At 38.3% G+C, this 72,089-nt stretch overlaps 1 protein-coding gene, 1 non-coding gene and 2 pseudogenes across 4 annotated transcripts; 2 read left to right on the forward strand and 2 right to left on the reverse strand.

Annotated features, from left to right (window-relative positions):
• Positions 1-19,480: 19,480 nt before the first annotated feature.
• On the reverse strand, positions 19,481-56,651 carry LOC121969911 (lysine-specific demethylase JMJ30-like). 3 transcript variants are annotated; one of them, XM_042520228.1, is made up of 7 exons: positions 56,125-56,647; positions 55,285-55,318; positions 55,109-55,209; positions 53,954-54,085; positions 53,733-53,876; positions 20,047-20,139; positions 19,481-19,806 (listed from the first exon to the last, which is right to left on the reverse strand). In XM_042520228.1, exons 1-7 carry the CDS (start codon positions 56,548-56,550, stop codon positions 19,615-19,617), a joined length of 1,122 nt encoding a protein of 373 aa, XP_042376162.1. In that variant the 5' UTR covers positions 56,551-56,647; the 3' UTR covers positions 19,481-19,614. The 3 variants fall into 3 exon arrangements, with proteins under 3 accessions (XP_042376162.1, XP_042376161.1, XP_042376163.1); XM_042520227.1 differs by having other exon boundaries at positions 55,109-55,318; positions 56,125-56,648; XM_042520229.1 differs by lacking the exon at positions 20,047-20,139 and having other exon boundaries at positions 55,109-55,318; positions 56,125-56,651.
• On the forward strand, positions 23,548-23,692 carry LOC121974109 (annotated as a pseudogene).
• On the forward strand, positions 23,698-23,870 carry LOC121974075 (annotated as a pseudogene).
• On the reverse strand, positions 30,466-30,571 carry LOC121974065. The gene has a single exon (XR_006109933.1). It is a non-coding gene; the product is annotated as a small nucleolar RNA R71 (small nucleolar RNA).
• Positions 56,652-72,089: the final 15,438 nt, after the last annotated feature.

A 72,089-nucleotide genomic window follows, 5' to 3' on the forward strand; every position in this document is an offset into this window, starting at 1 on the left:
AGAAAGTATCATGGATCGTTATATGAGTATCATATATTTTCTCATGTGGCTATTAGTATGACTACTAGTCCTTGGACCTGAAGTCACCATGATTCCCTACATAAGGAGTTATGTACTTTGGTTTCGTCAAACGTCACCCGTAACTGGGTGGACTATAAAGGCGATTACTGGGTATATAACAAATTATGCGGAGGGATGTGAGTGATGTAGATGGGATCTATCCCTCCTATATGACGGGAGAGACATCGGTATTCTTGATAGAGTGAGACCACGAAGTGCATGGCCATGCCCAAATGAGTCAATATGAGATATTGAGCTTATTTGATTTAGTGAGTCTACTTGGAGTTCAAGATTTAGATTGGTCAGAGGATGACACGGTCTATGCATCACATTGATCAATCTAGATGTCTAGGATAGAAGGACACTTGTCATATATTGTGAGGAGTCACAATTAGTAGTCACAAGGTGATGTTGGATCTCAACATTCTTGTAACTTGGGTAGTAATGATGTATTGCTAGATACCGCTCATTACTTATGGTCCTAAATGGGTTTAGGGGCATTGCCAATGTTACAAGAACCTATTGGGTCACACACAAAGAACAAGTGGATGGAGAAATGGTTGGATTAGATCAATTTAATTAAATAAATTAGATTCATTATATTAAAATTGACTTGAATCAAAGGTTGGATTTGACTCAACAAGGAAGAGAATTGGTCAATTTTGACTTGACCAAATGGAAGTTGAAACATCAAGTTTGACTTGATGCATTGCCACATCATGAAGGTTGACTCATCCTACATGGCATGACTAACCTTGCCACATCATCTCCACCTCATGAGGTATGCCACCTCATGGAGGTTACACCTCCCATTCCATTTAATGTGGTCGCCCACATTAAATGAGGGAGTTATGTGTGTGGCCGGCCACACTAAAGGGTGGAGGGGGTTTTCATTTGGTGGTATTCATGAGTGGTAATTGCTTCTCCTTCTTCCTAGCTTCTTCCTCCTCTTTGCTTGCTGTTGCCGAGACTTTTCATGGAAGGAGAAGGTGGTTGAGTGAGTTCCAAGAGAATAAGGAAGAGTGAAGGTCACAAAGGAGGATACTACTTCTTGAGTGTATGAGATTCCTTTTGCATCCTCTCTTTTTCTTCCTTTCAAATCCTACCCGAGAGCCCTAGAAAGTGCTAGCACACTTGGGGTGCTCTCTTCTCCATCCTTAAGTGTTAGAGAACACATCTTGTTCGTGTGGATATCACTAGAGAGTTGTCTACGTTGACAACTTCGAGATCCGGCGTACGTTGGACTTGCGGGATTGCGAAGGGCACGCATCAAAGGTATAAAATATTTTTCCTTTGTAGATCTACTGTAGATCATAGTTTGAAACTCATACTCGTATTTTGAAATCTATCCTTCGCACGAGAGCCAGTGGCATGGGTGATTCGGGGTTTCCACGATGCGAAAAGCAGTTTTCGCGGCCCGAAAAATCCAACAGGATGAGCCCTTGATCCATCGATGGATCAATCCCCGACAATCTCCAGCTAGAGCTTTCTCCTTCTCGGTGGAGCAAACCTCTCACAAAGGATCTCTTCCTCTTTACAATGATGAACTTAGGTTTTGGAGGAAGAGAGTAGACTTGGAAGCTTTGGGTAATGACAAGGAGTTATTCAACAAGCATGAGTAACCTCCTTCAAGCCCCAAAGCTTCCTTTAAATAAGAGGAGAGAGTTGATCATCATATCAACTCATCTCGGCACCAGTCGACTGGCAAAACCATCAGTCGACTGGTGTTACCGTTAGAGGTAGCCAACGGCTACTTTGCAGCACCAACGGTTGGCCAACGGTCAATTACCAGTCGACTGCTAAAACATGCAGTCGACTGATCCATACTGATCGAACGAACAGAATCATTCTTTTCGCGCCCAGTCGACTGCACCAGTCAACTGCTAAAACATGAAGTTGACTGCTACAGTACTGCTACAGTTAAACCCTAAAATTCAGTTTTTACTTCGAGTACAATTCCTCATGCACTCGTACCCTCACCCTTATGACTCATTTGACACTTCCTTTGCAGCTTTAACTTCTTGCCTTCAAGCCTACTTCCTTTGGCTCTCGTCCCTCGGATGCATTCAAGTCCGCGGCTCGTCCCCAATGCCATCCTTCGTGTATGCCTCGAAGTCGCTTCCCTCGGCCCTTGTCCTCGCTGCCTTGTCCACGGTCCCTCAGATGCTCCATCCTTCACCGGACCCAAAGCCATCAACTTGAGTCGCATGTGTATCCTGCAAACCTACACAACTCAAATACACATATCAAATACAAGGGTGAACCTAACTTAAACTCTTTGACACAAACATCAAAACCATGATCGTACCGATCAAACCTAGGTCGATTGCACCAACATTATATTGATGCACTGATATAAGCATCTTAAGTCCAGGCAATTGGCCTATACATCTCACCCCTTTCTATGTTTGTCAATCACAAGCAAGGTAAACCTAGAGTGTTGGTGAGACGCTCAAATGCTAGTCCTTGGGGAACATGATTTCTAAGGGGATTTTTCTAGTCTAAGGCTAAAATTATTTTGAAATTCTAAAAGTAGGAAAGTTTTAAAAAAATAAAATAATTTTAACCTAAAATTTGAAGCAGTCAATTTTAAAGCAGTTTTGAATTTTGAAAATCCTAATCTATTAAACACATCCCTAATTTTCTACGCAGATTACTGAATTCACTTTCAGAGAGTGGTTTTGTGAATATGTCAGCTAAATTAGACTTGGACTCAATGTATTTGAGTTCAATGTCACCTTTAGTAATATGATCCCTGATAAAGTGATGCCTAATTTCAATGTGTTTAGTTCTGGAATGATGCACTGGATTTTTTGTTAGGTTAATTGAGCTAATGTTATCAATTAAGACTTTTACATTTGTAAGGTTCAAGTTAAAATCTTTTAGGGTGTGCATCATCTATAATAATTGTGCAACGCACTCTCCTATAGCTATATATTCTGACTCAGTTGTGGATAGGGCAACACAGTGTTGCTTTCTACTAAACCAACTGACAAGTGATGGACCCAGTAATTGACATCCGCTAGTTGTGCTTTTGCGGTCTAATTTACATTCAGCATAATCTGAGTCAGAGTACCCTATTAATTCAAAATTATTAGTCCTAGGATACCAAATACCTACATTTGTTGTTCCTTTAAGGTATCTAAAGATTCTTTTGACTTGAGTCAAATGAGATTCTTTAGCACAGGTTTAGTATCTAGCACACATACTAACTGCAAATAAGATATCTGGTCGACTTGCAGTTAAGTATAGTAGACTACCTATGGCACTCCTATAGTATTTTAAATCAACTAGTTTTCCATTGGGGTCATTATCTAGGATTGTGTTTACTGCCATAGGTGTTTTTATCTCTTTGGTGTTTTCCATTCCAAATTTTTTTAAGTAATTTTTAGTATATTTTTGTTGATAAATGTAATTACCTTCATTTGTCTGTTTGATTTGTAATCCTAAAAAATAGGTTAATTTGCCTACCAGACTCATTTCAAACTCATGTTCCATTAAGCTTGTAAATTCATCTAAAAATTCTGAATTTGTTGAACCAAAGATTATATCATCTACGTAAATTTGTGCTATAAAAATATCTTCTTTTATTAATTTGAAAAATAAGATTGGGTCAATTTGACCTTGGTTAAACCCTTTAGAGATTAGGTAAGAAGTTAATCTTTCATACCACGCCCCAGGTGCTTGCTTAAGTCCATATAAGGCTTGTTCAATTTATACACATAATTAGGGTGTTCTAGACTCTCAAACCCAGGTGGTTATCCTACGTAGACTTCTTCTTTTATTAGTCCATTTAGGAACGCTGACTTAACATCCATTTGGTATAGTCTAAACCCTTTGTGTGCTGCATAACTTAGTAACATCCTAATGGACTCTAGTCTAGCCACTGGGGCATATGTTTCATCATAGTCAAGTCCTTCTACTTGACTAAACCCCTTAGCAACTAGCCTAGCCTTATTTCTAGTAATTTCTCCAGTTTCACTTAATTTGTTTCTAAATACCCATTTTGTGTAACGCCCACCCTTCTTACCCAACCAAAGGTGGCGCTACGTTCTTATACTACTTACGTACATGCTTTAGTTATAACAGCGGAAGAATAAAAACTTTAAAGAATTTAATTTATTAAGCATAATATCACATAAATGTGCATATGTTGATTCTATAACTAATCATATTAATTTGTCCGGATCGTTCTTTGCCGAGCCACCACCACACACATCACTATCTGCTTCTCCTATTGCTCCTCTAGCTCATCCAGCTTCTTTATCTGCGGTACAAGGAAAGTAAGCTATGAGCACTCATGGCTCAGTAAGTTCCTTTCCTACTCACTAAAACCGAATTCATTTTATCACATGCGAGGTATCATAAGCATACGACATACAAGGGTATCATATTCATAGTCATATCATAATATCACGTGACATAATATCTAATCATCAGATAATTCAAGCACATATGTAGGCAATGCATCATGAATTTGAAAACTTTATACTTATAAGTACTTGAAATTAATATCATCATCATTTGGGATCCCGGTTTGTACCACATACATAATACGCGCGCTTCATAGGTAGGTCCAAGGTAGCAAGTCTTGAACCCTATCATGCATACATACTAGGCCCGAGTCTTACTCCATCGACCTAGGGCATTCAGAGGTCCATTTACTGACGAGGCCCGAGTCTTACTCCATCGACCCCGGGGCGTTTACGGAGCCCACCCATGGTACAAACCCATACAAAAATAACTTATCATGCATAACTATCATATCATGTCCTTAACAATCTTTCATGCATTTCTTTTCATTATGTATAGCATTTCCTATGCTATCACACATATCATGGCATATTACATAACATTATGTATAGCATTTCCTATGCTATCACATATCATGGCATATAACATAATTTCATTTTCTCCTCATTATGTTTAGCATTTCCTATGCTATCACATATCATGGCATATTACATAACATTATGTATAGCATTTCCTATGCTATCACATATCATGGCATATAACATAATTTCATTTTCTCCTCATTATGTTTAGCATTTCCTATGCTATCACATATCATGGCATATTACATAACATTATGTATAGCATTTCCTATGCTATCACATATCATGGCATATAACATAATTTCATTTTCTCCTCATTATGTTTAGCATTTCCTATGCTATCACATATCATGGCATATTACATAACATTATGTATAGCATTTCCTATGCTATCACATATCATGGCATATAACATAATTTCATTTTCTCCTCATTATGTTTAGCATTTCCTATGCTATCACATATCATGGCATATTACATAACATTATGTATAGCATTTCCTATGCTATCACATATCATGGCATATAACATAATTTCATTTCTCCTCATTATGTTTAGCATTTCCTATGCTATCACATATCATGGCATATTACATAACATTATGTATAGCATTTCATAGAAGGAACTTTGCACTAGTTCGGTTAGACAATAATCTTACTCACCTCTTTAAAATATTTTTGGTTGAAATCCTAAGGTTAGATACTCCTCTGATCATACATCATATCAATATAAAATCATGAAAAGGAATCCTTCTACATAGCATAGAAAATCTTATCATGAAATGAGGTCTTGTTTAAATCATCCTAGATTTGAAAACCTTTTCTTTAGCCGAATTTTTCTTAAATTCTTTCCTAGGTTTTCTAATCCTTATAAATCCGAAAATCACATAAAAGCCTTGTACCACAGGTGAGGGGAAGCTTACCTTCTTCGCTTAAGTTTCCTAGAGTTGAGAACTTGCTTGGACCTTTCTTCCTTGCTTGCTTTGCTCGGCACCAATGGAGGAGAGGAGTGGCTAGGTCTTTTGGTGGAGAGGAGGAGGAAGAAGAGGCTTCTCTTCCTCTTGTGTTGCTCGGCAACAACAAGAAAGAAAAGAGGGGGAGAGTGAGGAGGAAGAAGGTGTTCTTCCTCTTGTGTTGCTCGGCAACAAGAAGAAAAGAGAGGGGAGAGTGGGTCTCGGCACAAAGGGAGGAGAGGAGGATGAGTGGGTTGAGGATGAAGTTGAAGTCCCCCCTCCATGCCTATTTATACTAAGATGAGGGGAGGAAACTTGACTTGATTCATCCTCCCTATTCATTTCTCCCCTTAAATGACAAGAATATTCTAAAGAGATGCCTTTTGTGTTCTCTCTTTTCTTTCCCTTAATTTCTCTCTTTTCTCTCCTTTAATAAAATTTTCTATCTCTCCTCTTACAATATCCTCTTCTATCCCACTTGGTTAACACATGCATGCATCCACAAGAGAACCAAGGATCAAAACTTGGTTATGCATATTTTTACTTCTTTTTACTTCCTTTTCTTTTAAGTAAAAAGAATCCTTTCTTATTCTTAACTACTTAGTCCTTTCTCTCCTTATCAATAATTCTCCTATCCCCTTTGGTATCCTATACATGTTCCTTACAAGAGATCCAAGGTTCAATCTCTCTTCTAACATTTTATTTTCTTTTGTACATAATAATTCGTATATTACTATATTATGCATAAATATTTCATACATATATATATTATCTCATACTTCTTCCTTTTGTCCATATTAATTTCATACCTTTTAAATCATGCATAGATGATTTATATTCTCAACTTTATTTTTCTTTCATAAAGTTTTAATCGTCTAAATTCATCTTAATATTTAACTTAGAATATTTACACCTTCTTTTCATTCGTACTCTCATTATCCTCACTTTCTTATCTAGGCTTTCTAGGGGTGTTACATTTTGTTTCTATTATTTTCTTATTCTTGGGTGGTGGTACCAAGTCCCAAACTTCATTACGCTCAAATTGAGCTAATTCTTCTTGCATAGCTATGACCCAGTCTGGGTCAAGTAGTGATTCAGCTATGGTTTTGGGTTCAATTTTTTAGATTAAAGATATTTGACTTAGATTTCTAAAGGATGATCTAGTTGTAACCCTAAGATCTGGGTCACCAATTATTTGATCAGTTGGGTGATTTGGGTTGACTCTTATAGTTCTAGGGGGTTGACTCTCTTGAGGTTGTTCTTCATCTTCATGACTTAGAATTTGGTTTGTTCCTTCAGAGTTATTATGTAATGACCCAATTTTCCCTATTTCAAGTTCTAAAAGTCCATAAAAATATTTGGAAATACTTTTAAAATATTCTAGAGATTTTTAGAAATTTTTAGAGTATTTTTACATAATTTTTGGAGGTCGTTTAGTATGTTACAAAAAGAAAGAAGTTTTGACCAAAAATGTTGAAGGTGAGACTCGAACCCAAGACCTCCGGCCGAACCCAACCTAACCAAACACAGCCAACCAACTGGGCTGCGCATGATTTGTTAACCAAGTATGTAGCGAGATATATTTAAGTTACGATTAGAACTGAGGATACCAGATAGTTAAAAGGGTTAATTTCTTTCCCGAACCCTAATTCCTTTCTCTTCTCCTCACGCGTGCGTCGACGCTTCTGGACTCGGGCGGAAACGCAGCAAAGCTAGGGCTTTGTTCTCCGGCGCCGGCGAAGCCCTTTTCCGGCCAGTCTTCACCCGTGGGTGGTCATCCCGACGAAGGGAGCTCGGAAGCACAAAGGAGCCGCCGAGTTTCAAGCTCCACCCGGAACTCTAGCCGCCTCTCCCTCTCGGTTGTAAGTCCAAGCAATCAAGGGGTAAGTACTACTCACCTGTGGTAGGAGTAGTTCCAAAATTTTGCTTCCTTCTTTTCCTTGGCGAGCGTGAACAGATTCTCATTGACTCGTTTAAGCATTACGGTTGGGTTTTCTTTGCTAAGCACAGCATGTTTAAGAAGTATTTGTTTTTAGGTTGTGACTTTGATGATCATGCTCTATTTCGTGTAGAGTGTTATGGTTTTAAATTTTTACAGTTTAAGTTTTACAGTCCATGTAAAGCTTCGTGTAGAGCATGAGGAATTGTTCCTCAGGCTTGCACTTAGTATTTTAGTTGGCATGTTCGGGTTGTATGGAAGCTAGCATTGTTCTTCCTGCTTCCTTCCGTTGTCGTGGCACATTGCGTGAAGAGCAATTGTGGCTTGGGTTTACAGTAGAAGCTCTTTACAGTGACCATTAGGAATTGGTTGATCTATTCTATTAACTAAACATGAACAGCATATGCTTTAGTATATCATGTGTTAACTTTTGATTACAGCAGAAATCATCCTTTCCTTATGTTTTTGCTTTGTTGGAAATAACTTAGGAGTGTAGACCTATTAAGTGCAGATTTCATATATCGGGCAGTACTCTATTCCTTTAGAATTTGTTTCATGTCAAGTTTAGTTTTAGTTTAACATGAACAGCCTTGTTTTTATGATTTGGAGTTAGCTTGTTGTGCTATTTTTCTAGCATTCTAGTATTTGGTTGCTTGGCATTTCAGTTGCTTAGTTCCTTAGCATTTCAATCCAAAATTCAGAATTTCACGGCTTTGTTTTTAAGCATGAGTAGCTCCTTATCCAAGAACAACCCTTTTATTTAGTTAGAATGGGTTTAGCATTTTCCCTGCTACTTAGAAAGGCAAGAACAGTCTTCATTTAAAGTATGTAGTGTTAGTTTCTTGAATTTCTTGAACATGAACCGCTATTAAGCTTATCTTGTAGTTTGATTTGCTTGCTTGATTTTTATAGCATGCTCAGTTAGTTGCAATTCTCTACTTGTTAGATACACTTGCAGTATTTGAATAGCATGAGCAGTATCGAATTATAATTCAGTTTCCTGTTTTGATGCATATGCATATATATGTGTTAGATAGCTTTTAATAGCTCTTTAATCTGATGCATATAGTTAAGTTGTTTTTGCTATTTTAATAAGATGAATAGCCATGTATTTTAGTGAAATAATTGTGTGCCCTATTAAACCTTTTGAGGATTATGGGTAACTACAAGTAAGAACAAGACCAAGGTCTAGTTAAAAAAGATAACAAGTAATTTAAAGTAAGAGGCTAGTACCCGACTTCCGAGGTTGTCGTTAAACAAATCCAGGTGACCAATTCCGAGGTCTTGGCCCTGGTAAGACCAAGGTCTTTATCCTCATAGGACTGGAGGCTCGCTACCTCAGTCACTATTAGAGAGCACGCATAAGATGGTACTAAGTCTGGGCCCAAAGAAAAAGAAGAAGAAAGAAAAAGAAAAAGAAGAAGAAAGAAAAGTAAAAGTAAAAGAAATTAAAAGATTAATCTCAAGTATAAAGCTATAAGTAAATGAAACAAGTACCACCTATGTTTAGAATCAACAGAAGTTTAGTTCCTTTAATTCTAAGCATACAGCATGAGTTTCATTACTTTTCTTATCAGTTTAGTGAGCATGTTTAGTTTTATTTCCAGTATTCAACTTTATTCTGGTATATCATGAGTATGCAGTTTATTTGAGTACTTTGCTATTAGATGAGTACATGTAGCTTTTCTTTTAGCATTTCAATTTCAGTATCGTTTGCATTTTTATGCACTTCGAGTTTTTGTGAGATAGTTTAGTACTTACTAAGCGTTTCGCTTATAGATTTATTTTTTCCTCCTACTGCAGATAAAGGAAAAGCTAAAGTATGAAAGGAAGGCGACAAGGTGGTGGTGGGGAAGGTGTGTGATGGCTGGACTATGGAGAGATCAAGAGTTTGCTAAGGAGTTGTCAAAACTTACCTGTTTAGAGTTTCCTTTTCTTTTCTCCTTAATGCTATGATGAAATTGAGATTGTAATTGAGTCTATTCCGCACTTGTAGCTTGTTATGTCCTATCGTTGGAGTTCTATCTGTCTACTATTGCTAGAATAGTTTCCTTTTAGTTATTGTGTTATTATTACTGCGTGGGTGTGGAAAAATATGTTCCAGCCGCCTGTGGCTGTGTATATAGTGTTTGTATTGTTGATTTGGTCACCGGTACAGGGGAGACTCTGCCGAAATTTTTCGATAGGAATTCCTCTAGGGCCGTGATAAATCTAAGTGTCGCTAATAATAACAAAAGTGACACTAGTGAGTAGAGTAGTAGTTAAGTAACGGTCATCCTTAGAGAGTAGTAGAAGTAGTAAGAAGGGTGGTCGTTACATATTATTTTCTTGAACAAAGTCAATTGGTTGAAGTTGTGTTTGTTCTAGGTTTTGTTTGGATTCTTCAAATTTCACATTAGTAGTTTCTTCAATTCTTAAGGTAACCTTATTAAGTCCCGGTTCTCCATTTGATGCCCTATTGTGTGGAGTCCGTTGAGAATATCTTTGATTCTTGTGTGGAGTTAGCTAGCCATTTCTCCTTCCTGCATTTTTATATTAAATATTCTATTTAAAAGCAAGTCTCGTTTTGTTACCTTAGCATTGCTCGTTCCTTTGTGCAACTCGATCAGTTTGTCCCAAGCTCTTTAGCATTTTTATGTGGTCCGACCCGGTTCAGTTCTTCTCTAGTTAATCCGCACTGTAATGTGTTGATTGCCTTGTTCTCTGTTGATGCTTTCTTCTTTAAGTCTGTTGTCCATTCTTCAGGATCCAATAGATTCTCGGAGCTATCTACTGGTATTTTGTAGGCTCTTGTGAAACTCAGCCATTGATCGAAGTCTGTCTTTAGATATACTTCCATCCGCTTCTTCCAGTATGGGAAATCATCCCCATTGAAAAGGGGAGGTTGCACTGTGCTGAAGCCCTCGATCTGTGACATTTTTAATCTGCACAAAAAAAAAACAAATGGAAAGGTTCCAAGACTTGGTCTTGGATTTAGTAGTGCGGGAAGAATTAAAAAGATAACTAAATTGATGTTGCACCAATTTAGATGTAATTACGACAGAAGGAGATTTCCAAAAAGGTAATTGTACTAGTTTGGAATTTTATAAAAAACTGAAATCCGAAAATAGAAAAAAAAAATTAAAACAAATCACCCCCTTGCCTGATTTGTGGTTGCACCAAATCAGAGCGGTACCTGCTCTGATACCACTTGTTGGATCATGATATTTCGATAGATAATATCATCGACCAATTCGATAAGAGTTAAACGCAGCGGAAAAATTAAGCAATGCTAACACAGACCAATTTTACTTGATTTGGAGCCTGTGTCGACTCCTACTCCAAGGCCCGCACTGGTTGAGTGCTTTCGGTGGGCAATCACTAGCAATTCGAAATTTATTACAAACTAAGTACAGAAAATGCTAATGAAAATAAAAGCAATGCCGACAAAGGAATAAATCGAAAAGGAAACGTGTGTTGTCGGAGCTTTGTTAGCGTCGCAGGAGCGCAGAGTAGCAGAGCAAGAAGTAGAAGATCTTCTTGTCAGTTGTTGTTTTGAGCTCCACCCCGACCCTCCTTTTATATGAGGCTCGGGCACCCCGGATCCCTTCCAGGCGCCTTGGTGAGACGTGGCAGGTCCAACCAGCGAGCTCCACGTGGCGACGACACGATAGGATAAAAATTGCCTCCCGGGCACCCGGACCTCCGGGCACCCAGACCACCTTTCTCCAGAGATTCCTTCTCCTGTAAGATAAGGTTAGTCCGATGCAAATATATAATATGTTTCCTGCAAAACAAAGTGTTAGCACAGTTTTATAAATTCAATATTAAGAGTATGACTTAGATTCCGTCTTTCCGAGATCGGAATCTAGTCACGATCTTGACTTAGATATCCGAAATTGATCTAAGTCAGATCGACGCCTAATGCTCCCTTCCCGGGAACGCGTCCTCATAGTCACTCCCTTCCAGTGACTTACCTTTACTCACCTACCAGACGTCCAGTCAGCCCTTCGACCTGTCTGGACTTCTCGCTAGCTATTCGGTCAACCCATCGACCTAGTTGGACTTCGTGCCAAGCGTCCGGTCAGCCCGTCGACCCACTTGGACTTCGTGCTAGATATCCAGTCAGCCCGTCGACCTGTCTGGACTTCGCTTGTATACTTGGTCAGAGTGTTAGATCACGACAAACCTAACTTAACTTGATTTGTCATTCATCAAAACCTGAGTTAGATCGTTAGTGCTAACCGCACCAACAACGTGTAGATCTTGTTTTTGATGATTTACAAAATTTAATTTCATATCTATTAAGAAAGTTGGTCAAATATAATATTCGGGTCAAGTCACTCTAATAGAAGGTAATAGCCCTTAAGGAAGTGACTAACCCAAGCTCCTTGACTGAATTTGTTCAGACTGGAACTTCAACTCAAGTCCAACAACTTGAGAAAGAAAATTCTAGCCTGAAAAGTCAACTCAAGGAACTGAAGAATGCATTAGAACGATTCACCTTGGGTTCCAAGAATCTTGATCTAATTCTTGGAAAACAAAGAGTCATATACAGTCGATCAGGACTTGAGTATAAGGCTAAACATAAATTTAGATCTTACTTGTCTCTTATAAATTGATCAAATAGAAACTTAGTCCAAGCATGGGTCTCCAAGTCTAGCCTAATTAATCAAGTTGGACTTGATCAGGATCCCAGGGATCAAATCCATTATCTTGATAGACCTTATCGAGGATATGATTCAGGGCGAGCCAATAGAAAGATCATCTTTATTATTAAATAAATTTGTTTGATGTTTGATCTATTGCTTTCTTTATACATGATTAGATTAGGATAGATAAGGACTTAAGCTTGATCAACACTTATTTAGTTAGACTAAGGATTCTCAGAAAGAAAATTAAAAATTTGATTTATTTAAAAGGTTTTGTTTAGAAGTGGTTGTTGTTCCAATATCCAAGAAGACATAGTGTTTCGCCACAGCTTAGAAGTCAATTATTGAAATGAATATTTAATTAACTTACTATTAAACCTTAATCTAACTCAAATATAAATCAATCCTTAGATTTAAATTTAAATTAAAGATTAAATTAACCATCTCACAAAATTCATAAGGTTCCCTACTTGACAATCTAGACAGGGTGAGATGGATTTAGGTATAAATTGAGAATTAATTTAACCTAATTCAAACCAATCAAATTCAAAATGAATTTTAAAATCTTAATCAATTTCAAATGTTAATTAATTACAAAACTTTAATTGATTTGAAAACTTTAATTAATTAATCTTTAAATTTAATTCAGACCTAAATATCTTTCAAATTTTATTTTTAAGACTAAAATTTAAGTTTAATCTTAACTATTTTAAAATTTTAATATTTTTAAAATCTAAATTTAAATTCAAATTTAAATATTTAAAATTAAATATTTTTCAAATCAAAACTTAAATATTTTTAAAATTCAAATTTAAATATTTTAAAATTTAAAATTAAATATTTTTCAAATTTAAACTTAAATATTTTAAATTTTAAAATTAAATATTTTTGAAATCTAAACTTAAATATTTTTAAAATCCAAATTAAATATTTTAAATTCTCAAACTTAAAATCAACATCAAAATTAAGAGTAACTTCATCTCACACAAACTCATACGCTTAACATGTTTGATAATATAGAATGGGTGAGATGGAAAAATAGAAAAAATAAATAATTACCTTTATATTATTAAACTTATGTTTTTCATGCTTGAACTCTAGGGTAATAGTTATTAATCATGACATTTATTAAATTATTTAAGCTCACTATCCCCTACAAATTACTTAAACTTTTTAAGAGAGAGAGAAATAGGGAGTTAAATTTTTTTTAAGTTTTCTTGTAGGATGTTATTTCAAAAGAAAATCTTTTCAAAGCTAAGTATTTAGCTAAGTTTTTTTTTAAAAGGAAAATTTTTTCAAAGCTAAATATTTAGCTAAGTTTTTTTTTAAAAAGAAAATATTTTCAAAGCTAAGTATTTAGATATGTTTTTTTAAAAAGAAAATCCTTTCAAAGCTAAGTATTTTTCAAAGGCATCCCTTTCAAAGCTAAGTTTTTTCAAAGACATTCTTTTTATTTTTACTTAACTTTGAACTATGTTTCCATAATCAAAAAGGGAGAGATTGTTGGTGCAGGGAGTACTAGATGATCAAACCTGTGTTTTGATAATGGCAAAGGGTTCAAAGTTAAGGTTACTTATTGTCCAACAAGTGTGAATGAGCTTGTAAGAAAGTCATAAGTATTCTTAGACAAAAGTCCTAGTGGATTCTAGGCAGGTGGAAACCCCTAGGGGAGGTAACCCTAGGTCTTAGGGGGTGGTAACCCTAGGTTATGGAAAGTCCTAGCTGTAGTTAGGCAATGAAGTTCTGGTCCGAGAGACTAGCAAAGTCTTGGTGGGTCGAACACTTTAGGAGAAATCCTAGAGTTGGGGACTCTATGTGAAAATCTTGGTGGTCGCAGACCAGGTGGAAGTCTAAATGGGTCGTGGAGCAGACATTCAGCATAAAGTCCTGAAGTCTTAGACGCTGAGCAAAAGTCCAGCCGGTCTGGATGACCGATCTGGCAAAAGGTAATTTGTTCTGAGAGAAGTAGGTGAGGACACCTTCCTCATTGAGGGAATAGTAGACGTCGATTCAACCTAGGTTTCTGGGAAATTCGAAAGTCAGAACCAGATAGTTCGAAGTCTACTTTATTATTTATATTTTATTTTGGTAACTTTGGTTTGTAGGGCATATTTTGCTTGTGGACTAATATGCCTTGTAGGAAGGGAGATGCACAAGGAAATGCTCGGATTATCAGTGTATGAGGCGCCTCTAGGGCTGTTGGAGGCGCCTCAGGTGCCTTACCCAAAGCTTCGCGCAGGAGGGAGCTAGAGGCGCCTTCCAGGAGCTTAAAGGCGCCTTTGATCGGATAAGTTTCACAGATTGCGGAAATTATCATCTCCGACGCTACGGGGATAAACTTCACAGCTGGAGGTGCCTTGAAGGAGGTTAAAGGCGCCTTTAATAGCTTATAATTGCCCTCTTCGAGTAGTGCATCAAACACAACAAATTCTTACAATCTTCCTATTGTGCGCTACTCTAAAGACAAGTCCACGAGGCTGTAACGCTGCTCCAACAACCGAAAGCTTGCATCTTCAACTCTCTAAGTCATTGATATAATTTAAGTTATAGCATTTAATCTATTTTCATTGTAAATTGTACTTGTCTTTGTAATTTAATAGATTGATAATGAAGTGCCCAAAGAAAACACTTAACGAGTGTGGGCCTTAGAGTAGGAGTCGTCACAGGCTCCGAACCAAGTAAAATCAACTTGTATCATTGTATTGTTTATTTATTTATTTTTGCTGTATCTATCTCCGATTGCTTTAAAATGAATGTGAAAAAGTCACGAGTGCTATTCACCCCCCCCCCCTCTAGCACGTCTCGATCCTACACCAAGTACATGTTTATTAACTTTTGTTGATTAGTTTTATTGAAGTAATTGAAGGTGGAAAACATGCTTATTAGATTGGGATGAACTTGAATATTTCTAGGAAAAAGAAAAGGGGCACCCTCCATCACGAGTTGAATTATTCCAGGCTTGCTTTACTCATGCCAATGGAAGTCCCTCAAGTAATATTATAGCAAAAAGATTAGTAAGCTATTTTATACTCTTCAACTATGTTATCGCAAAAATAATTTATTTTAATTATCATTATGTATTTAATAAATATCAACATGTCATGTTTTGAGAAATGCTACAATGAATTAATTAACAAATCAACTTCTTGAAGATTCTAATGATCTAGTGAATCATAATAATATATTTGCTCAAATCATAGGACTAGATAGACTTGGTCAAGTACGTATGCTTGGTGATGGTGTTAGTCCATCTAATTTATGGGGATTTCCTAGTCATGGCACATGCAATCGACTAGTGATGGAACAACAGATAAAATTTGAAAAAATGGATGAGCAAATTAAAAATAAAGGTCAACATATTGTAATGCTAGAAGCCAAGATTTCTGATCAATCAAATAAGAATCATTTTTCAAATTGCAATAGTAATCAACACACATCACCAAGTAGTAATCCATAAATTTCTATTCTCCGTCATCCATCTTTACGGGTAAAGTTTGTTTAATTTCATTTTTATTATCCATTTCAAACATCTTCAAACTTTTCAAATTTTTATCTCTTTTATACTTTTATGTAGATTGGATGTTCTGTTTTAATCAAAAGTTTATTTGAGTCAACGAAAATTGTGGCAAAAAGAGTGCTCCATAACATGGATCCAAATACTATAGTAGGGAGACAAGCACTTGGGTCAAATTGGTGTGAAGTAAGAATATAAGTTGTCTTAGAACCAGAAGAGAGTTTAATTAAATCGTATGATCTTTTATAGAATTTTGAGGATACACTTAGAGGAATGATAGCTTTGCCTTATCATCTGGTATATTTTTTACTTTTCATTGAAATATTATTAATTTTTTTATATTTATCATGTAATTATAATTTTAAATAAATATGAAATGCATTTGTAGTTAATAGTAAGTGAAGATTACTATTAGGTGAATATGAAATGATACTTTGCATTTTCTCATTTGGTATGATATTCAATCTTTATCATTATTTCTATTAACCTTTTGTCTGCATTATTTTATTTCACTAATATAAATTTATTCATTATATTTGTAGATGATAGGTACTTGGATTTTTGCGAAGTAATATGACAGTTGAAGATGGTCTGTCTAGTTGAGTTTTTATTTTATAAGACTCTGTTAGTTCTAAAACTTAATATTTTGAGTGTTGTTAGTTTTGGATGTAAAGAACTTGTCGTTAGTTTGCATTTATAATTTTGACTCAAATATTTGTTGGATGGATTTAGATTATCTATTTGCACTTTAAATTATATTTTATAATTTTTTCTATTCTAAATGGTGGATGGATTGTGATGATGTGTAAATATTAAATTCATGTTATATATTCTATATAAACATTAATGATCATTTTAAATATATTTATAAATTATTATAATGACATTTGTTAATGTCATTATAGATTAGTTAAGGTAACATTTAAAATGATTTTATAAATTACTTTTACTGACACTTTTTATTGTCCTTATAAAAAAATATAATATCATAATAAATGAGTTTTGGTAATATGTAGTTTTGTCACTGTTATGATGATAACACGACATATATAAATGTCCTTAGAAAAAGACTTTTCCTGACATTTTAGAGTGTCATTATATCTTTAAATTAAGACATTTTTAATGTTAATATTGATATTATATAACGACATTATAAAATGCCAAAAATATGAGGTGGGTCTAAGACGACATCACTTTATAAGGCGTTTTTTAGAGAGGTCACGAAAACTATAGTGTCACCATAAATATGCTATAAGGACATTTATATGTCATAAAGACTAACTTTCTTGTAGTGTATGTTTGTGATACATGTTATAATAATTTCAAAAATTATTATGCTTCCACTGCTTGTTTTTGAAATAAAATTTCCAAAACGTGTATAGAGACATTCAACAGACTAGAGGGTATGCGCGACAGGAGTTGCTTCCATGCGATTAGTAGATGATGAGTTTGAACAATTCAAGCAAGAAGGTCAAGATCAAGTTTGACCATGCTCTAGACAATCGGAGAATGTGGACAATGTTATCTACTATATAGATGTTGTAGCCACGTCAGCACATTCCAGGCGACTAGGAAGCTTCTAGTCAACCGAAGGATGTCACGTCAGCAATAAATAGATGTTATATAAAGGGCCTCAAGGTAGAGCTTTTAAATCATCCCTTTATAAATTCAATTTATATGTGCTCATACTCATGCTCTTGTGCTCTCGTACTTTTTATGATGCGACAATGGCACGCTGCAAACTCGCGCTTCAATTCTATAATCAACATAACGTAATCTTTCATTTTTGTTTTGTTATCATACTTATTTATTTGTGTAAAATTTGTTAGATTCTTTTTCTTTAAAATTGCTCCACCTTTCTAGAGGTTTTCTATAAAAGAGAAATTAAGAAATATAAATCATATTTTATTATTATTGCACGTGTCTATATTTGCCTTTGATTGATAAACTACTGAACAAGTTTTACATATTTACATTGCTTTGTTGCTTTGGATTAAATATATACTAAGTTAATATTTTAATTATTTCCGATGTGCTACTTTGTTATTAGTTATTTTTGAAAAACATTAGCTTGTAAAATCCATAATGTTATTCCCCAGCATCATGTTTAATCCTACAGAAGGGGTGCCAATTTGATTTTTTTTAAAAAAAAAAAAATGCACATTTGATATTTTTCTTAATTTGGGGTGTCATTTTGATTATTTTTCACTTATTATTTAGTTTCCTATTCTTTGGATGCAATGAGCCCTCGGGTCACTCTATATGTCATCCTTTATGCTTTCACACGTCAGTCACTATTTCAAGAGCTAATAGTCACTCATGATTTACTTCCTCTGTATTAGTCCTAGGATGGATTGGCGGAGATGATAGAGACGAGTGCAATCATCTTTTGCCAACTTTATGCTTTCACCTATGTAGTCCACCTCTAAATCAATTGCATCTTAATACTCATCCTCCTATAGTCCCTTAGATGTCTCACATCATGTCCCCTCGGGGCGGTACAGTGGTTGAGACATGGAATGTTGCCACATGAGGTCTTGGGGTAGAAACTCGATACGTTCAAATATGTCTTCTCCCATGCTTTGACTACCTGCACTAATGGCTAATAGTCACCCGTGATTTACCTTCTCCATCCTGACCTAGGTACGGATTGACGGGAATACTAAGGGCGAATGAATCACCTTTAGCCACTTGGATGTCTCACATCATCCTTCTCCAAATCTTCATAATTCTCAAGTCATCAATACCCTTGATCGCGTCAAGTCTTCATGTATTTCTCAATTAAGTCTTACATAACCTCCTATACTTATTAAATGCAAATAGGATCCTAACTTAACCTATATCCCCAAATAATTAAAACTTATAATAGATTCCATCACTAAGTGTCTGATTGTGCTAACAATAATGGGCTTATGATGAGTTATAAGTCGAGTGAGGGGATTACCTAGATAGTGTCAATCATTGTGATAGGGTTTTATATCGACTCAAGCAAGCTAGTCAAATAAAAAGGTTTGCGATCAACTAGATGTAGGATTTGATCAATTAGAATATTTATGTTTAGTGATTATCGATTGAAATGACTTTTGGTTAAGTAGAAAGATGTAACGTCAAATGAAAGACTTTTAGAGATATTATTCTTAGAGTTAACCTTTATATTAGAATCATCTAGTGGTTGGATAGGGTTTCTAATTAACTAAAATTGACTTTTCAACTTTTCTATATGATCATTAGAGTTGTGGTTATGTAAGCTCTTTGAGAGCTTTTGGACACTAAGAACCTACTATTGCATATTTATTTGTTGTGCTCCTTCAAGTTCAAATTCCTAAAGGAAATTCAAGAGCTTGGGCAAGTTGGGAAGATATCAACTCCGTTGAGTTCTTAGCAATTTATCCTCTTTTGGTGAACTTACATATTTATCCTATAGAGAAAAGTGAATATTATTGTTGAGAGTCGAACTGATTTTGGTCAAGTTGTGAATTTATGAAAATTTAACTGGTGTTGGTCAAGGTCAATATCAAGGAGGTATTATATAATTAGGTATTGATTAGGTTAGGAAAAAAAATGTACGGCTTGCTTTGGTTAATGGATCTGCATACAGCGTGAAATGACTACCAATGCTACAACGTGTAATTTCTATGATGCAATACCAGTCAAGAAATGTTGTAGAATGACGACGGTTAATACTATGTCACTCTACAAGAATCAGTTGTTGCACTCCACCAAAAACTGACAGAGAAGCTTGTTGAAAGTGATCTCACATAATGCCACCATTTGGGTGGAATGTAAAGCATTTCACCTTCTTCCAAGACACAGTCGGAAAAATCCAAGTCGGCCGTCACTGGAAATTCTTCTAAATCAATGTTGTCAAGATCTACCTGCAGACAAACCCAAAACAAAACTATGATACTCTCAGATAATGCACTTGTGCAAGTTGAATCGATATCTAACTTATTTCTAACGTTAGCATTACATTTTGAAAAAGCAGAATCAATGGACAAGCTATGACCAATGTTTTAAGGGCGTCAAAAAAAGAAATATACTGATAGGTACATAATCCTTGATCAGAAAAAGAAAAATTATGCACAGTAGTTAAAAGGAATTTAGAAACCATATACCTGACTGGAATTGCAAAGCATGGTCTCCGTATGGGGATATAAGTGCTCCGATGATGATGGTGGATAGAGTCTTACATATTTTCGGCCAACCACCTTTATGATGACAAAAGATAATCAAGTGAAACAATAAACATTGGGATTACCGAGAATTAACCTCAAAGTTCTGGTGTCACATTTGGTACAAGATGCTGACGGAGATATATTAATGAGAATTGTCCAAAGCGCACACAAAATTGGGAATTCACCAAAAGCTGTACCATATTATGATAATTATCAAAGACGTACTAATTTATCTTATCTTCCTTTTCTACCCCTCCTATCAAACCTAACTTTTTATTCTCCTCTCTCTTATTTGCATGCAACTTTCCTTTCTCTTCTTTTTCCTCCGATTAAACTTTTTGTTTTTTTCTCCTTTACATGTTCCACGAAAGTTTAATCCTGAAGCACATATCGAGAGCTTGAAATAAATAATAGAGGACTCCTTACAACATCAGAAATCCACCAAACCTAAAATAGATACAAGCTGAGCTCTCTAAGTCAATCAGTGGATTTTGTCTGAAACACAATGATGGACATGCTATTTGGATTTCTACAAACTTGCACCCATCCAATAGGATTGAGTGAGAGGAAGATATGGTATCAAACCTTTGTTCTGATCAAATGAACATTGTGAGCATGGTGTGGGAAGACTAAGACCATGTTAGACCTCATATAAAAGGATCAGGTCCAACGTCGACCTAATATGAGAGGATCATAGGCCTGATCTGAGCAAATCAGGCCCATATTGGTCTTGGTCTCTAGGAGACCAGACTCAAGTAATCTAGCTAAAAGTTAGCATAATACTGAAGCACCTTTGGAGAGCTCAAAATAAATAATAAAATAAGTAATGGAGAATCCACGAGATCTGAAATGGGTGCAATCTGAGCTATCCAGATCGATTAGTGGGCTTTGACTGAAACCTACAAATAGACCTAGGCTATTTGGATTTCTGTAAACTTGCACCACATCCGGTAGAGTTGAGTGAGAGGAAGGTAGATATGGTGTCAAACCTTGGTGCTGATTAAAACCACATCCGGTAGAGTTGAGTGAGAGGAAGGTAGATATGGTGTCAAACCTTGGTGCTGATTAAAGGAATACTGTGAGCATGGTGTAGGAAGATCAGGACCACATTGGGCTTGATATGAGAGGATCAGGCCTAATGTAGGCCTCATATGAGAGGATCGGGCCCGACATGGTTTTGGTTTTCCCACACCAAGCTCACAGTGTTCCTTTGATCAGAACTAAAGTTTGACATCATATCTATCTTCCTCTCACTCAACCTTACCGGATGAGTGTAAGTTTGTAGCAATCCAAATAGCTTCGGTCCATTAGTCAATTTTGGTCAAAACCCATTGATAAACCTAGAGAACTCAAATTGCACTCATTTCAAGTCTTGTGGATTTCTGAATTTGCAAGGAGTCTAATACTTGGGTCTGATCTCCTAGAGACCAAGACCAACATGGGCCTGATTTGCTTAGATCAGGCTCAAGCTGGACCAAATCCTCTCATACCAGGTCCAACGTGGTCCTGGTCTTCCCACACTATACTCACAGTGTTCACTCTATCTACCTTCCTCTTACTCAACCCACCAGATGGGTGCAAGTTTGCAGAAATACAAATAGCCTAAGTCCATCAGAGGATTTCAGTCTAAAGATCGACCTAGAGAGTTCAAATTGCACCTATTTCAGCTCCTATGGGTTTCTGAGGTTGTAAGGAGTCCAAAGGTATCCTCCATTACTTATTTTGGGTTCTCTAGAGGTGCTTCAAGATTAAACTTCCATGGGGCATGTAAAGGAGGAAAAAATAGAAAAGTTTAATCGGATGAAAGAGGAGAGAGAGAGAGAGGAAATAGAAGAGATAGAGAAAAGTTGTATGCAAATAAGAGAGGAAAGAGAGTAAAAAGTCATATTTGCCGGGTAGAACGGGAAGACCGATAAATTAGTGAAAGTATGATGCGCCTTTTGATCAATTCCCAACTCTGCGTGCACCTTTTGAGCAATTCCCAATATATAAATTACTGTCCTAGTGGAGCAAACTGCTCAATAAGCTCATTCAAATATGCCTGGATATTAAATATTTTGTTATGGCATTCATTCAAATAAGTTAAACAAACCTAACATTTAAAAGTTATTTACATCAACTGCCGTATGTTCAGAATAACAATTTATTTCAAACTACTCATCAATTTCCACAGAATGCAATACATTTAACCAGTATAAAGATGGCATATTTACAAGTTCATAACTTATACAACTCATACTGCAGCATAATCTGGAACCACAATAATGTGCTAAACAAACTAAGATGTGCCAAGGCATCCATCAGAAGATTTGTAAACCGATCATGAGTGGAGAACAAAAGCCATGTGGTGAATGGGGACCAAAAAAGGCACAATCAAGGGTATCTTGGTGTTCTTAGTGTCAGAAATGATAACTAGGATAAAAAACACCACTGCATCTTGAAGAGGAAACCAACTATATCAGCACTATTGTGGTCACAGATAGAGAGGAGGGAGTGTTAGAACATGGTAAAAGCTGAAAAGGCTGAACAATTAACCCAAAAGAAGTTGAAAACCCCATCCTCGCCCAAATGATTCTTGTGGACAGTCGAGACAATTCAATTCAATTCAATTTCTAGAAAAAAAAAAAAAAATCCTTGCCAGATGATTCCAGTTTTAAAATCAAACTCAAAAATAAGAGGGAAAAAACTGAAAACAGTGCAATCAGATTGGCTTTTCTGAAAAAGGAAAAAAGAAAAACTGAGCCAAATAAAATCAGATCCATAAGTATATATACAATTAGAACAGCGAGCCATGAACTTGAATAATCTGGGGTTGACTCAATGGATCTTCTCTGAACTCTATGCACAACTAAATAATTAACTATTCAGATTTTTCTGACAGTGGAGAACTATTTGTGGATGGGACTTGCATAGTATTATTTATGTACAGCACATGCCAGTTTTTAAATTGGAATGGGGTGAATAGGTTGTATTAAATTGAATTGGGGTGAACAGGTTTTATTCCCAGAAAGATGAAGATGATTTAATTAATGTCTTGAGCAGCTTCGTCATTCCAACATTATTTTAGATGTAAGAGTTATTATGTTGTAAAACAACCTTATACCTAAATCAAATAATCCAGTCATATTATCCAAATGTTATATCTTCGGTCTCAGCAACAATAGGCTTACCCATGCCAGTAGTTGATTGCTAATCTTACTATTTTATTAAGAATCTCAACCTTTAATAACTAATTTTGGTGAAGCTTAAAATAAAATTACGTTAATATCCTTTTTTTCATACTGAAAATCATTTTAAGATTTAGTAGTAATTTTCTCTGATTGTTTTATATAAAAAAAAAATATACACTGTCATGGTTCTCTTTAGTTTCATATCCTAAGATTAGCAACACCGCGAGCGGAGAAGCTTCTATAAATATCTTGGGCCGACACATTAGAAAGCATACTTTTCTCTGCTTTTTGGCTATAAGATAAAGTGTGATATTAAATAAATTTTTTATGATGAAGAGTCCGTTACAGTAGTTTGTTGATAGGGTTCTCGAGCGTAGCCCTTGCGTTGCACTACTACATGGACTGACACACCTTACCAAGTCCAATTTATAGATCTTTTGGCTAAGATCAAGTATAATATCTATTCTTATCGGTTCAATACCTGATATAAAAAATTAAATTATTTTTTTGTGAGGGGGAATCCGTTACACTAGTTTGCTGTTGGGATTTTCGAGCGTCAAGGGTGCATCAGGCCCCTGCAGTAGTGCAACGCAAGGGACACTCGAGAACCCAAATAGTTCAGATTCTCATCCCATTATATTACACATGCAACACGTGTGCGCGTTCGCTAGTATTAAATTAAGAACTTGAAATAATTTTAGTTATATGATAAGTCTTGACCACTAACTGAAATGTGCATCCATTAATTTCTTTTCCATCATGTAAGTTATCTTAAATCTCATGGATTGGATTTGGGTCATTCTGCTAATGATGTGTAGTTATTTCCTAAGACAGGACACAACACTAATTATGGAAAAAGGCAATCAAAAAACATCCAATTGGACCCTAGTCCATGAACTGCTCCTCCTCAACCCCACCCACACTTTTTCCACCTCACCCCCTCCCATTTATGCACCTCCACAAGACCACCAGCAAGGAGCACTACCTCCTATCTGCTACCACATCGCCTTCCCATCAACTTACACCTCTCTATGCATCACCGCCACTTGCTTGTACCTCTTCTCAACCATCAACATCACCTTGCCTTCCATTAGCTTCTTTCGACCGTCATCCTCAATTAATGCAGGACCAATCTAATATGACCGCTTAAATTTAAAAGGATTATAACTTTTAACTTGGAACTCGGAATCAAGCTTTGTCAGTAGTCACGCGTGCAGAATTCAAAAATCTATATTTATTATAGAAGAACCCATAGCCACCAAGTTTTGGGTCAAAAAGCAATGTTTAGGCCCTCGTCGGAGTCTCCGAAGATCTTTTTGCTATGTTTAATAATTTTCGTTTTATGGTATTAAGGGTAATTTTGAACTTTCTAGTATTTATGGGTTAGGATTTGTCTATATCAACATCTTGTTTTGTTAATTTCAGTTTCTGTTAAGAACCTTCCTTTTCCGAAAGGATTTTTTTTTCTTTTTTACAAGATAGGAATTGAGGTCCATATATTAGGATTTCTTTCCTTTATTTGTCTTAGAGTCTAGAGTCTATATAAATACATGTTTAGTTGTATGGGGATTCATCCCTCAATTACTAACAAAGTTTCCTTTCTTTGGAATGGCGGTTTTCTCTTTGTTTTCTTCGAGTTCTCTTCTTGCCTTCTCTCCAATTTCCCCTTCTCGTCTACCCGCAGAATAATCGCTATCCTGTCCAACATCAATTGGCATCAAAGAAAATCAAAACCAATGGAAGGTCATTGTTGTTGTGGTCGTGGTCGCAACAACAAACAAGTTCCTATAGAGGAAACCAGGCACCGAGATTGTAGCGTTCATGAGTTAACGAATGAGGATTTATAGGTTGTAGATATAATCCGGCACCTAGCAGAAGAGGTGTGGATGCATGAAGGTTGTGAAATCTCAAATCATCGATCTGAGTCTACCTTCAAGAACCCTTATTATGAGCAGACTACATACTAGGAGTGTCATGGTCGGAAGGAACCCTATAGAGACCACGATATTTTTGGTTGAACTACCCAAATTTTCTGATACATTGCAGGCATTGGATCAACAAAGTGAAGCAGATCTTCAATTATAAACAAGTTCCAGATCGGATGAAGGTGAAGTTGATTACCATCAAATTCAAGGGGTGAGCTTCGGCGTGGTGGGAGCAGATACGACTCTCACGAGATAGACAAGTTAAATCTCAAATAACTAACTGGGAAAAAATAAAGAAGAAGATGAGAAAGCACTTTCTTCCTTACGACTACACCCAAACTCTGTTCCAGCGACTTCACTCGTTGAGACAGGGCACGATATCGATCGACGAATATACGGAAGAGTTCTTTCAGTTGGTTGCCCGAAACAACTTGTCTCAGACAGAGAAGCAGAAGGTGGCACGATACTTAGGGGGTTGTGCCTAGTGTTGCAAGATGCCGTCAGCCTTCATTTGTTCTTGACAATTTCAGAGGCCTACTAGCGTGCACTGTGGTTGACAAGCAGCAGAATCGAAAACCAATAAGGAGAAGGGACCAAAATAGTCGACCATTTTACCCTCAGAATTCTCGTCCTTCACAATAGTAGTCATGGCAAATTTACTCTAAGCCTATCAAATCTTATCAATATTGTGAATAGGGACATAGGGCGAACCAATATAGGAAACCTGCTCTTGTTGATCCGAAGGGTAAAAGTTTACTGATTGAGGAAGATGTGGTAGAAGATATAGTGGCAATTGGCGAACTAGTGTATGAAGCTGATAACATGCTTTACAATGATGACCATAAAACTTTGGTCATGCACAAGAGCCTACTGACTCCTAAGGGCGATTCAAGGAATTAATGGCTGAGAACCAATATCTTTCACACCACCAGCACTGTCACGAATAAAGTGCAAGATGATCATTGACAGTGACAATTGTGAAAACGTAGTAAGGAGGCTATCTAAAAATTACAACCAAAGACGGATTGTCATCCTAAGCCATATAAGTTGTCGTGGCTAAACAAAGACAGTGAGGTAATGGTAGACAAGCGATGTCTCGTATATTTTTCAATTGGTAGCAAATATTTTGATAGTGCTTAGTGTGATGTGGTAGCTAAGGATGCATGTCATGTACTGTTGGGATGGCATGATCATAACGTCATCCTCGATAGGCGAAAGAATACTTGCACCCTTTACATCAAGAGAAAGAAGATCGTGTTGGCACCGGGGCGAGAAGAAGTCACTCTATTTCTAGAAGTCAAAACTACTAATCTACTTTATATATCTAGGTTCTTAGATGAGATGGAGTAGGGAGGTGTTGTCCATGCTTTGAGCGATGTCCCAGCCACGGACATTGAGATACCAGCCGAAGTACAGCAGCTGCTAGCAGAGTTTGATGAGCTGATGCATGAGGATCTTTCTTCTAGGTTACTACCTATGCGCAATATCCAACATCATATTGACCTTATTCCAGGGTCGAGTTTGCCTAATCGACAAGCATATCCTCTTAGTCGCACGGAGGTAGAAGAATTGTAACGATAGGTAGTGGAATTATTGGAGAATGGCTATATCCGTATGAGCATGAGCTCATGTACAGTTGATGCCATACTAGTGCCAAAGACAGATAACTCATGACGTATATGTGTTGACAGTCGAGCCATCAACAAGATTATAGTGAAGTACAAATTAGTGAAGTATAGGTTTCCAATTCCCCGCTTGGACGATATGTTGAATCAACTATTCAGTTTTAAGGTCTTCTAAAAATTTGACCTTAAAAGTGGATACCACCATATCAGAATAAGGCCTGGAGATGAATGAAAGACCACATTCAAGACACAACATAGGCTATGAGTGGATGGTCATGCCCTTTGGATTATCCAATACACCCAGCACCTTCATGAGATTTATGCATCAGATCCTACAGCCTTTCATAGGAAAGTTTGTGGTGGTTTACTTTTATGGTATTCTCGTCTACCATCCGACGTGGTCATCCTACTTCGATTACCTCCGTGTTATTTTTGAAAACTTAAAGATAGGGTGCTTATTTATCAACATAAAGAAGTGTTCTTTCTTTACTACCTTGGTAATTTTCCTTAGTTTTATTATGTCTACTGATGGTGTGCACATAGATCAAGCAAAGATAAATGCACTCTGATTAATTCCATCACTAAGTGTCTCAAAGGACGAGATTTCAAGTGGTTTGAAGAAATAGAGACTAGTTTTCAACTAGTCAAGTAGAAGATGAGCGAGGCACTAGTTTTGGGACTTCCTAATTTTGACCAAGTATTCGAGATCAATTGTGATGCGTCCAACATTAGTATAGGAGGTGTTCTCAGTCATTCTGGGCGTTTAATTGCTTTCTTCAATGAGAAACTATCTGGATCCAAGAGAAATTATTCTACTTGCAATTTGGAGTTCTATGTCATTGTTCAGTCCTTAAAGCATTGACGTCACTACCTGGAGTTAATCCTGTTTACTGATCACTAAGCCTTAAAGTACATCAATTGTCAACACAAGCTGAGTAGGTGGCATGACAAGTGGGTGGCTTACTTGCAGGAGTTCATCTTTTCGCTAAGGCACCAAGCAGGAAGTTTGAATCGTGTCCCAGATGCACAGATGCCCTGAGTCGTCGTTTTTCATTACTCACCACCATGAGTATTATCGTTGCAGGTTTTGAGGTTTTTCCATATATTTACGCAATGATGTGCGTAGATTGTATACACTTGTTTAGCATGTTTTGACGCACATTCACATATTTTGCACATGCTTTGTCTACGTATTTTTATACTTCCAGCTTTCCTTTTAGCATATTTACTCTTTTTGTTCGGAGATCTGCTTTTGTGCGTTTTCTGTACACAGGAGTCGAAATTGGTGAAGGTTTCGTGTTTAAAGCCAAATCCGCAAGCGAAGCAAAGGAGGAAGGAACCATTCTTGTACCTCACACAGCCTTGCCATGGGGGTTGCCCAGGCCATGTGGAGTTCCTTGGTCGTGTGGATGCAGCAAAGATGGAAGTTGTCACGGTCGTGTGAACCTCACACGGCCGTGTAAAGATTTGAAGCTAGATGGAGCCCTGGCCATGTACACCACACGGCCATATGAGATTTCTAGAGACCAAGAAGGCCCTGGCCGTGTACCTCACACGGCCGTGCAGGATTTCCAGTGAGCAAGAGGGCCCTGGCCGTGTACACCACACGGCCGTGCCAGGTTTCCAGAGGAGGAGCCAGTGCAGGCCGGGTAGATCTACACGGCCGTGCAAGGGGAGTGTTGGCAGAAGCAAGCCACGGGCGTGTACCACACACGGCCGTGTAAGGTTGGCAGAGAAGGAAATGGCTCTGGCCGTGTGAGCCTCACACGGTCGTGCTTTGGGGTCGTGTGGCGCCCGAACCTCACCTCTATATAAAGGTTTCTTCAAGATTTGAAGGGGGATCTTCTCCCTTTTGGAGGGAATTCAAGATTTGGGCGTTCCTCCACCTTCTTGGAGGGATTTCGGCGATTCTAAAGGCGGATCTTCAACGTTTCGACTCCGGGGAGCGAGGATTGGATCCGAAGATGGTTCTTCATCGTAGATAAGCTTTTCTTCCCTTTCTTTCTTGGATTTGGGGATCAAGATGTTTATCTTTTCTTCTTCTTTTGGATTCTTTCCTTGTTCCATGGATTAGATCTTTTGTTCTAGGATGGATGGAGTATTTGTAATGAATATTGGATGTAAACTCTTGTGGATTTGCCAAGATTCCTATTTCTATGATTTTGCCCTGTTTTGTATCTATTCTTTCTTGTGTGGATTGTTGTGATTAGGGTTTAATTACCATACTTGATTGAATGTTTGAATATCTTGTGGATCTTGTATGGATTGCTTCTCATTCGATTTTCCGAGGAACATTCGTGACAGGAACATGCCCATGTAAGGACGTTTGAGAGGTAATCTTGAGAGAGAAATTTGGTATTTAAAGAGGGTAGGATAGATTGGATGAATTAATCTTTATATCTTAATGAGGTTGAGAAGTAGTGGATTTCTATGTTGATTTTCCGAGGGACGCACGTGATAGGCAAGTCCGTATAAGGACAACATAGGGTTCATTCCTAATTGATCGAATTTAGATATATTTCAGTCCTAGGCCGGTTGTCTATTGCAAGAGGGAACCGGCAACCTTCTACAAATGATGGACAATTGAGAAATAAAATTTGGTAGATCATTATATTGAATAACATTACAAAGAAACCAAAACTCCTAGAACATACCTTTATCATTGCCCTTATTCTTGTTTCTTATTCTTTCATTTCTTTGTTTACATTTCATAGTTACACTTAGACTTTGTAAATCAATTGATTGGTTGTTTAACTAACTCGCTTTGAGACATCTTTAGTGCTTATTCCAGTCCCTGTGGATTCGATATCTTTTATTATTACTTGTGACATTTTCCGTACACTTGCGAAGGTCAACAAGTTTTTGGCGCCATTGTCGGGGACTGCGCTATAACATTAGAGATTTTCAATTGAGTTAGACTAGACATAACTTCTCTTTTCATTTGCATAGTTGTAATCTAACTCTTAGAATTCTGTTTTCATAAGTTTTTCCTTTCTTGTATAACATTCTTGTCAATTCCTTTTGTTGTAACTCTAATTCTGCATTTTGATTCTAATATTCTTGTCTAACTTTTCTCTGTTTTCTTTTGATTTAGTCTCTTTCTTTCTTTTTCTTTTGTAAACATATCTTGCTATCTTGTTCTTGTGTATGCGAAATACTAACTTTACAGGAGAACTTCTTCCTCTTGATCCCGAGATAGACAGAACATTTCATAGAAGAAAAATTCTGCAAAAACAACAAGAAGAACAAGAACACTCTATCATAGCGAATAGACCACTAAAGGATTATGCTGCACCTTATGCTAGGGTTTTCGATCTAGTATTTCAAGGCCTTCAGTTGAAGCAAATAATTTTGAGATCAAACCTGCAATTATATCTATGGTGCAGCAAAATCAATTTGGTGGAGGACCGCATGAAGACCCAAATCAACATTTGGAAGTCTTCTATGAAATATGCGGCACAATGAAAATGAATGGTGTTCCTTTAGAGGCAGTGCGCCTACTATCACTATTATTTGGGTTTTCTTTGAGAGATAGAGCCAAGCAATGGTTGAATTCTTTGGCTCCAAATAGCATCACCACATGGGAGCAATGTGAGCAACAATTCCTTGACAAATTCTATCCTCTAAGTAAAACAGCTCATATGAGGAATCTTATTGCAAGCTTCAAACAAGTGAACTCTGAATCTTTATTTGAAGTTTGGGATAGATACAATAGTATGCTCAGACAATGCCCACACCATGGTTTGGAAAGGTGGTTAGTGCTACATACATTTTGCATTAATTATCATACAAAAGTGTCCCTAGATTCAACTGTTGGAGGGGCACTTATGAATAAAAGCTTGGATGAAGCCGAGGAGATAATTGAAAATGTAGCACAAAACCACCATCAATGGGATAATGAGAGAAGTGGTAGTTATTCTTGTATGAACCCAACAAAAGCATCAAGAAAATTTGATGTTGATGCAGTGACTTTATTGGCTGCAAAACTGGATGCTCTTACAAAAAGGTTTGAGAATATGGGAGTTATTTCAAATACGGTTAATGTCGTTGTTTCTTCTTATGAAGTATGTGGAAGTTCTGAACATTCAAATGACTCATGCCCATTAGGAGTTATCACCGCACAAATCAATCAATTAGAGCAATGTGATGCAATCATGGGTTTCAATCAAAGACAGAACAACCCATACTCAAATACCTACAACCCTGGATGGAAAAGTCATCCAAATTTTTCCTATAGAAACAATCAAGATCAAGGACCATCTATGAGGGCAAGACCTAATTTTCAATCCGGACAGCAGAATTTTCAGCAACAATCTTCTCAAGGTTTTCCTATGTCTAAAATTGAAAAGATGTTTGAAGAAATTATGTCTACTCAGAATGAAATGAAACAAGACATTTTAAAGCTTACTCAGAATGGATAATTTTGATAGACATCAAAAGATTCTAGAAAGACAGATTGCCCAACTAGCTTCCTTATCTTCTAGAGCACCAGAACAATTACCTGGCAAGCCTGATGTCAATGCTATGGAGCACTGCAATAGAATTGAGCTCAAGAGCGGACGGACATTGGGAGATCCCCAAGTGACTGCTCCAAAAGGGATGCACACTGAAGAAGAGCTCTCTCCTCCAGCACCAAATCAGATTCAAGTTGATGAGGAGAGTACCACTAAGGTTGAAGAGACTCTTCCACTTAACCATCAAAGTATAGTAGTCCCTTTTCCTCAAAGACTTATTATGTTAAAGAAGGATGAAGAGTTTGGCAAATTCTTGGAGAAGGTAAAAGAAATATGTGTTGAAGTACCACTCATTGATGCAATCCTTCAAATACCCAAGTTTGCCAAATTCCTGAAGGACATCATGTCAAATAAGAGAAGTAAAGGAGATATAGAGACCATTGCACTTACAGAGGAATGCAGCGCTCTTTTTGAAAAGAACACTTCCCCAAAGTTGAAAGACCCTGGAAGCTTTTATATTCCTTGCAATATAGGAACTGAATTTATTGAGAAAACTTTTTGTGATTTGGGGGCAAGTGTTAGCCTCATTCCTTATTCCATTTGTAATAAATTAGGTCTCAAAAACTTTAAACTTACTACCATGGCACTACAACTTGCTGATCACTCCTGCAAATACCCTATGGGTATCGTTGAAGATGTGTCGATAGAAGTAGGTGGAAGTATAATTCCCACCAATTTTGTTGTGGTAGACATGGAGGAGGACCCAAAAATCCCTATTATATTGGGAAGACCATTCTTTACTATAGCAGGAGCTATTATAGATGTTAAAAACCATAAACTATCTTTAGTGATTGGTAAGGAACGGTTGGAATATGATTTATCTAATGCCTCTAACCATGTCTCTTCTCTGTTGAATGCTTGTAGCAGGGCAAGCATTTACAAACTGGAGGAATGGAACTTCCATCATCATGGGAGGCCACCAAATGAAGAGAATAATATGGTGGAAGATGTTGGGAGAAGACCTCCCAACAAAAATGACAAATATGCCTGCCCTCCAAGGGCAAGGAAAAGAGGGGAGTAATCAAGATTGGTCGAGCTAAAGACTTTAAACAAGCGCTTCTTGGGATGCAACCCAAGGGTTCTTTTTAATTAGTTTCATTCCATATTTCTATTGTTCATTAGTAGTGTTTTTACTTGGTTTTTGCTTTGTTTTCAGGTCGAAATTTCACTTCCATGAGCTGGCCATGACTTCTTCATGGGCATGGAAGTGTTGAAAGAGCTAGAAAGGAGAAGAAGCATCAATTGGAGCAAAACAGAGCATGACCGTGTGCTGTACACGGCCAGGCTTATGGTGCAGAGAAGGGAGATGCTTGGGTCGTGTCTACATGACACGGCCGTGTGGAGTCTCCAGAGAAGAAAAGGTGTATGGTCGTGTCCCAGACACAGCCGTGTGAAGAATCCAGAGGAGGAGAACTTCTCGACTGTGTCTCACACACGGCCGTGTGAAGGAACCAGTGCAGAAGTATGCACTGGACGTGTCATCAGACACGGCGTGTACTGATTCCAGAGAAGGAGGCTGGTGAGGCCGTGTCCCACACACGGTCGTGCAAAGATATACCCGAGAAGGAGAAGGCAGGGGCCGTGTAGATCTACACGACCAGTGTGGAGAAACCTATTCAGGCTGTGTCTTCTATACATGGCCAGATCCAAGCCGTGTCCCCCACACACCCTCCTCATCTCAACACCCTCTTCCCTCCATAATTCCTCCCTTCTTCAACTTTTTTTCCAAACCTTTTCAGATCTAGACCTAAAACCCTTTCTTTTCCACAAACTTCATCTAGATCTAGATTCTTCTTTTCTCTTGGACTTGAGATCTCCACTTTCTTAACCTAAGATCTTGTTTTTCGAGATCTATTTCTTCAAGATCAAGTTTCTCCAACCATAAACAGTACCCTTCCCCACTCAAACTTGACAATATGTCCAACCTATTGAAGAGATTTCGCAAGGGTGGTGGGGGATCTAATGGTGGAGACAAAGGGAAAGAGTCATCCAAAGACAAAGGGAAACAACCGGTGCAAGGCAAAGGAAAGAGGACCTCACACAACGAAGGTAATGACACTGAATTCAATATTGTGTTTAGAAATGATGATCAAATAACTAGATTTGCAATTCTTGTCAATAGAAAGATCGTGTGCACTAGGTATATAGACCCAACTATTTTAGATATGATGGGAATTAGAGACGATATAGATTGGATGATTGGGTTCCTAGATTGGAGTGATATGTTGTACACACATCTATCTACTTATCCTCGCCTTGTTTTGGAGTTTCTAAGTTCACTAGATGTCCATTTTGCCAATGAGGATGATTATGTTGGCAAGCTAACCTTTAGATTAATGAATCAAGAATTTCAATAGACATTTAGTGATTTTAACACTTGTTTTGGATTGTCTTTCGGTAGTTCTCGGAGGTTTGACTCTAGGTTTAATTGGAACAATTTTTGGAATTGTATCACTGGATTAGATCATCCCTATGAGCCCTCTAGAGTCAAGACTTCTCACATGCAAAATTATGTTTTTAGATATTTACATCGAGTCATGAGCAAAACTATTTTTGGTAGAAGGGAAAATGATGGAGTCGTTAAGAAAGTAGAACTCTATGCTCTATGGGTTATGTTGCATAAGGTCGATTTTGATTCCGGTTTTCATTTTCTGCAAACTTTAGTGAGAGCTGCGAGGGCGTCTTCGGGATCAATAGTTCTTGGTGGGTTGATTACTCAAATAGCAATTAACTTGGAACTTGATTTAGATAAGTTGGAAGTTATTCATGGCAATGATATGATCGACATGGATGCATGTCTTGCTATGAAAATGATTATTCGGGATGAGAACGGTGTCACATTTCTTAGGAGGAATGGTTTTCCTTTACCTCTTCCTTGTCCTAATCGAACTTCAATTCGCAACCCAGCTAATTGGATAATCACTGATGTAGACCCCGAAAATGTCCCCTCCATATTCGGAGACATAGAGCCACACATTGAGCCCTCGACATCTGGATATCCGCAGCCTTCCGGACACCCGGATCCTGCTAGGCATTCTTTTGCCTATGGTACGGGTTCTTCCAGTTTTGACTTTTCTGATTTTCGTACTTCTCTAGAATCGCTTCATGAGAAACATGATGCCCAACGAAGAATGTTAGAAGGTCGTTTTTCTTTATCAGATAATCAGTTTAGAGAAGTACAAAAGCACTTTCGATTCACGAGGAATTTTCAAGGTCAAGTGGCTGAATTTGTCCAGGATTATGATACGGATCAAGCTAGAATGAGAGATTTTATGCAAAGCATGAGTATCACTAGCCAACAAGTAGATGCTTTGTTTGAGTATCATATAATCCTAAGCGAAACTCCTGGTTTCCCTAGCTTTCCCATTGGCCAATCACGTCGTAGGCATCCTTTTCCTCGTCCTCCTCCACCTCCATCTCCTCCACCATATTGATTTCATCGGGACGATGAAAAGTTTAAGTCTGGGGGGTGTCGAACCTGATTTTTCTTTTTGCATTCTAGTTTTTAGTTTTTGCTTGTTTTCTGCATGTTTAGTTTGTGTTCTGCGCTTTATTTCGATTGTCTTGCTTTGATTGCTTGTTTTGATAGTCACTCGACTATCTTTTGAAAAATCTTGTGGCATACATCTTGAGAACATCAAAACTTCACTTATATGCTTTCTTGTCTTCAAGATTAAATGTTAGCACGTTCATTATCTAGATTCATGATATTTTAAGTGATGTTAGTAGTACGCTTAATGTATCTCTTTTCTTTATCTTGGGTAGCATGAAATAAGCTAAGCATCTTAGAGAGATGAGTAGATTGTATACACTTGTTTAGCATGTTTACGCACATTCACATATTTTGCACATGTTTTGTCTACGTATTTTTATACTTGCAACTTTCCTTTTAGCATATTACTCTTTTTGTTCGGAGATCTGCTTTTGTGCATTTTCTGTACACAGGAGTCGAAATTGGTAAAGGTTTCGTGTTTAAAGCCAAATCCGCAAGCGAAGCAAAGGAGGAAGGCACCATTCTTGTACCTCACACGACCCTGCCATGGGGGGTTGCCCAGGCCGTGTGGATGCAGCATAGATGGAAGTTGTCACGGTCGTGTGAACCTCACACAACCGTGTAAAGATTTGAAGCTAGATGGAGCCCTGGCCGTGTACACCACACGGCCATATGAGATTTCCAGAGACCAGGAAGGCCCTGGCCGTGTACCTCACACGGCCATGCAGGATTTCCAGTGAGCAAGAGGGCCCTGGCCGTGTACCATACACGGCCGTGCGAAGAGAAATTGATTTAGGCCGTGTAATAATACACGGCCCAGTCCACACCCTTAAAAGAGGTTAGGGCACGGGGTGTGGGTGGCACATGGCCACACACCTCCTTCCCTCTTCCTTCTTCTCTCTCATTTTCTTATCTCTAGGGTTTCAACTACCACTTCTAATTTCTTCCTCTCATTCTCCTTTTTGAAGGCTCGAATCTCTTCTACCATGGAAAACGTGATAAAGGTATCTTCTTCTAGAAGAAAAGGGAAGGAGAAGATGGTTGCAACAAATGAGAGAAATTCTTGTTTCAAAGGTATTTCTAATGATTTTGGTGTTATTTGTTGGTGCAATATCCCTCAGGTCAAGGTTGACCTGGGTAACCAAGCTGAGTCTTGGTTTAGGTTTAGATGTTTGACAATAAGATATTGATTGAAGAAGAGTCAAGTAGGTCAAGGTTGACTGGATACTTGACTGGGAAGTCCTAACTGGGATGTTAGGCAAAATGAAAGTCCTGGTGAGTGAAGCCAGGCAGAAGAAAAGTCCTGGTGAGTGAAGCCAGGCAGAAGGAAGTCCTAGTGAGTGAAGCTAGGCAGAGTGAAAACCCTAGTGAGTGAAGCTAGGTGAAAGTCCTAGTGAGTGAAGCTAGGCAGATGGAAATCCTGGTGAGTAAAGCCAGGTGAAAGTCCTAGTAAGTGAAGCTAGGCAGAGTGAAAACCCTAGTGAGTGAAGCTAGGTGAAAGTCCTAGTGAGTGAAGCTAGGCAGATGGAAAACCCTAGTGAGTGAAGCTAGGTGAAAGCCCTGGTGAGTGAAGCCAGGCAAGGGAAAATCCAGATGGATCAAGGATGATCGGACATCCGGTCTTGGGAAGTCAAGTAGGTCGAAAGGATTGATGGATACTTGGCGTGAAAGAAAAGTCCAAGTAGGTCGAAGGATCTTGGATACTTGCACAGAGAAAAGTCCGTGGGTCAAGGTTGCGGACACTTGGTAAGGGAATCTAGCAGTCGAGGGAGTGACTAGATGCTGGCATGACATAACAAGTCAAGAGTTGACCGAATGTTGGTTTGGGATGTTTGGGACTTGGTTTTGGGACAAAACCAAGTCTTGGATCGATCCGTGGATCGATTCAGATCTGGATCGATCGATGGATCGATCCGGCCTCCAATCAACAGCTTCCGGATCGATCCGTGGATCGATCCAGAGGTCCCAATCGATCCACGGGACCCAGCGAACAGAGAGCTTCCGGATCGATCCGTGGATCGATCCAGCGCTTATCGCGAGAAGCGCTCGATCGATCCGTGGATCGATCCAAAGTCTCCCTGATCGATTGGGAACATTCGAATCGATCGGGATCCGACCGTTGGCGTCGTTTAAAGCCGCAGGCGAGCGTGGTCTTCGGTATCTCTTCACGAGCTCTTCTCAGATTCATTCCAGCTCCTCCACAGCTCTCTACAAGCACGTGATCGCCAGTTCTTGAAGGTTCTTGGAGGCTTTCCAAGTCAAGAGGCGGATCTATTGCAAGAGGAAGAAGTTAGGGTTAGGGTTTTTACGGCACATCTTGTAAGCTTTTGCTTAACTTGTATTTCCCTTTCTTCTTCTTGTATTGAGAGTGTTGTAGGGCTTCTCCGCCTTTGGTAGTTACCATAAAGGAGTGTTATTCATAGTGGAGGGTGTGTGCATTGGTGTGGATCCTTGGATTAGTCACCTCTTGTGAGGTGGATACCAAGTAAAATCCTAGTGTTAGCGTGTTTGTGTTTGTTTCTGTATTTTCCGCTGCACATCCAAGAAGAAACAAGCAACGAAGAGCACCGAGCGAACGCGACGAGCTATTCACCCCCCCCCTCTAGCTACTTTTGGTCCTAACAAGTGGTATCAGAGCGAGGCCGCTCTTCACCGGAATCATCGCCGGAAGGGTCAAGCATAACAAGAAAAGCTAGAGGGTGAAGAAGTTGGAGCAAATTCTTCAAGTTCAAGATTTTATCAAGCTCAACTTCAAGATGCAATTCCAAGATGGACTTGGATTTGACACAAGGGTGGCTCCACCATACACTTCTACGAGTTTCGATTCTTGGAAATCAAGAATCGAAAATTTTCTTATGATGGAGATAGAGCAATGGTTTGCTCTAATGGAAGGCTTCAAGGCTCCAAGAAATTCAAAGGGCAAAGTTCTAAAGAAAAGCAAATGGAGCTCGGAACAAGTCCAAAGGTGCGAGGCAAATGACAAAGTGACCAAGCTTTTGGTCAATTTAGTGCCAAGCACCATTCTTTGCCAAATTGGAAAAGTTGAAGATGCAAAGGAGCTATGGAGCAAATTGGCCAAGCTTCATGAAGAGATCCCCTCCACTGTACAAGATCATGAAGAATCCAGAGAGGGTGACTCTTTGGAGCAAGACCAAGAGGAGGACTCCGAGGTTGAGAGATGCTCAACCTCCGAAGAAGAGGAAATCCAAGAAGCTTCATCCTCAAGGGAATGCAACGAAGGGAACAAGGAGGGAGCATACTCCTTGTTTCATGTTCAAGATGATGAAGCCTCCACCTCTAGAATTGAGGGGGAGCAATCCTTGGTGACACCGGAGCAAGAAGAAGAAGAAACTTCTACATCCGGGTCAAGAGAAGAAGAGGAGGAAGAAACTTCTACCTCCAAAAGTCAAGAAAAATCAAATGGAGGAGCAAGTGCCATCCCTACACAAGAAGGTATAAATGTTTCAATTAAAAATAAAAATCATATAATATGTTTTGAGTGTAGGGAAAGTGGGCACTACAAGAGCAAGTGTCCCAACTTGGCCAAGAAGAAGGGTCAAGTGACGAAAAAGGGCAAGGAGAAGCCCAAGGAGACCACCCCCGGGACAAAGAAGAGCAAGGAGCACATTGTGTGCTTCTTGTGTCAACAAAAAGGGCATTACCGAAGTCAATGCCCCAAGGGGAAGAAGATGGTCAAGGCTCATGGAGGAAGCTCTAGTCAAGGGGGAGCCTCTAAGGTAAAGAAGAAGGTAACATTTATTGAGCCTACTCCTTTACATTATGGTAAAAAGCATGATAGTTCAAATTTATATCATTTTAATGCTATTTACCATGAAAATAGAAAGCATGATAGTGTTAAAGAAAAACATATAGCTTTTCATGCTAAAACTACTACACCTAAGGCTAGGATTGTAGGTAAAAATCTAGGCGTAAACTCTAAGGATTTTAGATACAAGCCTAGAAACAAAAATGCTCATGGGTCAAATACTAAGGACTTAGTGAGAGAAAATCAAGTCTTGAGGTCAAGACTTGATAAAATGGAAAAGACCCTAAAAAGGATGGAAAATATCCTATTAGGGCAAAATGAGCATAACCTAGGTCTAGGAGCACAAAGGTCATCTAATGGCCATAGAGGTTTGGGATACAAACCAAAGGCTAAGAAGGATGTGCCCTCTTACCATAGAGTTCCATATAGCTATGGAACAAACTCTAGGTCTAGTGGTCAAGCCAAAAATACTAGGGAAGTCATCCCTAAGAGTATTTTTGCAATAAATGTGACTAAGACTTCTAAGAAGTCTAAGAAAGTCACAAACAAGGTCACAAGGGAGGTTATCCCTAGAGTTGACCTAGAAAATGTGACCAAGGCTTCTAAGAAGCCCAACAAGGTCACTAGGAAGGTATCTAGGGAAGTTATCCCTAGTGAGTACCTAGAGCATCCAAGGAGCACCAATAGGTGTTGGGTTCCTAGGAGCATCTTCTCTACCCCATAGATGGGTTAGAGAGTGTCAACTCCGATTAGAAGGGTAGTTAACCCAACTTTGAGGAAATTGACACTCAAGGAGCATTTTCAAGGTTTAGTTAACCTTTGAAAATGAAATGGACCTATTATTTACTCCTTGAAAGAGTAAAATGTGCCTAATGGTGGAAGATTTGATTTTAATCTTAAATGGCACATATTGAAAATTAATAAGAACTATCAAGTTGGGTTTTTGGTATGTTCTTAGGCAATTTAAGGCAATCCGGGCCTTAAATTTAAAAGTGCTGCTCTTGAGGAAAAATGGAATATGCCAACATTTGAGGACATGTTCATTTTAATTGGCATAAATTAATCAAGGGAATAAGAAATGCAAACTTAGGCTTTGGCATTTTCTTGAAGCACTTTGGGCAAGCTAGGGTTTAAGTCTTAGGATTAGCTAAGATTAACGATACTTAGATAGGTAATCTAGGTATATTTTATTTATGCTAAACCTTGCCATGATTGTTTGCTCATAATATGCCATGACATCATATTTTATCTTATTTGTATTTTGCATTCATGACTTATCATGAAAAATACAAAAATACCATGTCATGCCATACATACATCATGTAGTTATAGGAATCTTTCTTTTGAAAGCTATTTTATTTTGATGTATGCCATAACATTATCATGCATTATGTTTATTTCCTTAAAAATTAAGGACATATGGCATTAGTTAAACAAGTGGCATTTGTTTACAACAAGTGGAATAAACAAGTGACATTTGTTTAACAAGTAAATCAACAAGTAACATCCTTTGTGGATGTCTACCTCTCAAAATGCCTAGATAGATATGCATGATCCCTAGAATAGGGCAAAACCAAAATTTTACATCTCACAAAGACCTCTAAGGTGACTTGTATGTGTTTTAGTGCATATTATATACAAGTGAGATGTTAGGATGATGAACAAAGCTCAAGATGTTGATTTAGTGCATTCCTTTGAGTTTTAAATTCATCAAAACACATAGTTATGTGTTTTCCCATCATTGGGAAAGCTAATGTACAAGTCATGTGCATTATGCCCAAGGAACATGATGGGATATTGGTTTTGAAAATGTTTTTAAAATGTTTTTGGAAAACCTTGGTGAAGGCTATCTTTTGATAGTAATCACCGTTGAATAGTTAGACACAAACTTGAAGAAAACACTAAAGTTTTTGCAAGCTTTCAAGTTTGTGTCAATCTTTGAAAATATGATGTATTTTCATAGAAAGCTATTTTTCCATGATTAAGTATGCCCTAAATAATGTCTACACGAAATTTCATAATTTTTGGATTTTGTAGAATTTTCTAGGTGTTTCGACTGAAATGGAATTTCAGCAACTATCGAGCTCCGATCGATCCATGGATCGATTCAAACGGCAATTCCCGCGAAGTGTTTGGATCGATCACCGATCGATTCAGGAGTCTGAATCGATCCGTGGATCGATTCGAAAGGTTCAATCGATTGGAACCCAACTCCAATCGATCCAAGTGATTTTGGCTGGGAAGGCCTGATTTCAAGATCTTTGAACCTCTTTGAGTCTAGGTAACCATTCCAAACCCCTTAAATACATTTGTATACATATAAAGGGTGTTTTCATGTTGAAAACAAGGATGGATTGGTTAACGAAGACTAAGTAGAAGTTTCGGTTGAGGTTGTTTCAAATTTTGAATATTGAACCTCAAAACTTCTAAATTTGGGTTTCTAAAGGTTTAGGGATTCCAAGTCATTGTTGGTGCAATGACAAAAGTTACCACCATGTCTTTAGGGGAGGGACTCTTTAAAGACATGAAAATTATTTTCATGAACCTTGGAAGGTGGTTAACCTTGTTGTAAACTTGCTCAATGTTGAGCATTTAAACTTGAAATGGGAAAAATGGGGTGGATATCCTCATTATTTCAAGTGGACACTCAAGTGGTTGAAAATGCTCGAGGTTGGGTATTTATCAACATTGAGGGAGAGGTTAAGAATAAACGAAGGGTATGGGACCTTCATTATCGTGTTGATCACAACGAGTGATGTTGTGAACAACGATGAGCAACTCTTCGGGGAGAGTCTTCAACAAATGGATTTGTTGAAGTGTGCCGAATGGAGCATAGGTCGATGTGTGTCCAACGATGGGTTGATGTGTGCCGATAGGGGAGAATGTATGGTTAAGCTTAGTCCTTCATTACCATGGGAGCACATAGGGGGAGAATGAAAGGGTTTAAGTTAGGCTTTCATTACCTAGAGGGAGTTTGCCCTCTTGGGGAGAATGAAGAGCTTAATTTATGCTTCATTACCTAGTGGCGTGAAGAAGGAGGCTATGGGATTAGCCTAACTTACATGGGATTGTAAGTGTTATTGTGGTATTGTCAAACATCAAAGGGAGATTGTTGGTGCATATCCCTCGTGTCAAGGTTGACTGCAACCAAGTCGAGTCTCGTTTGGTTTAGGTCTGACCAGTTAGATATGAAGAAGAGTCAAGTAGGTCGAAGGTCGTTGGATACTGATCGGAAGTCTAATCGGGATGTTAGGCAAATGAAAGTCTGGTGGTGAGCCAGGAAGAAAAGTCCCGTGAGTGAAGCCGGAGGAAGGAAGTCTGAGTGAGTGAAGCCAGGTGAAAACCCCAGTGAGTGAAGCTGGGTGAAAGTCCGTGAGTGAAGCTAGGCGGATGGAAATCCTGGTGAGTAAAGCCGGTGAAAGTCCTAAGGGAAGTTAGGCAGAGTGAAAACCCCAGTGAGTGAAGCTGAGTGAAAGTCCTAGTGAGACGGAAAACCCAGTGGTGAAGCTGGGTGAAAGCCCGTGAGTGAAGCAGGAAAATCCGGATGGATCGAGGATGATCGGACATCCGGTCTGGGAAGTCAGTAGGTCGAAAGGATCGGATACTGCACGTGAAGAAAAGTCCAAGTAGGTCGAAAGGATATGCTTGCAGAGAAAAGTCCGTGGGTCGAAGGATTGACACTTGGTAAGGAGTCTGCAGTCGAGGAGTGACTAGATGCTAGGTATGACATACCAACAAGTCAAGGTTGACCGAATGTTGGTTTGGGATGTTTGGGACTTGGTTTCGACAAAACCAAGTCGGATCGATCCGGATCGATCCAGATCCGGATCGGTGGATCGATCGATCCGCACTGCCCCTCAGAAGCTCGGATCGATCCGTGGATCGATCAGAGTCCCAATCGATCCGGATCGATTGGGACGCAGCGATAGCGCCGGATCGATCCGTGGATCGATCCAGCGTTCCAGCGAACAGAGAGCTCCGGATCGATCCGTGGATCGATCCAAAGCCTCCCGATCGATCGGGAACATTCGAATCGATCGATCCGACCGTTAGCGTCGCTTTAAAGCCGCAGCGAGCGTGGTCTTCGATCTCTTACGAGCTCTTCTCGATTCATTCCAGCTCCTCCACGCCTCTCTGACAAGCGTGATCGCGGTTCTTGAAGGTTCTTGGAGGCTTTCCAAGTCAAGAGGCGGATCTATTGCAAGAGGAAGAAGTTAGGGTTAGGGTTTTTACGGCACATCTTGTAAGCTTTTGCTTAACTTGTATTTCCCTTTCTTCTTCTTGTATTGAGAGTGTTGTAGGGCTTCTCCGCCTTTGGTAGTTACCATAAAGGAGTGTTATTCATAGTGGAGGGTGTGTGCGTTGGTGTGGATCCTTGGATTAGTCACCTCTTGTGAGGTGGATACCAAGTAAAATCCTAGTGTTAGCGTGTTTGTGTTTGTTTCTGTATTTTCCGCTGCACATCCAAGAAGAAACAAGCAACGAAGAGCACCGAGCGAACGCGACGAGCTATTCACCCCCCCCCCCCCCCTCTAGCTACTTTTGGTCCTAACATTATTTTCTCTAGCAAGGACAACATCTTAGGTATTCTTCCTTATGTGAACGTCCCCTTGTGAATACCAAATTTATAGATGATGAAACTTTGGAAACATTAGGGTTTAAGGATGATTTAAATTGGTTGTTTGAAAGAATAGGTTGGAGTGGTTTAATGAAAATGAAATACTCTACCTAGCCTAGAATTGTTTTTGAATTTTTAAGTTCCATAACGGTCAATAATGTTCAAGGTAGGGGTAAACTAAATTTTCGACTGTTTAATGAGGATTATGAATGGACGTTAAGTGATTTTAATACTTGTTATGAGTTGCCAAAGAATGATTTGTGTACAATTTTACCTCAGTTCGAAAATTCACGTTTTTGGCAACATATTTCTGAACAATCACATTTTAACCCTCACAATTCTAGAGTTCTTCATACTATTAACCCCATTTTTAGATACGCTTATCTAGTCATGAAAAATACCATATTTGGGAGAGAAGATAAAGAGGGGTTAGTAAGACTTGTAGACTTGTATTGTTTATGGGCAATGGTTGAGAATGTTGAAATTAATTTTGGTTATTTCTTCCTTAAGCATTTAGTGAAACTTGGAAATCTGACTCTACCACACCTATTGTTTTGGGAGGATTGTTAACTCAGGTTGCTTTGGTATTAGGGTGTGATTTAAATGAATTGGAAATGATTGATAATTCTTGTAGATTAGACTTGAATTCATGTTTAGCAATAAAAATAATAAAACGTGAAGAACATGGATATAGTCTTCTTATTAAGAACAGTTTCCCTTTAAGACTGCCAAATAATGATCTCATTACCATCCATGTTAAGGAAAATTGGTGTTTGAAATTAGCAAGTCAACATTCTAAAACATTGTCGACTTTAGTTTCAAAAAGAGTTCCTTTGGTTAATCGTGATGTTCATAGCTTTAATTTCCAAGAACTTCATTCTGTTCTGGACAATGTTCATAATGATTTAGATTTGACTAAAAATTTCCTCTCTAGTAATGAACCTATGGAAGAGGAACAATTTAAAAAACTGCAAGATTGTTTCAAAAGTGAGAAAGAATTGTGTGACAAGAGTTCTCGATTTATGAATTCTTATAGAGCTCATATGGAATTTAATGAAGATTTTCAAAGCTATATGAGATTTTTCCAAGATGATGTTGATAAATTGTTTGAGTACCATATGTTTTTTAGAGATGAAGTAAGGTGGTTTATTAATGCCTTTCCTTTTCCACTTCCTGAATTTCCTGATTTACCACCTCCTCCACCATATTGATTTCATCGGGACGATGAAAAGTTTAAGTCTAGGGGGTGTCGAAACTGATTTTTCTTTTTGCATTCTAGTTTTCAGTTTTTGCTTATTTTTTGCATGTTTAGTTTGTGTTCTGCACTTTATTTCGATTGTCTTGCTTTGATTACTTGTTTTGATAGTCACTTGACTATCTTTTGAAAAATCTTGTGGCATACATCTTGAGAATATCAAAACTTCACTTATATGCTTTCTTGTCTTCAAGATTAAATGTTAGCACGTTCATTATCTAGATTCATGATGTTTTATGTGATGCTAGTAGTACGCTTAATGTATCTCTTTTCTTTATCTTAGGTAGCATGAAATAAGCTAAGTATCTTAGGGAGATGAGTTTTAGTCTTGGCTTGACCTTAAGGATCTTATCTTCACTACACCTATACTTGATGCTTGAATGGTTGATATCATTGAAATAGTCATGATTCATCTTGTTTCTTTAGTACTTGGTTTCCATGGTGATTTCTCAAACTTCATTTTGGTTACTTGTTGAGCCTCAACTCATGTAAGCTCATTTGGAAAAATCAAAATATCCCAACATTTGTGCTAAAAGTACACTTATGAATAAGATTTGCGCAATGCAAATACTTATGAAAAAAAAAAAGAGTGAAAAAAAAAACAAAGAAAAAAATTTGAATAAGGGATATAAAAAACAGTTGTCATGAGTGGAATCTAGCTGGTCACCCCTTTGAGACTGAGTTAGGTTACTGGGGAAATGACTGCTTAGCTTCTCTTGAGATTGAGCACGCCTTTGAGACCTTGGGTTGATTGAGGAATATGAACTAAGTGTGTGACAAGTAAGTGTCCATCACTGGTTACTTGTCTATCACTGGAAACATTAGGAATTCAAACTTGATGACGACTTCAAGAGTTTTGAGTTGTTTTATTTGCACTGTGCACAGGGTACTTATGCTTGAGCCAAACTTAACTTGTTTTCATGATCATGCTTACTAATGAAACTTTTTGATAAAGTTAGGAGAATGCATTAGGAATATGAGGGCATTGTAGAACATATGAATTTAAATTGCAGCATTTTGCTTGAGGACAAGCAAAGGTTTAAATCTGGGGGTGTAATGTGCGTAGATTGTATACACTTGTTTAGCATGTTTTGACGCACATTCACATATTTTGCACATGCTTTGTCTACGTATTTTTATACTTTCAGCTTTCCTTTTAGCATATTTACTCTTTTTGTTCGGAGATCTGCTTTTGTGCATTTTCTGTACACAGGAGTCGAAATTGGTGAAGGTTTCGTGTTTAAAGCCAAATCCGCAAGCGAAGCAAAGGAGCAAGGCACCATTCTTGTACCTCACACGACCCTGCCATGGGGAGTTGCCCAAGCCGTGTGGAGTTCCTTGGTCGTGTGGATGCAGCAGAGATAGAAGTTGTCATGGTCGTGTGAACCTCACACGGTCGTGTAAAGATTTGAAGCTAGATGGAGCCCTGGCCGTGTACACCACACGGCCATATGAGATTTCCAGAGACCAAGAAGGCCCTGGCCGTGTACCTCACACGGCCGTGCAGGATTTCCAGTGAGCAAGAGGGCCCTGGCCGTGTACACCACACGGCCGTGCAGGATTTCCAGTGCAGGCCATGTAGATCTACACGATCGTGCAAGGGGAGCGTTGGCAGAAGCAAGCCACGGCCGTGTACCACACACGGCCGTGTAAGGTTGGCAGAGAAGGAAATGGCTCTGGCCGTGTGAGCCTCGCACGGTCGTGCTTTGGGGTCGTGTGGCGCCCGAACCTCACCCCTATATAAAGGTTTCTTCAAGATTTGAAGGGGGATCTTCTCCCTTTTGGAGGGAATTCAAGATTTGGGCGTTCCTCCACCTTCTTGGAGGGATTTCGGCGATTCTAAGGGCGGATCTTCAACGTTTCGACTCCGGGGAGCGAGGATTGGATCCGAAGAAGGTTCTTCATCGTAGATAAGCTTTTCTTTCCTTTCTTTCTTGGATTTGGGGATCAAGATGTTTATCTTTTCTTCTTCTTTTGGATTATTTCCTTATTCCATGGATTAGATCTTTTGTTCTAGGATGGAGAGAGTATTTGTAATGAATATTTGATGTAACTCTTGTGGATTTGCCAAGATTCCTATTTCTATGATTTTGCCCTGTTTTGTATCTATTCTTTCTTGTGTGGATTGTTGTGATTAGGGCTTAATTACCATGCTTGATTGAATGTTTGAAGATCTTGTGGATCTTGTATGGATTGCTTCTCATTCGATTTTCCAAGGGACGTTCGTGACAGGAACATGCCCGTGTAAGGACGTTTGAGAGGTAATCTTGAGAGAGAAATTTGGTATTTCAAGAGGGTAGGATAGATTGGATGAATTAATCTTTATATCTTAATGAGGTTGAGAAATAGTGAATTTCATGTTGATTTTTCGAGGGACGCACGTGACAGGCAAACCCGTGTAAGGACAACATAGGGTTTATTCCTAATTGATCGAATTTAGATATATTTCAGTTCTAGGCCGGTTGTCTATTGCAAGAGGGAACCGACAACCTTCTACAAATGATGGATAATTGAGAAATAAGATTTGGTAGATCATTACATTGAATAACATTACAAAGAAACCTAAACTCCTAGAACATACCTTTATCATTGCCCTTATTTTGTTTTTCTTTCATTTCTTTGTTTACATTTCACAGTTACACTTAGACTTTGTAAATCAATTGATTGGTTGTTTAGCTAACTCGCTTTGAGACATCTTTAGTGCTTAGTCTAGTCCCTGTGGATTCGATATCTTTTATTATTACTTGCGACATTTCCGTACACTTGCGGAGGTCAACACGCAACTAACCCATTATTCGGAATGATATTCCAGGAGGTAGTTGACGATCGCCGACTTGATTTTATTTTGCATAATGGCCATCCGAGGTTCTAGACTTAGGCCATGTTCCACAAGTAGGATGATTTAGTCCTAAAGCAAATGAGATGCCCATCCGGGGTTCTAGACTTAGGCCATCTTCGAGGTATACATGGGAAGGTGAAACTAGCAATTCTAAAGAACAATACTAAGCACAAGACTCGGGTTGATTGTTATCGTCGTCAGGTACTTTTTGAGGTCGAAGATTTTGTCTGGACTGTATTATCTCATGATCGTTTCCCTGTTGGCGAGTATAATGAGCTGAAGGATCAAAAGATTGAACCATGTGAGATGATAACCCATGTGAGATGATAGTCCATGTGAGATGATCAATGACAATGCCTACGGGTTGCACTTTCCTAGTCATTTAAAAACTTTTGATGTCTTCAATGTAAAGCACATGACTCCTTATTCGGTGGACGTTGATAAGACTACTATGAACTCGAGGGCGAGTTCTTTTCAACCCGGGGAAACTGATGTAGAATTAATCCAATATGACCCCTTGAACTTCAAATGGTCATAACTTTTGACTCGGGGCTCGAAATTAAGTTATGTGTGGTCACGCATATAGAATTAAAAAATCTACATTTATTATCGGAAACCCATAACCACCAAGTTTCGAGCCTAACAAGCAATGTTTAGGCCCTCGTCGGAGCCTCCAAAGAATTTTTATTATTTTTAGCAATTTCCGTTTTTATGGTATTTGAAGTAATTCTGGTCTTTCGAGTATTTATGGGTGTTGTGAGAAGCAAGGGTAAATAAGTCTTTTTATCTTTTGTTAATAAGTTGATGCTTAGGGTTGTGTGGCTATATAAGCATATGTAATTCTCCTGAAATATGATGAATATTAAAAAACTCTTTATTCCAACATGGTATCAGAGCAAAGTTCCGATCCCTAACCCTAACCCTAGCCGTCGGCGCATCTTCCTCTTTGCCCTAGCGCCGACCAAGCTTTCCTCTTCCTTTCTTCATCGCGATCTCCTGGCGCCGACCAAGCTTTCTTCCCTTCTCTCTGCCACGTGCAGATCTCCTTCTCGAAGGTGCCCACAAGGTTGCCACCGCCCCAACTTCACCGGCAAAGCTACAGTGATCTGCTGGTCACCGGAGAGCAGTAGCTTCTTCAAACTGCTGTGAATTCCTGCACTTCGCCATCTCTCGAATTTTTTTTCTTCAGCCTAGTCTACTGCCGCCGCCCCTTCCAGAAAAATTTTAATGGCGGACAACGCTAGCGAAACCTCAGGGATTTCTGTGAACCCTATGTCTTCTTCAGAATAGGTACAACCGGTTTTCACAATGGCAGGCACTGGAGGGTCTGGTCTTCAGATAGTATCAGAAAAATTGTTTGAGACAAATTATGCATCTTGGGCAGTTGCTGTTGAACTTTATGTCGAAGGTCATGATAAACTTGATATTCTTCATGGCACTAAAGTGAAACCAGATGAAAATGATCCTACTTTTCGCACTTGGCGGCGTGACAATATTCAATTAATGACTTGGATGCTTAACTCTGTTAATTCTGGCATCAAACAAGTCATTCTTCATAACAAAACAGCTACGGATCACATGACAAATGCTGCTAACTCCTTTATTTCTTATTCTTTATCCTCTGGGCAGGAGAAAGTGATCATTGCAGATGGAACCAAAGCCACTGTTGCTGACAAAGGTTCCATAAAACTTACAGATCATTTTTTCCTATCCTCTGCACTTCACGTTCCTTCCGTCTCTATTAATTTACTTTCTGTTAGTAGCATTACTAAACAACTATACTACTCCGTAACCTTTTTCCCTGATCATTGTGTCTTCCAGGATCTCGAGACCAAGCAGACGATTGGGACTGGCCATGAAGTAGGGGGTCTTTATTATTACCAGCTTGAAACAACATCTGCTCTGAAATCTGCAACCAAGTGTTTGGGAACTAAGCATCAAGAAATTCTTTTATGGCATTCTCGATTGGGACATTTGTCTTTTCAGTCTTTGAAAATTTTATTCCCTAGTCTGTTCCTTTCTGTTTCTCTTCAGTCATTTCAATGTGAAATCTGTCAGTTATCCAAACATTGTAGAACACATTTTTCTGAGTCTTTAAAGAAGAGTTTGTCTCCATTTGATCTTGTTCATTCGGATGTGTGGGGGCCCTCTCCTGTGACTTCTTTGGATGGCTATCGATATTTTCTATCTTTTATTGATGATTACACCCACTGTACATGACTTTATTTGATGAAAATCAGGGAAGAAGTTCCTCGTCTCATTCAAAATTTTTGTAGAATGGTTGAAATCCAATTTAATTCAAAGGTGAAGATTCTTCGTTCTGACAATGCCCGTGAGTCCTTTGCACAGTCTCTAAATACTTTTCTTGAAGACTCAGGAATTCTTCATGAGTCATCTTGTCCCTACACACCACAACAAAATGGAGTGGCCGAGAGAAAGAATCGTCATATTCTTGAAACAGCCCGTGCACTTTTATTTCAACGTCACTTACCCAAATATTTCTGGACTGATGTTGTTCTTGCCGCTGCTTATCTCATCAATCGATTGCCATCTAAAGGTCTCGGGAACCGGTGTCCTCTCACTATTCTTCATCCTAGCGTAGAGTTGTTCTCCCTTACACCTCGGGTTTTTGGTTCACTTTGTTTTATACATGTTCTTGGTCCCAAATCTTCTAAACTTGATCCTCGTTCTATACGAGGAGTTTTTATAGGGTATTCCACTTGCCAGAAAGGCTACAAGTGCTTTGATCCTATTACTAGGACAAGATATATCTTGAATGATGTTACTTTCTTTGAGTCTGAGTTTTATTATTCTCCTCAGTCCCATCCTCAGGGGGAGAATATTACCTCTTCCTTTGTGCCTCAAGTGGTCGTTCCTCAAGTTCCTCAAGTGGTTTCTTCTCCTATTCCACTGGATGTCATAGAAAATAGAAAAGATGCCCCATCACTGGGAAAAGATGCTCCATCACTGGGAGCACAGTCTTCACCAGATATTATTACTTATAAACGACGAAGACACAAGCAAGACCCTACTATTGATCGGCTGGTTGAATCGGATGCTCTGGCTCCTGATCCTGTGAAGCAGTTATCCTCATCAGTTGAGCCAACCGCACCTCTAAATATGAACGAGCTGGACCTTCCGGTTGCTTTTAGAAAAGGTGTCAGGTCATGTACTCAACATCCTATCTCCAACCATGTTTCATACTCTCGTTTGTCTCCTTCATATCATGCATTTGTTTCACAATTATCAAACCATGCTATACCTTCTTCCTATTATGAAGCTGTAAGGGATTCAAGGTGGCAGGAAGCCATGAACGAAGAAATGGAGGCTCTTAACAGAAATGGTACTTGGGAATTAGTTGATCCCCCAAAGGGGAAGAACTTGGTTGGTTCTAAATGGGTCTATGCTATCAAGTATAACTCAGAGGGTGAAGTGATTAGATATAAAGCTAGACTTGTTGCCAAGGGATTCACCCAAACATATGGGGTAGATTACTTGGAAACTTTCGCACCAGTTGCAAAGCTGAACTCGGTTAGGGTAATTCTTTCTCTTGCTGCTCAATATGATTGGCCTCTATTTCAGTTAGATGTTAAAAATGTCTTCTTGAATGGTGACCTTTATGAAGAAGTATACATGTTGCCACCGCCTGGAATTGAAACAAAAGGAAAGGTTTGCAAGCTAAGAAAAGCTTTGTATGGGCTTAAACAATCTCCCAGAGCATGGTTTGATAGGTTTTGCAAAGTCATGATATTGTTTGGTTTTAAACAAGGGAATGTTGATCATACACTCTTTATAAAAAGGAAAAAGGACAGCACTACCATTCTTTTGGTTTATGTTGATGATATGATAGTTACAGGGGATGATGAGGTAGAAATCCAGGCTCTTAAGTCCAAGTTAACATTAGAATTTGAAATTAAAGACCTTGGATCATTGAAGTACTTCCTGGGTATTGAAGTCGCTCGATCAAAGAAAGGAATCTATGTATGTCAGAGAAAATATGTATTGGACTTACTCAAGGAGACAGGGAAGTTGGGTTCTCGGCCAGCGTCTACTCCTATAGAAGTAAATCATGATCTTACTACTTCTAGTGGGGAAGATCTTACAAGTCTAGAAAAAGGAACGTATCAAAGGCAGGTTGGAAAATTACTCTATTTATTTATAACTAGGCCTGACATCACTTATGCTGTTAGTGTAGTAAGCTAGTACATGCATGCTCCTAAAACTATCCACATGAAGGCTGTTGACAGGATTCTAAGGTACTTGAAATCATGTCCTGGAAAAGGCTTGCTGTTTAAAGGAGGTGGTGATTTGAAGGTGGAATGCTATTCTGATGCAGACTGGGCTGGTTCTCGAGATGATAGAAGGTCCACTTCTAGCTATTGCACTTTTTTGGGAGAAAACTTGGTAACTTGGAGGAGTAAGAAACAAAATGTTTGTGCACGGTCCAGTGCTGAAGCTGAATATCGAGCCATGGCACATGGTCTTGCAGAGATGTTGTGGCTGAGTTTTCTGTTGACAGACATAGGATTAAAGGTTGAATTACCTCTCAGGTTGTATTGCGACAACAAGGCAGCAATCAATATTGCAAATAATCCAGTACAACATGACCGGACTAAACATATTGAGATTGACCGTCACTTTATTCGGGAGAGACTTGATTCTGGAGAGCTATGTCTGCCTTATGTTAAGTCTAAGGATCAACTTGCTGATATGTTTACAAAAGCTATACCCCAAGTTGTGTTTGACTCTTCTCTTAGCAAGTTAAACATGTTTGATGTATATGTTCAACTTGAGGGGGAGTGTTGTGAGAAGCAAGGGTAAATAAGTCTTTTTATCTTTTGTTAATAAGTTGATGTTTAGGGTTGTGTGGCTATATAAGCATATGTAATTCTCCTGAAATATGATGAATATTTAAAAACTCTTTATTCCAACAATGGGTTATGGTTTGTCTATATCAACATTCTGTTTTGCTAATTTCAATTTCTGTTAAAAAATTTTCTTTTCTGGAAGGATTTCTTTTCTTTCTTTACAAGATAAGAATTGAAGTCCATATATTGAAATTTTTTTTCCTTTATTTGTATGAGGATTCATACCTCAATTATTAACAAAATTTTCTTTTTTTGGTAAACGGTGGATTTTCTCTTTGTTTTCTTTGGGTTCTCTTCTCGTCTGCCCACGGGATAACTGCTATCCTGTCAGGCATCATGAACCCTCCAACTCTTCAGTCTCAAGTGCATCCCTCACAAACACCAATATCCACTCTGCCTCCATTAAAATCTACACTCTTCCCATAATGGCCAAGAAGTTGTCCTCTTTGAGAAGCTCGTGATCTGTTCTTGGTGATTTGTTCTCCATCCCTCCAAAACCATTCAGCCTCAACATGTAGTAGTTCAACCCTACAACAAACTTTTAATTACATCAACTTCCTATCTTATCTTTCTGACCACCCAATCAAATTGATGATCTATTTAATGGACATTTTTTGTTTCATAAAGTTTTTAGGCATCAATCCACATGTGATTCACGTTAGAGATTTGAAGTAAGAATGATATTGATGATAGAGGAAGCTAGGGCCTCAGGGCGTATCCGAGCCAGTAACCATGTGTAGATTTGTAGAATTGAGCAAGATTCAAATACCAGCAAAGTCGTGGAAATACCATCTACTTATTAACCAATTCACTCCCTCCAAATGGTATAGGAGGGAGGGTGGCATCAGGGTGCTGGATTTCACCTTTTGCAAAATTGATAGAGGAAGTTATTGATAATTGTGACTAATGATATTGCATGGACACAACCAAATCAAGGACGTAACCAATCAAGTATATTGGAGCATAATTTGAATAGCATTGTCCTGAATAGATCTCAGGTTTGGTCTCTAGTAGATTTTGCTTAGACTCGATTCATCAAACTCTATCAGGTGGTTATTGATATACAATGTCTTAAGAACTTCAATATTTCTGGTTTGCTTCCATGAGTGATATTGTATATGATTCAACAATAAGATATGTTTGAAAAAAGATATAATATTCCAATATATATCACTGGAAATTTCTAATAAATCATCAATGTTTTGAAAATTTAAACAAGCTTTCCCAAATCTACAAACTTCTAAAACATGGTTGAGCCCATATTAAGGCATATTAGCATTTAGCAACCAAACATCCTGTTATGAAGTAAATTCTTCTTTTAAGGGACTAGTTCTCCGGTAAATCCAATTCAATTTTCCTTAGTGACAACCATAACATACCTACTGAACATCATGAACACCAAAGAGGTCAAAGCCGTAGGCTTACTTGCTGTGGATAGTCGAGTTTTAACATCAAGCAGTGAAGGACAATATAAAAATATAAAAAATTAATAAGGAACTTGATGGTGATTTACAAGCATCTTTTGTGCATTTATTGTTAACATATCAATATACCTGAGCAAAAATATTATGATGAGGATCATGGTGCAGTGGTGTAACTGTACCAAGTGGACCAAACCAGGCATTGAGAGAACGAAGCTCGCCGCCACCAGCAAAGCAGTAGTCTGGAATCATTATGTCATCACGGAGCTCCCTTATCTGCCAGTTCAGTGGTGAAAGTTATTCAGCACCAATAACATTATTATATGGCATCAGAAATAGTATTGTTAACATACTTGATCAAACAAAGGATGCTGAGCTAGGTATGTTAAGTTGGAAGAGCAATTAGTTGATTGTGCCCTTTCAAGGAATTGAGAAAAGGTAATCAGCTGTTGCTTCCATTCAGAACATAGATAGTTCTTTCCCACCTAAAAATGAAAGAAGCACCATGGTTAAAAACTCTTAAATGACACAAATATCTTCATATGTTCTCAAAAGAGAAATTACTTCTAGAACCTGCAATTTGAAATGATCTATTTATTACAAATAATACCTTAACCAATTTAACTAATAAAATGTAGCACACGTTGTAGTTAACTGCAAGTGTAGAATACATGAATTAAATATCATCATCAAAATATAAATTTATCATTACTTCCAATATATTGGAAACTCATCTTTATAATTATTTAGGAAACTCTGAGATTTTAGCAATTAACACTATAATGTCATACTGTTTCACCTCATATACCCACTAGGAAAAAATAATAACTCACAGAAACATTTTCAGCAAGCATAATTATAGTCATGCAAAGAATCTTACTGTGATTTAACAAAAAAGATATCAAATCTGGAAGATATAGAAGCAAAGAATGAATGGGCCTTAAGTTGTCTAATTAGCATGATAGGAATTCCGATGTGTATAAGTTCATGTTCCTAATAGCAAGAAATAAATGATGATATATAAACTTGTAATGAAATTAAAACAGTTCTGACCACAAGAACAAATTTATAACACTTGCAACAATAGAAGGGCGAACTTTGCGATCAAAATACTTCCATATTTTCCTAAGGTGGAATGTATTTGAGCAAAATGATATCAACAAGAGAAAAAGAAGCCTTACGTTGTTCTTTAGTTGGTCTTAGTGCAAAACCATTCTTACATTGCAAAGTTAAAAAAATCAAGGGAATCATAATATATGGGGTAAAATCATGAGTTACAACTAAACTTGTCCTTGTACTGGTAGCAATTGGGAATTTACTAGTAGCCACATTCAAAAAGTTGATTAGTCATAACATTTTAACTGTTCAGAAAGAGTAAACCCTAAACTTTTATGCTTCAATCTCTTAGATTATAAAAAATTTTTGCGCAAATGTAAGTTAAGTTTATAGTTCATATGCAATTTGCTCTCACAATTTGAATGGCATCAACAAAGCTTAAGGCTATTCACCTCGACAGGGATAGTTCGATCTCCTGCTACCCTCTTTAGATATTCCATGTCCTTCCACTTTGTTCGTGCAGGCCAGTGATCAATGCATCCACTGATTATAACTGGAGAATCCCGTAAAAAATAATCACATATAAATGTCTCCAAAGAGAGAGACAATTGTTTCTCAACTTTCTTACACGATAGTGATCTGTGTGGCAGGATGCGTAGTGCCTACAAGAGAAGCTTGTAAATATGATAAGAACATAATAGGTGGTTGTTAATAATCATTATCATTCAACTAAGCACAAATCCATACACATGAGAAAGAAATTCAACAGGAAAAAAATTTCAATAACACTAGCATGCAGGTAGTTAAAAAAGATGGGCTGAATACAGAATTCCAAACAAAGCTAAAACAAATGAAAAAAACATTTTAAAGAGAAAAAACAAGAAATTAGTGGAATTAGATTTTTTTTTAAAAACAAGCACTTTTTTTCTTTGAAGATCACAGATATTGTTTATCAATTGGCAAAAAAATAATAATAATAATTTAGCTAGCTAACACCTAAATATTTTTCATCCATGATTTAAGTAAATGTCAGTTGCATAGATCTCCAATATAACATTCACTTGAGTAATGCAAATGCTGGTATTTACCAGTGAAGACCAGATAGGTCTTTCACCAATTAATTTGCAGGTCATTACAATACTCTTTTTCCCATAATTTGGACAGAGTTGGTGATTTCGAATACACAAATTAACAAAAAATAAAACCACAAGAAATTGACAACTGAAATGGTAGAAGCCTAGAAGTTAAGAACTAAACAAAAATAACAAAGCATGGAACCAAATTCGCCAGGTCAAATAACATGGTTTGAGAAAATGAAGATCAATACGAAGCATTCAAGCAACCAGAAAAAGCAATCATTAACATAAAGCAAGTTATATTAACAACATATTGGGAGGAGAGAAAAAAAAAAAATCCTACGACTATAATTAAAGAGGTTATTGTTATTTTTAGGACATGAATCTCTAACCTCTGCCAGGTCTCCGTTTGCGGATATCCCCTTTATCCACATGTCAGCACAACCATCGTCTACGGCCGCGTCCTCCACTCCCTTCTCCGCCATGATCCTCTCCACGGCAGCGTCGATGTCGCAACGGAGCAGCGGGCCGCCCATAATAAGACCCATGTCGAGGGCGCGGAGGGCTTCCCGTCGGTCGCCAGCGCCGGCCCGGAGCTCCGCCACGTGGAAGCAGGCCATCGCATAGGCGTCTCGCCAAGCGGGAACGACCTCATGCCATGGCCCTGAGTGGAGCTGCTCCCACGCCATCTCCCGCGCAGCCTCTGCAGCCCGGAGGTCTCCGCCGGCCGCCTTCTCCGCCGAGCTGACGTAGGCGAAGCCACCCTCCTCGGTGATCTGCCTCATCAATGCAGCCCGGCGCTCTTCATCGATCGCCATCGCCTTGTCCTTTTCCGCCTCCGTGGCGGCGCCGACGGTTCTCGCCTGAATGTGACGGATAAAGTTAAAAGCGCAGGGCACAGATATTTTTCCAGAACCCCGAATCGGCGGGTTCCCGTGACCTTCCCCGTAAGCTCACCCCCCGCCAAAGCAACTAGGACATCGTAGACATGGCGACACGTGTCTTACATTACACCACCACGACAACTAAATGGGGGGAGATGCGATCCTTTGGACCCGAATTCTCTCATATAAAAACTCGTTCACGTGTAAAATATGTGCACGTAGAAACGCACAAGAATGTGCATAGGAACAAACGTAGAACCCTAACCCCTCGCGACCTCCCTCTAGCGTCGCTGCCCTCTCGCGACAAACCCTTGCATCCGCGACAGCCTCCATCGTCCTTGATGGCCTCCAATGTCCACAACCTCCCACGAGTTCCAACCTCCAGAGACCTTCGGCGACCTCCTGTGGACATCGGATCTTCCTCATTTGATTTGATGTGTGCTGCCTGTTTGGGCTAGCTTAGAGCTTCACCCCTCCACGACCTCCCGCATGCTGGTCAAAGTTTCCAAAGGATCCATGTGTTGTGCGCTTTGCAACTTGCAAGTGTTGTTCGGAGTTTCCTTGACGCGTGTTGCATGTTTTGCAATCCAAGCCTCCAACTCCTGATAATTGATATGACTTTATTGTATGAAATATTTTCTGTAGTTCTTCATGTCCATGACACATAAACATGGTAATCATGTGAATGCAATAATAGTTTTTATTGGGTACAAATTAAAAAAAATCTTAAAACTATAGTTCTTAGTTAATTACTATTCTTGAGAAGATTTGGAGCATTTGATAATTAAAAAGAAGTTGGACATGTAGTAATTTGATATAAAATTATTATTTTTAGATACTTCTTTTGTGACTATTTTTTTTACTATTATGCAAAGAGGGGGCAACACCTCTCAACCTCTAAAACGTGGAAAAAGAGGAAGAGACAAAAGAGATCTCGCGGAGCAATAAGACAAAGACGCACAAAATGAGAGCAAACACGAGGAAGGAGAAGAAGAAGAGTTACCGTGGTTCGACGACGCGCCTACTCCACAAAAACAGCTGAAGCTTTATTAGAATTCTCTCTACACAAGAGAATCACATCTAATGATTTTTGTGTTTGTTGTTGTACAATAGATTTACAATAATCCCTATAAATAATGCTAAACTCCAGACCCGGTAAAATCGTAACAGAATTTTGTTATAAAAAATCACAACAAAATTCTGTTATATAAAATCTTAACATAATTTTATTATGAAAAATCTTAACAAATTTTTCTTCTATAACATCTCTCATATTAACCTTATCCAAATATGAGCCACCTGTCAACAATCTCCACCTTGGCGAATATTATCCCTTCGAAGAATACGAGTATCTGAATAAAACTTCACCTGGATCTCTGGGTTTAAACTTCCTTCCTTTAGCATTTAGAGATATGGATTAAGTTCAAGTAATTCTTGAACTTCTCTATAGTCACTGGCTTTGTCAGCATATCTGCAGCATTGTCTGCAATGTTAACATTCTCAAGTTGAATTTCTTCGGAAGCAATCAACTCTCTGATCTTGTGAAACCTCATATCAATGTGCTTGGTTCTCGCATGATACACTTAATTCTTCGCCAAATAAATAGCACTCTGACTATCGCATAACAACTTGACTCAATCTTGCTGAACACCCAGTTATTTGACCAACCCTGTAAGCCATAAAGCCTCCTTTACTGCTTCAGCTACTGTTATTAGCGCTCGGAATTTTGTTCTGTGTAAAACCCCTGTACAAAAATTTGTACAGGCACAGAACTTTTCCTAGCAACCTACATGCTCGACCAGAAATGTGTTTGATTAATCAAGCAAGTCCTTGATTGACCAAAATGCACCTTGATCGAAGCACAAGATTGCTTGTCTCTTGTGTTGGTGTTCAGGATCCATACAAAGAAAACATAACTAGTTGCGCTGCGGAATAAATAACTAGTTGTACCTTTCTTCATAAATTCCTCTCCTCTTCTTGGACGTCGTGTGGACGACGATCCACCAAGACAAACCACCCGAACCTTCTTTTGTTTCCAAGTCGCCTACCACCAAAAAATACAAAGAAAAGGGGCGTCTCCTTCTCATTCTTCTCCTCCAAACCGCCTACCACCTAGGGTGGTTCTTCTCTTCTTCTTCTCCTCCAAGCTCCGGCCACCAAAGGAGATATGCGCCGACCCTAAAGGGAGGAAAGGAAGGAAGAGATGAGAAGGTGGAGCACCGGCCCTAAGAGGAAGAGAGGAGGTGGGCGCCGACCCTAGGGGAAAAGAAAAGAAGAGATGAGGTGCCGTCACAAGTAAGGGAAAACAACTCAAGAGAGATTAGGTTATGGTGGCATGACCTCCTCTCTTTTTATAACATTTGGAACCAGATAAAAGAGGAGAAATATTAACAAAATTTTTGTTTAGAAAAAATCTCTAGAAAAGAATTAATATAATTCCTTTTTGAAAAAAATCTTAAGAAAGAATTAATTTAATTCTTTTTAGAAAATTTATAAAAAAGAATTAACATAATTCTTTTTAGAAAAATTTCTAATTCTGTTGAGAAAAAATCTCCCTTTAACAACTCCTTTTTTTTCTTCCATTTCTTTTCTTTTCCTTTTCTTTTCTTTTGGTTTGGTCAACCCCTTGCTTGGGCACCAAGCAAGGCTTAGCTAGCCTCTTTCTTGGGTAGGAAACAAAATCAAATGAGTGAATGCGAGGCTATGTAGAGACTACAACAGGGATCGAGAGGAGGAATTGGTTTTGGCCTCCTGATGGACTTGAGCTTCCTGTGTTCGACCCGAACACACAACTCAAGTTCATCAATAATAACTCATACCACTAAAGAGTTATTATTGAACTACCGCACCAATCTCATATTACAATATGGCCTCCTTCTTATCATGAGTGCGTTAATCTCCCTGTGTTTAAGATATCGTATGTCCGTTAATTAAATGAGTTACTGATAACTCACTTAATTAACATCTGACTCTAAGAGTAGTATCACTCAACTTTATTATCATGTCGGATTAAGTCCACCTGCAAGGTTTACATGATAAACCTTATGAGCTCCTTAAGGGGACATCATCAACCTAAATAAATAGGACACAGTTTCCTTTTATGATCAACAACACACCGTATAAATAGTACTATCTCCCAACTCATCGGACATATTAATTTAACGAATAAATCTCACCCATTGATAAGTCAAAGAAATAAATACTAAGTGTACGTGCTTGTTATTATATTGGGATTAAGAGAATGCACATCAATAATAACAGAGGTTCTGTTCTTTTATACAGTCAGTATAAATCGAACAACCTCAAATGGTCTTGCTCAATACACACAGTGTACTAGTGTAATTTTATAGTCAAGACAGACTAATACCAAATTACACTACAACCATTCCAATGGTTTGTCCCTATCCATCTCGATTGTAAGCTACTATTTATAATTTATAAGGAACTGATAACATAATTTTTATGTGACACCACACACCATGTTATCTATAATATAAATTAAATGGACAATTGCATTAACATATAAATAAATATAAAATACAATATTTGATCAAAGTGATTCTCATTTCAAAATAGATGTTCATACAAAAAGGTAGGCTTATAGTATACATCCAACAGCTGTCATGTACTCGGACTCTGTAGTAGAAAATGCAACAATAAATTGAATCATAGATTTCCAATAAATAAGTTCTCCTACCACAGTGAACATGTATCCTGTAGTAGACCTCCTGTTATCTAAATCTCCTGCATAGTCTGCATCTACGTACCCAATAACTGAAGGATCTTCCGGTTGTCTACTGAACATGATGTCATAATCAGTTGTATTTCTCAAGTATCTGAAAATCCATTTCACTACATCCCAATGTGATCGACCAGGATTTGAGAGAAAACTTGCTTACCATAATAACTGCTTGCGCCAAATCTGATCTCGTGCAAACCATGGCATACATCAAACAACCAACTACACTGGCATAAGAAATCTTTGACATCTCTTGGATCTCGTCATTCATCATTAGACACTGTGTACTGGATAACTTGAAGTGATGCGCCAGGGGTGTGCTCACCGACTTTGTATTCTTCATGTTGAACCTATCTAACACCTTCTCCACATAGCTACGTTGAAACAACCATAATCTCCCTGCAGCTCTATCCCTATGAATCTCCATCCCAAGAATCTTCTTAGCCTCTCCGAATTTTCTTCTTCAACTATGTTTGCAGACTTTGATGAACTACCTTTGTTCTCTGCAATATATTTCTTTATCTCTGGATAATCTCTCTTGATATGACCTTTGCCTCCACATTTGTAGCACGTGATCTGAAGCAAGTTAATGTAAAGATCGAAGACGAAGATAAGACACTGATGTTGTTGAATTCTCTACCTTTATCTCCTACGTATGAGAATTTGGTTACTACATTGATGTGGGGGTAAGGAAACTCTCAAATTAGAGGAGATCACAAGTACATTGCTAGGTTTTCACCAAAAGAAGAAAACAAGTGATGAAGTTTCTCAGGGAGGACTTGTGGTAAATAGCAACAAAGAGCGTGGTAGGAGTAAATCAATTGTTGGGACCGAAGGATGTCCACATATCTCCACAATGACATGATATTGTCCACTTTGGGCCTAGACCCTCATGGTTTTACTCTTGGGCTCTCCCCAAAAGGCCTCATACAAATGGAGATATCAGGTATTCTTTTAACCCTATGATCTTTACCAAATCTTTCCAATGTGGAACTTTAATTGAATCCCAAGAATCCTCCCCTCAAACGAAGGACCACAATTACTCTCATGATCTGGGCCTCCCAGCGAGCATCTGGTTACTCTGACTTGCTCTAGGCCTCCCCACAAGCATCTGCACCCAATCACCTTGACTTACTCTGAGCCTCCCCGCGAGCATTCGGTCACCTTGACCTACTTCGGGCCTCACTGTAAGCATCCGGTCACCCTGACCTACCTCAGGCCTCCCCACAAGCATCCAGTCATCCTGATCGGGGCCTTTCCCACAAGCATCCTGATGGTTTACGTTGGCTAGCTAAAAGGGGGGTTGAATAACCCTGCAAAAGTAAAAGAAAACTACCTTTCTCAAACTCTCAGAATAACACTTGTATAAAATAAATAAAATCAATAAACTAAAAGAGGAGGCAAAGGGTTTACTTGGTTACAACTGGGGAAGTTGTTAATCCAAGGAATGTGTCACACTAGTATCTCCTTCAGGAGGAGAAGCCTCTTACAGCAATGACACACAGAAAAATAGAAGCTAAACTCTAAAGAAAGCGTACAAGTATTGGAAATGCTAATTGCTTGAGTTGATTTAAAAGCTTCTGGACTAAGGTTGTATTTATATCCTTGGTCGGGGCACCTGGAAGGGTTCCAGGTGCCTGGGAGGGGATAACATTTTATCCCCTTCGCAACGGATCACGTTTGACAGTGATCCGGTCAAAACTCAGTTCCGAGCACCCAGACTGGTCCGGGCGCTCGGAATAGTTCCAAGCGCCCTGACCACTATGGTCAACAAAGTTGACTTTTGGTCCGGGCGCTTTGCTCCGGTGCTGCTCGCCTCGGTCCAGATCTTCCATTCCGGCTTCGTTCGCTTGGGTGATTTCAGCCAACCGAAATAAGGCTCACCCGAACCCAATTTCGGCCTTCTCGAGCAACTTCCCGCTTCGACTTCTTGTCCCTCGGAAACATTGTGCGCCTCCTTCTCGTCCGCCCGCATACTCTTCCTCAGCAGCTCGTCCCTCAGACGCACCGAGCCCGTCGACTTTCTCCCATACTGTCCTTCTCGCTAGCTGCGTCTTTTACTCGACTCTTTGTGCTCCTAAGCTTCTGCACACTTAGACACAACGTTAAAACACCACAGAACCTAACTTAACTTATTGATCACATCAAAATAACTTTGGGGTTCCAACAATATCTCCTTTTTTGATGTGAACAACCCAAGTTAAGTTAGGATAAATAGACATAAAGATAAAATAACTAATATTGCAATAAAGTGTAAAAAGATAGAAAAATTGTACAAAAAATTGGTCTACCTCCCCTAGACTTATACTTTTTCTTCTCCCCCTTTGATCACATAAAAAATGGGGTTCCAAGAAAAATCTAAGGGTTAAAACTTAGAAAATTTTGAAAATTATTTCAATGATTTTTAGAAAACATTTCTAAGTGAAAGAAAATCTCAAAGAAAATTTCTAAGTTAGAAAAAAAATCTAAGTTAGACAATTTTGCATGAAAAAATATTTTGAAAAATTTCTAAGTTTTTGCAATCAAAATTATTTTTGAGAATTTTCTAAGTAGAAAACTTAAGCAAGAAAATTTTTCTAAGAAATTTTTTTTTTTGAGAAATTTCTAAGTTTTTCAAGCAAAATTATTTTTGAGAATTTTTTAAGCAGAAAACTTAAGCAAGAAAATTTTTCTAAGAGTTTTTGCAAGCAAAATTATTTTGGAGAATTTTCTAAGTAGAAAACTTAAGCAAGAAAATTTTTCTAAGATTTTTTTTTTAATTTCCAAAAAAATATTTGAAAAACTTTCTAAAGTATGATTTAATTTCCACTTTAATGCTTTATCAGAAAATTAATTAAACATTTTATTTCAATATGTTGGCTTCCAGGTAGTGGCGAGGCACTATACCTTCTTGGTTATTGGAGCAACAACCACTTTCTTAGACAAAACCTCATAAAGAAATTAACTGTTTAATTTTCTCGCTGAAAGCGCTAAATCTAATTACTAGCTCAAGTTAAACAAGACTTTGGAACCTAATATAGGTTCCAGCCTACTGGATTAACTAAAAATTTATTAGAGACATACCTTTTTGAAATATTTCTAATTTATCCCTGGTGATATCTAAAATACCAATTTAAATTGTTGTATTTTCTAAAATTTGTATTATGGGAGCATTCAAATTTTTATGTATGATCCCATAACCAAGAAGGCCAAGTGCCTCGCCAACAACCTGGAAGTCAATCCTTGAAATAGATATTTAATCAACTTCTATAATATGATTTAACTTCTGAAGAACACATGAGTTGAACTTAGAGTAAAAATGTTAAGTTTTGTTTCCAATCCAAGTTTAACTTATAAAGAACACATGATTTGAACTTGGAGTAAAAATGTTAAGTTTCGCTTCCAATCCAAGTTTAAGAACACATGGGTTATTAGGAAAAGTTCTGTACTTGTACAAATTTTTATATAGGGGAAATAGAACGAAATTCCGAGTAGCACCCAACACCCTTGAGGAGCTCATAAGGATTATCATGTAAACCCTGCAGGTGGACTTCGTCCGGCATGATAATAAAGTTGAGTGATAATACTCTTGGAATCAAATGTTAATTAATTGGGTTATCAGTAACTCAATTAATTAACGGACATATGATATCTTAAATACAGGGACATTAACACACTCATGATAAGAATGAGCTCATATTATAATATGGGATTAGTGCGGTAGTTCAATAATAACCCTTTAGTGGTATGAGTTATTATTGATGAACTTGGGTTGGGTGTTCGAGGCAAACACAGGAAGCTCAAGCCCATCAGGAGGCCTAAACCAATTCCTCCTCTAGGTCCCTATTGTAGCTTCTATATAAAGTCTCACATCCACTCATCCATAACTTGGTTTAGTTTAACTTGGTTTGGTTTAACTTGGCTTTGTTTAACTTGGATTGGTTTAACTTGGTTTGATTTAACTTGATTTGGTTTAACTTGGTTTGGTTTAACTAGGGTCGGCGACAAGGTTATAGAAAGGGAGATTTATTCTTAACAGAATTCTATTATTTTTCTTTCTTTATAACCAATGGCAAGCTTATAAAAAGGAGTAGGTGGTGACTCCTAAAACCTAATTTTCTCTCTTCTCCTCCTTGTGGTCGGCGCCCCTCCCTTTCCTCCTTACCTAGGGCCGGCGCCCCTCCCCTCCTCTTTGCTTAGGGTCGGCACCCCTCCCCTTCTCCCTTGCTAAGAGTCGGCGGCCCCTCTCCTTGCTAGGGCCGGTGGCCCCCTCCTTGCTAAGGTCGGCATCCCCCTCTTCTACTCCTTGGTGGGTGGCGGCTTGGAGAAGAGGAATAAGAAGAGAAGGTGCCCCATCCTAAGAGCTCCTTTTGTAGCCGGCGGTTTGGAAACCGAGAAAAGAAGGAGGGTGGTGTTGTCTTGGTAGATCGTCACCCACACAACGTCCAAGAAGAGAAGAGGAATACGGTAGAAGATTGAGAGGTCTTTAGCTACGAAGAAAAGTACAACTAGTTCTTTAATTCCGCTGCGTAATTAGTTAGTTTTCTTTGTATCATTTTTGGAATACCGACACAAGAGGCCAGTGATCTTGTACTTCGATCAAGGTGTGCTTTGTGATGGATCGTTTGAAGCGATAGAGGGGGGGGTGCATATCGCGCGCTTTAAAACTATTCTTTTCTTTTGATACCGAAGTCGTGCAGTGGAAAATAAAGAGAGACAAGGTATTTTACTTCGTTCGGAGCCTAGCTCGACTCCTACTCGAAGGCCCGCAGTCCTTGACCGCACCGATGGGCAAAACACTAAAACTCTTCTCTCCGAACTCCTCGGAGAGAAGCAGATCGTACAAGTACAAGAGAAATAAGATAGTAACAGCTCTACTATCTTATATAATTTAAGTGCAACAATAATAAATTTACCGACAAATGAATTTGAAAGTCGAAGCTTGTGGTCGGCGCGAATGCAGAGATTGATGGAGACTTGTTGCTTCGAGCAGCTTGCAGAACAGCAATTTTTTGATCAGTAAAAGTTATTTTTGGCCTCTGACCTCGAGCCTTAATTTATAGGTGCACTGAGGTTCGGTCGACTGATCCCTCTGTTAGGTCGACCAAACCAGCTCTGATCACCCACAGCTGGACTCTGACGTTGGCTCGTAAATTCTACATTAACTGGCCTTCAATGGTTCGGTCGATCGAATCCTTTTATCAGTCGACCGAACAAGCTTTTACCTTGTTCGTCGAAGTATGCTAGAATCTTGAATTAATGCGCATTTAATGTTGATTGGATCGGTCGACCGATCCTCTTGATCGGTCGACTGATCAGCCCTTCTTTCCTTTGCTTACTGATCGTGTCTGATGCATTGGCTGTGCTGAGTCACCAAGGTTCAGTCGACCGATCTGATTGTTCGGTCGACCGATCAAGCTTTGATCGGCCTCAGTCTGTTTTGGTCTGATTTGAAACACTGCTTTGATAACTTCTGTTTCGGTCGACTAATCAAGCCTGACCTGCAAAACAGTGTTAAAAAAAAACATCCTGCAACATAAAGGTTAGCACAATATTATAATTCATGAGTAATATAAAGACAGTAGGACTGTCTTGATCTCAACTTGGAAACCTTCCCAGTTTCTTCAGTTGGATCAGCGACCTTAGGTTGTTCCCTTTGGGAACTCGACCTCACTGTCTCTCCCCCTTAACTAGACACTATTTTTAGATATCCTTGTTGCCCACAAGGAAGACTTTTCTATGTGTGTCTAAGGGTCACGATTGACTTAAGGTTCTAAAGACTTAGGCAGTGAATAACAATATAAATATAATACACTCAATCAATCATCAATCAAAATTTGAAAATAATTCTTAAGAAAATAGATATATAAGTTTTCAAAACATGTTTAAAATAATTTTAAATTTTAATTCTCTTAGCATCTCACCCATTCTAAATTTTCAAGTATGGTAATCCTATAATTGTGTGAGATGACTTTATTGATTTTGAATTTGGTGAAACTTAAATTTTAGTTAAACTTTGATTATTGTAAGTTAAATAGATGGTAACATTTATTTTGTGAATTAATTGAGTTAATGTTTAGTTTAGAAATTGTAAAGTTATTAAGTGGATTTGGCTAAGAATTGTTTTTAATAGCTATGGTTATAGGTTGATTGCTAGATTATTGATTGATTTAAACATAATTTAAAATTAGTTTCAATTTAATTTAGTATTATTATTAAATAGAGTAAGAATTAATTTTAATTGTTGATTAAAGTTTCATTATTAATAGTTACGAATTAATTGATTATGAATTATTATTAATTTCTTAGGAATTAGGTAAAGATTTTAAGATTAGTTATAAAAACTTAATTTTGTTTAAGGTTAAAGTACTTTATTTGTTGATTAAAGTTAAAATTTCAAGTTGAGATTTATTAAGAATTAATTAAGTGTATTAAGTTTTAAAATAAGTTTAAAATAATTTTAATTAAGTTTAAAAAATTTTAATTAAGTTTTTAAATAATTTTAATTAAGTTTTAAAATAATTTTAATTAAGTTTTTTTTTAAATAAAATAATTTTAATTAAGTTTGAATTAAGTTAGAATTAATTGAATTTGAATTAATTTAGTTTGAATTTGATTTTATTGAAAAAAGTTATTGAACCCATGTTAGATTCAAACTTAGCTTTGGGTTAATCAAGCAGGCGTCCTAAGGATAAGTTTTAGTTCAGTGGCGAGGCATATGGCCTACTTGAATATCATTAGACCACTTGCTGAAGACTTTCCAAACTGTTCCTGCCCCAAAAAAACTTAATACTAAGCTTTGGTCTAACTAGCCCATGTTTAACTGGGGTAGCTTCGGTCAGATCCACTAAGTCTAGTGCACTAGGTAGAATTCCATATTCAGCCTAGACATGCCTTCGACAAAGTTTCCTTGACGTACTATCATCCCAATTCATTCTGGTGCTATGTTGTTAGGGTTTGGTAAACATTTTTAACTAACCGTTCTAAACTAGTAGCATATAGAAAAGATGCATGACATGTTAAATAATAGATAAGTATGCATGAATATGGCAAGTCATATAATTCAAACAAGTCAGACATGATTTATTATTGTTTAGTTATTTATTTATTTATTATTATTATTATTGTTGTTGTTTTATTATTATTATTGTTATTGTTATTATTGTTGTTATTGTTGTTTTATCATTATTATTGTTATTATTATTATTATTGTTGTTGTTTTATTATTATTATTATTATTATTATTTAGTTTTATAATTAAAAGGTACATTATTATAATTAAGTTTATGAAAATTTTGTTTTAAATTTGGTTTTGATTTATAATCTAGATTTTGTGAGTTGATAAAATTTTTAATAATGTTTTCTAGTTTAACAAGTTTATTTTGCAAAACATTATTTTGTTTTTCTAATTTTCTAAACTTTGATTTATAGTTTAGTTTCTTATTTTTATTTAAATTTTTTGTTAAATTATGTTTATTTAATTCTAGATAATTATTATTTTGATTTAAATTCAAATTATCTTGAATAAATAAACTTTGATTAACTGAATTGGGGTCTTGATTAAGATTTAAGTTGATTTGATCAATTTTAATTATATTTGAATTAATTAAGTTTTTATTAGTTAGATTATTTTTGTTAAGTAATTTTAATGTTGAATTTTCATACATTTTTAATTTTATATTACCATTCAAGCAAGAAGGATCTAATGCATGCAAATTTTCATATAATTTAAAATTATTTACCATACTAGCTCCCCCTGAATCCTTAAGTCTTTTCTCCGGGCATTGAGATTTGTAGTGTCCCATCTTTTTGCACTTGAAGCATTCGATGTGGTCCTTCATTTTCCGGACTCTAGGCTTCGGCTCCTCCTTTGCCTCCAGTTGTGCAGATCGACTCATCGGACATTTATTTTTGTAGTGCCCCTTTTCACTGCAATTAAAACACGTTATGTGTTCTTTAAATTTTGTATTTAAAATATTACCTTTTGAATCCTCATTAGGATTCTCCCCCTTGACCATTGCCGTTTCAGATTCAGGCTCAAGTGTTCGGTCAGACTCGGGTTCAGATCCATTAGCCTCCTCCTCAGCCACTAGAGCGATGAAGCTGATTTGGTCTAGATCTTCTAGATCTGGTTCTGAGGATAGCTCTTCGGATTCGGATTCAGACTCACTTTCTCCTTGATCTTCTAGCCTCGACGAGGTCTCGTGAAGCTTGAACAACTTGGTCCACATCTCGAATGCATTCTTGTAACCTTCTAGTTGACACAAAACTTCATTAGGCAAAATATCTATTAACATATTCATTACCTTTTTGTTCGATTCTGAGTTTCGAGAAGGTTGTCTTAGTGCGATCCAGTTGTCGAAATTGTTACTTCCAACGAAGCATTCCATCATTTGCCTCCAGGAACTGAAGTATACTCGATCATACGGAGGAGGATCATAGATACTTCGTCCTTCTTGATATGATATCGACATTCTTGCAAGAAAAGATTTAAAAAATATTTCCAAGACTTTTGTCTTGGGATTAGTAGTGCTTGAAAGATAAATATATGAAGAAAAAAAATATACTAAAAGAAAAGAAAAAAGTTTTAAAATGCTTTGAAAATCGGTTAAGAAATTTCAGAGCTAACCGGCTCTGATACCAATTGATGGATCGTTTGAAGCGATAGAGAGGGGGGGGTGAATATCACGCGCTTTAAAACTATTCTTTTCTTTTGAAACCGAAGTCGTGCAGCGGAAAATAAAGAGAGACAAGGTATTTTACTTCATTCGGAGCCTAACTCGACTCCTACTCGAAGGCCCGCAGTCCTTGACCGCACCGATGGGCAAAGCACTAAAACTCTTCTCTCCGAACTCCTCGGAGAGAAGCGGATCGTACAAGTACAAGAGATATAAGATAGTAACAGCTCTACTATCTTATATAATTTAAGTGCAACAATAATAAATTTACCGACAAATGAATTTGAAAGTCGAAGCTTGTGGTCGGTGCGAATGCAAAGATTGATGGAGACTTGTTGCTTCGAGCAGCTTGCAGAACAGTAATTTTTTGATCAGTAAAAGTTATTTTTGGCCTTTGACCTCGAGCCTTAATTTATAGGTGCACTGAGGTTCGGTCGACCGATCCCTCTGTTAGGTCGACCGAACCAGCTCCGATCACCCACAACTGGAGTCTAACGCTGGCTCGTAAATTCTACATTAACTGGCCTTCAATGGTTCGGTCGATCGAACCCTTTTATCGGTCGACCGAACAAGCTTTTACCCTGTTCGTCGAAGTCTGTCAGAATCTTGAATTAATGCGTATTTAATGTTGATTGGATCGGTCGACTGATCCTCTTGTTCAGTCGACCGATCAGCCCTTCTTTCCTTTGCTTGCTGATCGTGTCTGATGCACTGGCTGTGCTGAGTCACCAAGGTTCGGTCGACCGATCTTATTGTTCGGTCGACCGATCAAGCTTTAATCAGCCTCAGTCTGTTTTGGTCTGATCTGAAACACTGCTTTGATAACTTCTATTTCGGTCGATCGATCCTCTCGTTCGGTCGACCAATCAAGCCTGACCTGCAAAACAGTGTTAGAAAAAAAACATCCTGCAACATAAAGGTTAGCACAATATTATAATTCATGAGTAATATAAAGACAGTAGGACTGTCTTGATCTCAACTTGGAAACCTTCCGGTTTCTTCAGTTGGATCAGCGACCTTAGGTTGTTCCCTTTGGGAACCCAACCTCACTGTCGCTCCTCCAATTGTTTACCTCAACTTACCTGCCAAACATGCTCCTCCAGACATGTTTGGACTTTTGCCTGCTCAGTGTCTGATCGCCTGATCCACTAAGACTTTTCCTGCAATACTACATTAGCCAACAGTAATAATAGTAATACAGAAAACAATGGTAAACCTAAACCTAGATTTACCGAGATCCGCTGGTCCGATGGACCGCGCGCGGTCGATCGGAAACCATCCGATCAACCTTGCTTGGAGTTCACTCCTCCAAGACTTCTCGTTACCTAAGGTTACCACCCCCTAGGATTTTCTCCACTTGGCTTCACTCACCAAGACTCAGTATTCTGCTACCCAGGGATCAAGTCCTCCAGACCTATCCACCTGGCTTCCACGACATACCGAAATTTCCCTTGCCTAGCCTACAACTAGGACTCAGTATTCGGCTACCCAGGGATCAAGTCCTCCAGACCTATCCACCTGGCTTCCACGATATACCGATATTTTCTCTCCTTGCCTAGCCTCCAACTAGGACTTCCCTTGCCTAGCCTACAATTAGGACTTCCCTAGATCAAGCTCCATACTAAAACATTCTTACTTAAACATATTTGTCTGACATTAAAACCTAGGAGGTCAATTGCACCAACACTTTGATCCGTCAAGAACTTGCTTGATTGATCAAACATATGTCTGATCGAACATGCAGGTTGCTAGGAAAAGTTTTGTACTTGTACAATTTTTGTACAAGGAAATTTAAACAGAACGAAATTCCAGCACCTTCAAGCTCAACAGATGGAATTCTGCCTTGTCATTTGCCACGTAGTCGGCCTGCTCCTTTTTCGTCCATTGGTATTTTTCTTTGCCCTCCGGTGCTACAAAATCGAATTCCATAATTAAAAGTAAATTAAAGTCTATCTTGAAAAATACATGCATTCGCTTTTTCCAGCTAGCGAATTCCCCTTCGAATTTCGGTCGGTACATGCTTGGTCCGGCCATTGATTCGGTGCTTCGTTCAGTGGTTAGTCCTTTTGAAGTGTCCTGACTCTGATACCACTTGATGGTTCACGTTGGCCGACTAGAAGGGGGTTGAATAGCCCTGTAAAATTAAAAGGAAACTATCATTCTCGAACTTTCAGAATAACACTTACATAAAATAAATAAAAGCAATAAACTAAAAGAGGAGACAAATGGTTTACTTGGTTACAACCGGGGAGGTAGATAATCCAAGGAATGTGTCGCACTAGTGTCTCCTTCAGGCGGAGAAGCCTCTTACAGCAATGACGCACAAAAAATAGAAGCTAAACTCTAAAGAAAGCGTACAAGTGTTGGAAATGTTAATTGCTTGAGTTGATTTAAAAGCTTCTGGACCAAGGCTGTATTTATAGCCTTGGTTGGGGCGCCTGAAAGGGTTCCAGGTGCCTGGGAGGGGATAAAATTGTATCCCCTTCTCAACGGATCACGTTTGACTATGATCCGGTCAAAACTCAATTCCGGGCCAAGAATGGTTCCGGGCGCCCGGACCACTATGGTCAACAAAGTTGATTTTTGGTCCGGGCCCTTTGCTCCGGTGCTGCTCATCTCGGTCCGGGTCTTCCGTTCCGGCTCTGCTCGCTTGGGTGATTTCAGCCAACAGAAATAAGGCTCACTCGAACCCAATTTCAGCCTTCTCGAGCAACTTTCCGCTCTGGCTTCTCGTCCCTCGGAAACGCCGCAGGCCTCCTTCTTGTCCGCCCACGTACTCTTCCGCAGCACCTCGTCCCTCAGACGCACCAAGCCCGTCGACTCTCTCCCGTGTCGTCCTTCTCGCTAGCTGCGTCTTTTGCTCGACTCCCTATGCTTCTAAGCTCCTGCACATTTAAACACAAGGTTAAAACACCACAGGACCTAACTTAACTTGTTGATTGTTGGAGTGTATACTAAAAGCCTAGCTTTTGTAAACATTTATTTTTGAAATAAAAAATCACATTGGTCAATATCTATATTTATTTGTTAAATGTAATTGTTCAATTAATTTATATAGTAGATAACATGGAGTGTGG

Source organism: Zingiber officinale, chromosome 4A (assembly GCF_018446385.1).
Source record: "Zingiber officinale cultivar Zhangliang chromosome 4A, Zo_v1.1, whole genome shotgun sequence".
Classification (NCBI taxonomy): Eukaryota; Viridiplantae; Streptophyta; class Magnoliopsida; order Zingiberales; family Zingiberaceae; genus Zingiber; species Zingiber officinale.

What these genes read in the sequence shown, in the direction of transcription:
- LOC121969911 (XM_042520227.1), bottom strand. Translation starts at nt 56,550, where the DNA reads ATGGCGATCGATGAAGAGCGCCGGGCTGCATTGATGAGGCAGATCACC. An exon ending in CAAACGGAGACCTGGCAGAG is followed by an intron (nt 55,319 to 56,124) that starts GTTAGAGATTCA and finishes CTTCTCTTGTAG; the next exon opens with GCACTACGCATCCTGCCACA. An exon ending in AGCATCCTTTGTTTGATCAA is followed by an intron (nt 53,877 to 53,953) that starts GTATGTTAACAA and finishes CTGAACTGGCAG; the next exon opens with ATAAGGGAGCTCCGTGATGA.